The following is a 61,211-nucleotide window of genomic DNA, read 5'->3' as shown; positions in this document are numbered from 1 at the left end:
GGACCACAAGAGAAAACACGTTCCCCATTATATGCTTATTTCCTGGCTTTAGTGGTTTTATTTGAGGGATGCTTTTTGGTATGCTTTGCTAAATATAAGGAATTCACCTCACGTTTAATTTTTACCAATAGTTATGCTATGAGTGGTCCATTAAATAAACTTAGTTTCCATTCCTTTATTTTCTTGGTTTAGTGGAATATTAGTTAATTTGTAGTTGAAGAGAAACAAATATGTTTTCTCTACTCCCTGTTTCCGTTCCATATAAGAATTGATTTTTTAAACTATGATCATTATCCTATTATACAATTATTGGTGGTTTTATCAAAAGGAACCACTACTTGTTTTTCTTCCTGCAAGTGGCCAACAGAAACCAAAATGAGGAAAAAGCATGTTAGTGGCGGTTCTTTTCCTATAATAATAATAATACATTGTGGCCCTCAAGTATGCTCTCTTGTTCAATGGACCGATCCATTATTGATTTGTTGCAATAAAATAGTATTAAGGAACATGTCATGGAGCCAAGGAAAAACATGATAGTGAGGACCACTTGCTTCTATATTAAGTTCTGCCTAGGCCTCTTGGTGCTAAGTGTATTGGTACATGATGTACCTCACGTCTCTCCCATAGTCCTCATGGTTCTATGGCCTAATTCAAACTCTCACTTTTCTCTATGTATACAAGCACTTAGAAACCAAACCTCAACCCTCTTTTGATATATAATTGCACCGAAAACATGTCACATACCACTCTCTCAATTTGCTCATTGAATCCCATTCAAATTACCATGAAATTGTACTAGCACCGTAGCTGCAAACTTGAGGTATAGAGTTTTGGCTTAGGAAGGGAAGCGTATAAGGTAAGGGTGAGACTATCTTTCACTAATATTAAGTATGTATATCATTAGATTGCAATTAACATGTTGTAGGATTAGTTTGTAAGATGTGTTATATAAAGATGTGATATTTTAAGATATGTGATTTAAAGATGTGCTATATAAAGATGTGATATTTTAAGATATGTGATTTAAAGATGTGCTATATAAAGATGTGCTATTTGAATATGCGTGCTTTTAAGATTTGTTATTTAAGGATGTGATATTTGATGATGTTGTATTATGATGTTGATATGATATGAATTATTTATATGTTGTTGTTGATCTTATTTGAGTTGTAAGTGTCAGTCTAAGTTGTGAAGTCATAAGAAGTCGTCCAAATTATTGGAATCATATAAGTTGTTCAAGAAGTTCAAGTTGTAAGTTGTTAAGATGTTGAGTTCATGCATACTCATTCATGTTGGGGGCTTGATGCCCGGCAGCTTTATGCTCAAACTACGTTGGGGGCTTGATGCCCGGCAGCTTTATGCTCACTTGTTGAAGAGCCTATTTACGCTCAAATATGTTGGGGGCTTGATGCCCTGATTGGTACCACATGCATTTGCATATCAAGATGATTTAAGATGATTTTAAGAAGTTGAAGTTACATAGTCGAGTCGAGTTGTTAAGAGGTTAAGATGTCGAGTTGTTAAGAAGTTAAGATGTCGAGTTGTTAAGAAGTTAAGATGTCAAGTTGTTAAGATTGATTTATAAGTTGAATACGAAGTTGATGTTGATGATTGATTATGAAGCTGACCATGAATTTGATTATGAAGTTGTTATGATAATGCTATGTTTGATCATGCAATGATGTTTATGATTAATATTTGACGATATGTGATGATGTTTGTGATTAATATATGTGATGATGGTTGTGATTAATATATGTGATGAAGTTTGTGATTATTATTTGATGATGTATGATGATGTTTATGATTAGTAACTGATATTATATGATGATGTTTATGTCTATGATTAAGATTATATATGATGCTATGATTAAGATGATATAAGATGAAGTATATGACTAATGTAGGAAGATTAATGATGCTAGTTAATGAAGTTTAAGATGTTAGATATAATTATTGAATTATATGATGTCTAGGTTGTTAAGTGTAGTTTATGATTTATATGCTTAATATTATTGTTTGAGAAATCTCACCCCTTTGCTTGAAAATGTTGCTCTTCATATGGGTAACTTGCAGGTAACCGAGATTAGTTGCGGTCGTGAGTGGACTCCTCACAAGTGTGTGTCTTAGGTGCTCTGATACGTAACGGGATGGGAATTTAGTTGTTGTTTTCTATTCCTTACGTATTACTTTCAGAAGATTTTTATGAACTATTGTTGAACTAAGATTTTATGTTGAGGCCCTTGTGCCAAAGATTATTTAAGATGTTGAAACTATTCTGCTGCAAAGTTTTAAATATCACGTTGTTGGATTTTTGAAGGATAAATATTTATTTATTCCGTTTACGATTTTTTTTTAAGAAAAGAATGTGACATTCCGTTTACGTTGAAAAACTCTGATTTTTATTAATGAAATTTTCAAGTCGGGAAAACGGGGTGTTACACTACTGGTGAAAGCTTGACGTGGGAGCTGGAGAGTAAGATGATGGAGTCTTATCCAGAGTTGTTTGCTTGAGGTAAATTTTCGAGGACGAAAATTCTATAAGTTGGGGAGAGTTGTAACGCCCGTCTTAATTATTTGATTATTTAAAAATATATTTATATATATGATTTAAGTGATTTTCATGATTGATATGTGTGAATTTTATGATTCATGAAGTTGAGTGGTTTATATGATTTATAAATGAATTATGTGGGGTATTTTGTTGTGGTGAAGTTGTTATGTTGTTATGACTTATTTTATTATTAAATAAAATAAGATATGATAAATAAAATAAAAATATTAGAAGTTGGGCTGTGATGTGTAAAGAGTAAGTTTAGATGTGAGAAGAGTAATACGAAAAGATAAATAGGGCAAACAGAAGTTAGAAACGTTTTTACGTGAAACACTTTTGGAGAAAAGGGAGAAAAGTCAGAAAAGAGGAGAACTAGAGGGAGAGCTGCGATTTCATCATAACCAGGTAAGGGTGAGACTAATTTTCAATATTATTAAGGGTATAATTCTATAGGATGAATTTAGCATGATTAGGTTAAGTTTTGGTGAGAATTGAGATTTAGGTTTAGGATCAATTTTGATGAATGAATCAAGAACAGATGTTAGATTGATGCAAAATTAGTGTACAGACCTTAGATATGACTTAAGATGATAATTAGATGCTATTTGGATGAAGGAATCATGAATATAGGTGAAAAGTTGTGATTTTTAGGTTTCTGGCCGTACTGACATTCATCGCTCGCACCTGCGAGCAAGAACACTCGCATCTGCGAGCTAGAACCCAGAACTCGCCACTGCAAGCAATGCAACTCGCAACTGCGAGCGACCTGTAAGCTCGCAACTGCGAGCAGAATAACTCGCCACTGCGAGTAAAGGCTTAGGAACCCAGAATGCACGCTTTGCTCGCCAGTGCGAGCAAAGTTACTCGCAACTGCGAGTTAGGCCGTTAGTTGCCCAAAATTGTTCTGATGCGATCCTTTCGCACGTGTAGTCATGAGTTGATCTTAGAAGTACGAAATAAGGTTGTTTAGGATGCTTTCAGAAGTCCCAGAAGTCTGTTTAGGTGACTGAGATTAGTAGTGATGTTGTATAAGAATTATTTAAGATGCTATATGATGATAAGTGGTTATGATTCATTCCCTTTAATGTTGTTATGTCATTTAAACACTGTTTTACGATGTAAATGTTGCTGGTTGCTGCTGTTGACTGTTAGTGTCTTGAAGTTGCATGAGTCGGTCTATGTTGTTGGAATTTTAAGAAGTTGTCCATGATTATGAGTCGTATGAGTTGTTCACGTCGTCGTCTAAGTCGTTGGAAGTTGAGTTCATTGCATGCTCATTAAAGTTGGGGGCTTTAGGCCCGGCAGCCTTTGTGCTCATTAAAGTTGGGGGCTTTAGGCCCGGCAGCCTTTGTGCTCATTAAAGTTGGGGGCTTTAGGCCCGGCAGCCTTTGTGCTCACACGTTGAAGAGCTTATTATGCTCATTTTGTTGTTGAATGGTACCACATGCATTTGCATATCAAGAAGTTTCATGTTGTCTAAGTTGTTAAGTTGTTGTTGTGTTGATAGAGTTGCATGGTCAAAGATGAGTTGTGTCGTCAAGTTGAGTGTTAAGTTGATTATGATTTGCGATGAAAATTAGTAACGGTATTTGATGATTGTGTTTGTTATGAAAGGAAAAATATGCTAATTGTTAATTGATGATATGTTATTAATGTTTAAGTTGTTAAATGCATTTTATTGGATTATATGCTTAATGTATTGATTATGAAATCTCACCCCTTCTGCGTATATGTTGCCTCGACCGTGGGTAATGTGCAGGTAATAAAGATTAGAGGCGTTCGCGAGTGGACTCCTCACTTGGTGTCTAGGTGCTCTGATACGTAACGGGATGGGGGCGTGCTTTTACTTCTATTCCTTACGTGTCTCTTTTATGAACTAATTTATGAAATTTTCCAACAAGGCCTGCGTGCCAAGACTTTAAAATGTTGAACTATTTTCCGCTGCAACAGTTTAAGATTTTTCATGATGTTGAATTTGAAGGATAATTACTATTATCCATTTTTATGATTTAAATGAAGTATGTGACATTCCGTTGTGATCAAAATACTCTGATTTTAAATGAAATTTTTATGTTGGGAAAACGGGGTGTTACATCGTGTAGCTCACTGGACATTTTTGATAGCCAGCCTCGCCGTCTTTGCCTTCTTAGCACTTTCAGCTCTATTCTACTCGGTTATTTACCCCAAGTTCATTAAGTGGCGCCATTCAACACCACGGTCATAAGTCGCACCTCTGCCGGTCAGTGAGGTGGAGATCATGGGCGGAGGCACATGCAGGTGATGGGGTTCAGCAAAACCCCCTGTGAACTTGAAAAAATTACACCAAGATCCTTATCTATTTTACATTTTGAATCCTCTGGATTTTATTATTTGTACAACTGACTCAAAGAGCCCAAACTAATTTCAATTCACCTTTTTTTTTGTTGAAATTTAGTATGTAAAACCAGTTTGATTAAAATTGAGTTTGACATAAATTGATTTATGTACAGAAATGTTTACTCTAATAGTAAGAAAATTCAAAGCAGGGTCGATTTTCTTTGTTCTTTTTGTATAAGATTTTGGAGAATTATTTTAAGATGGAATTACCATTGAATGAGCAAGGATCTATTTCAGAACATGCATAGTAGGTATAAATTCTTTTGAGTACAACGTAATTTTTGAAATACACCTACACGCGCGCGTGCGCACGCGAACACACATATAATAATTAAAGGTTGAAGTTTGAACCCCCTGATCTAGGGTCCTGGCAACCCCACTGGTGGAGATGCTTCCGGCTTGAAGCTCACACGTTCGTTGGTTGCACTCTCCTCTATCTTGAATCATGTAATTTTGATTATTTGTTAGAAGATACTGTCTTATTGTCACAAATTACTAAATTGTTAAAACGAATACGATATCTGAATCCCATATGTATGTCATTGTGAGTTAAGGCAATTGTGTTGTCCATGTTATCACACAAAACAATAGGAGTAGAGCAAGTACAAGTTTGGGATGAGGATGACGATTATTGCTCCGGTAATACCAAAACTGGTGTTGCTACCATGCACATACTTCTTTGGTAAGCCAGTCAAAGGTATTGCTATCATTGCATATGATTTGATAAATCTTTGACAGTGTCATGCTAAGCTTAAAAATCCTCGTAAGTGTTTCACCCACTTTGGCTTCGGTCATTCCAACACGACATACGATTTACTGTCCTCGATAGCCATGTCGGACCCTGATACTTTGTGGCTGAGGTAATCAACTTCCATCTACCTAAAGTTACATCTACTCCAGCAACAGGGAGTAAATGGGTTTGGTGTGATGGATCGGGCACTTTTGGTAGCTAGTGGTTGGTCTTATGTGTTTGGGTTGGGTTAATTAATGTGTGCATTATTTTGTGGGTTGGAGCATGTTGTTCTTCAAACAACCTAGCTAAGGCCCTCGCTTTGCCGATATTTAAGGGCGATAGCGACTTGGGTTGTATTTGTCTTGCAAGCTGCTAAAGAAACAGTCCATAAGCGCCTCCTTGCCGAGGCCATCAACTCTGTTCGCCAACGTCGTGAACTCGATGTAATATTCACTCACAGTGCATGTTTGGGTGAGCTTGAAAAGTAATGCGCGATGGCACTCATATGCTGAAGGGCCAAACTCAGCTTCTAGAGCTCGTGCAAATTCTCTCCAGCTTTGAAACAAATGAGCTTTTTGCGTCATTTGGAACCAAGGAATCACATAATGATCCAAATGAACAAAAGCTATGGTTAGTCTATCATAATCAGGGGTTTCATAGTACTTGAAGAACTGATCAACTTTGAAAATCCAGTCCATAATGTTTGTTTCATCAATTCGGGAAAATTTAATTGTACTTTTCAGACTTGAAATTGTGGTTTATGTGTCCCTTTCGAGCCTTGGGAAAAACTCAGTGAGGAGTTTCGTTAAGCAGGGTGTTTAGTGCCTCAGTGATTTGGGTGAAATTTGCCTCTGTTTGCTCAAAGGTGGCCGAGTTGGTGATTTCCGTGCGGTGGATTTATGCTTGGAGATCAGCGTAAAAGTTCTCAAGGGTCTATGAGTTTTGCTTCACTTCTGCTCCCAACTCCTTCATTCTCGTATTCTCAGCTATGATGAGGATTAATAGATGAAAGCACCAATTTGTTATGGATTAAATGGAAAAGGGGAAAATGTTAATATTTTATTAATTGAACTAATGAAGATCAACTCTAATGCGGTGAGCAATAGAGGAATAGTACACTGAAATCAATTGTTAACAAATTGCTTTCACCGGTCAACACAAAAGGAACCAGTGGGGTTGAATTTAAGGTTTGATCATGCAACACAGTGGTCCATTCTTGGTCTTCATCATATTCACTATCATCTAAGAATCGATCAACACTACGAGCTCCATCTTTTTCCTTCGCCTACAATGCTATTATATCCATCTTCTCCTTCTTCCACATACCCAAGATCTGATTTAGATTGTACTTCATCAGAATCTACCACTTCCATTACTTCTTCGACATCAGTACCATACTTATTGTCAAGACCATGCACACTTATGGTTTCTACATAAAAATTAGTTGTTGTATAACCCTTAAACTCTTTTATGAATCTAATGGTATCTCTATCAATCTTCATCAACCTAAGTTCATCTTTCAATTGTGATCTTCGACTAACATACCATAACATATACTCCCCCTCTACACCTATTTCTATAACAAGCTTATCCTAATCAACTAGATTAGGCTTATCTATGTTTCATTCACCCCCAAATTCGTAATTTTCCCATTTCTTATAGGCTACTACAGGATCTGAAATAAACTAACCTTTGTGATGGAACATTATCTTCAACGAGTAGTTCTCAACAGTCTTACCACAAATAAAATATGTATTTGATTACAAAATGGGCACATGCATTAATATTATATTCAATATATACATCAACTATTTTGATACACAAATAGAAACTTTACAATAAACAAACAATTCATAACGAAACAAAAACTAACTTACTTTGAGACATACTTGTCAAGAATCTTTTTCTTGACGGCATCTTGTCCTGAACCAGAACATCCCTTTCCACCAACCTTTTTTTGCGAACCATTCTTTCTATGCAAACCATCCTTTTTCTGTGAAGTATCTTCTACCCACTTCATCGTTCACACAAAATCGCTAAAACCCAGTCAAAATAATCGATTAATCCAGTAAACGAAGGAAAGACGTGAGAATTTATGGTATGGATTTGGAGTGAGAGAGAAAGTGGAAGTTGGAGGAAGTTAGCGGGAAAATGTGTAACCCTAGTTCACAATTACAATTCTCACGTGCCCTTTCCAATTTCATTTTCATTTTTTATTTATTTTTTAATTGGAAGATACACAAGTGGCTTTTTCTTTTATTTTTAATTCAAAAATAATCCACGCGACGTTTAACTCACTTAAGCGAGGAGCCACATGAGCTTTGACCCAGTTAAAATTGAAAGTTGTAAAAGGGGGAAAACTTAAGGGACTGGAATGTTGATTTTTCAAACGTGGTGCCAAAGTCGCAACTAATGCAAAGTTGGAGGACCAAAAGTGTGTTTAAGCCTAAAAATTAGTGGTTTAATGTATTTTAAAGGCTTAAATATGTCTTTAGTCCCTGCACTTTCATCAGATTTTGGCATTGGCCCCTGCACTTTTTTTTGTTTGGAATTGGTCCCTGCACTTTGTAAAAATATTGGTATTGGTCCTTCTGTTAACTTTCTGTTAAAAAAAAACACAAAACTATTGGTATTGGTCCCTGCACTTTGTAAAAATATTGGTATTGGTCCCTGCACTTTGTAAAAATATTGGTATTGGTGCCACGTGGCATGAAATGATTGGGCCACGTGGCACTCCGTTAGTTTTGTGTTTTTTTTAACAAAAAGTTAACAGAGGGACCAATACCAATATTTTTACAAAGTGTAGGGACCAATGCCAAACAAAAAAAAGTGCAGGGACCAATGTCAAAATTCGATGAAAGTGCAGGGACCAATGACACATTTAAACCTATTTTAAATGATATAATTTACGATTTGATGATGGAAAGAGATCATCAACCAATCAAATTGTAAGAAAATTTCCTTAAAAAATTGCATTTAAAACATATCAATTCCTTGAATGATAATAATAGGAAATCAATTATATCAATTTAAAAAAATTATATCAATTTAAAATGTCTAATAAACATGTACTTTGTTAACTTAATATAACACATCCATGTTTTCCTTATATGAGATCCCACAAAAGACCAAAGGTGATCTTTTTTTTTTTTATTGTTTTTTTTAATAAAGGAATAAAGTGCAAAAGCATCAAAAGAAAGTTATGACATCTCAACTATGTTGATCCCTCATAACTAACTTTCTCCTTTGCCCAAACTCTAAAAAGGGTGAAGAAATTTGAAATAATAAAGGTTGAATAAAATTTGTTTGCATGAAAACGATTGACATTCAAAGTATCAAATTCAATATAAAAAAATAAACAAATGACACCCAAAATTATAATGTTTGTGCTTCCCATAGAGCTTACATTGGGTTGTATCATCGTATTAGACTATGAGAAACCACACACGTGAGATTAATATTACATCGTATTAGTTTTCAGAATTTTTATAATTTTTTTCCAGAAATTTTTTCCAGAATTTATGACCTTTTTTTTCTATTTTGAAAATTAAATTCCAGAATTTTTTAAAATAATTTTAATTTTAAAAAAATCTGATTATATTTTCTAATTTTTTTCTAATTTTTTAAATTTCGAAAAAATATGTTAATAATTTTTTATAATTTTTAGATTTTTCGATTTTTAAATTTTTTGGAAAAAAATATGACTATTTTTCAGTTTTTAAATTTTTGGAAAAAATCTTAATATTTTTTCTGAATTTTTTAAAAAATAATTTTCGATTTTTAAAATTTTTGGGAAAAAACTGAATATTTTTATGATTTTTTGGATTTTTTTTTATTTTTAAAATTTATTTTCAAATATTTTAAAATTAAAATCTGATGTGGAAATAATAAAAAAAAATGCCAAATCAGCGCCACGTAAGCGAATTTGCTGAGTTGGACTAGGAGTTGTGTTTTCTGGAAAAAGAAGTTTTACAAGGATGCAAATCAAACCGAAAATTTTACAGGGTCGAAAACCGAAAATGGCCTATATTATAGGGGTGAAAAACACTATTAACCCATTATAATAATATTGAACACTATAAAAACAATTATTTTAATTTTATTTATATAAAAAATTAATTATATATACACTAAAATTGACATATATTTTTTGTATGCAAAGTAAACAAATAAGTCGTCTTTTATGTAATAAAATAAGTTTTCTTTTCTCTTTTGGTGGTGGAGCTGTCAAAACGGGTCGGGCCTACCGGGCCGGCCCGCAAAAGCCCGAAAAAATGTAGGGCTTGGACATAAAAATTTGGGCCCGTTTAAAACCGGGCCTTTTTAGCCCGAGCACCTTGAGGCCCGAGCCCGTTGCGGGCTAGCCCGACTGGGCCGAGGGTAGCCCGTTTATTTTATAACTATTTTTTAACATGATAATTTACTACGGCCCAGCCCACCTGTATCATGTAAATTTTTTGTTCATATTTATTTTGTGCTTTTCTTTGTAAATTTTAAATGAACTATATGTCATTTTCTTTGAATGTATAGAAATCTCAGAAAATTCAGTAAATTCACAACCCAGGCAATTAACTACTAGTTTACACCAAAAGCTATTAACCAATCTAAAACTATAAAACCAATCATTTAACTCCTAATAAGCCTTTTCATTTAATTTTTATTTTTATTTGATTAACAAACTGAGGTGTTAATATCCTCTTATATAAGTTATAGGTCCTGGGTCATTTTAAATCTATGCGATTAAGTTCCGAAACTATTACAGGAATACTTTTATTCCCTCATAAGGCAATTGATGGGGAGAACCACACATAACACACCCATTTATTGTGGATTTGTATGTAATTGGCTAGCAATGTCCATTTTAATATGTAATATTAGACACATGACAAATTATCATTGGTAATTTGGGAAGTTTAGCATTGATTGATATTTTTTATTGTAATTTTTTAATAAAAACTTTAAATAACCGGGCTGGCCCGAAAGCCCGTAGCCCGCAAAGGGCCGGGTTTGGACAAATATTTTTGAGCCCGTTTACCATCCGGGCCTTTTAGGCCCGGCCCACCAAAGCCCGAACCCGTCATGGGCCGGCCCGACGCGGGCCGGGTAGCCCGTTTTGACAGCTCTAGGTGGTGGTCTCCTTGCATATATTTTTGCATTGTCCATACCAACTGAGCTAAGCTCAGGTGGACAAGTGTTCTTTTCTCTAGTAATATACAATAATATATAAATGAAATATATTATTTTGAACTGATTTTTTTTTCTTCAATTTTCACAATTTATTTAAACAATTTTATCACCCTTTTTACTTTTTATTTAATTGTTGTTTATTTTTTTATCATTTTGTTGCTTGCCAATAAAAATGTTTAATAAACAAATAATAAAAAAATAATGTATTGTTCATAGTTGATTTATTTTGTTCCCAGAATTGGAAGAAGTTTTGTATCCTGCAGCTGAAAACAAACAAACACCTTCAATTTCCACCCTAAACAGCACAACAACAATTTCTCTGCTTCACTATCATTCGTTTAATCATTCATAATCTGGTATGCTATTCTTTTTCGATTTTCTTCTAATATTCACGTTTTCCAGTTTAACGTGCTTTTTAATTTCTCGTTCATTAATTTTTCCCCGGAATCTAGTACGGTTGAAAATTCTAGGGTTTTTCTCTTTATCTCAACGCTTAATTTCTCTAATTTTTTTATTCCTCAATTTTCCTACTGTGCAATCATCTCCAAAGCCTAACTAAGCTGAATTGAAAAAATATTAATTTTTACGGAAGAGATTTTGCCTTGTTCGTTTTTTTCAATGCATTTTACTTTAGTCTTTAATTTCTACTTATATTGCACCATGATATGATGATAAATGATAGTAACTACACAAAAAACAATGATATTCTTATCCTTTTTTTTGTTACCTTACAAAGTTTTATAATTGAAATGAATTGTTATGATATTGTAGGGGCTAGGTTATACTTATATCATAGAATGAGTAGGCCGACGACTCGGAGTAAAAATAAAAGACAAAAACAGGGCGATGATGGTATCTGTACTGATGAAACATGGAGGTACTTTCACTTGTTTTTATGTTTAGTTTGTGAATTAAAATCACTTTTTAGCTTTGGTTTATGTTATTATATATGACCTTCCATTTTTGTAGGAAAATTCACGAAACCGGTGTGGTTACTGAAGATGATGTTAATCAGTTGTATATGATTTGGAAACCGGTTTGTTCAGGTTGCCGTGTAAACACGAAAGATAACCCTAATTGCTTTTGTGGATTGGTTCCACCTCCAAATGGATCCAGGAAGTCTGGCTTATGGGAGAAGATGTCAGATTTTGTTGAAAGTCTTGGCCCTGATCCAAACAATGATCTTCGTGATTCTGCTGATTCTCCTGCAGGTCTAACAAATCTTGGGGCAACGTGTTACGCCAATGGAATACTCCAATGCTTGTTCATGAACAAATTATTCCGAGAAGGCATATTTTCCGCAGAACCAGATGTTTTAAGGCAACAACCGGTGTTAGATCAACTAGCTCGACTTTTTGCGCAGTTACAAGCTAGTAAAATGGCTTATATAGATTCTTCTCCCTTTGTGAAAACACTGGAGTTAGATAATGGAGTTCAGCAGGATAGCCATGAATTCTTGACATTGCTTCTGTCATTGCTTGAGCGTTGTCTGAGTCATTCTAAAGTTCCCAAGGCAAGAACAGTAGTTCAAGATCTTTTCCGCGGAAGTGTATCTCATGTGACAACGTATGAATCATGGAATCTGAGCAACTTGTTACCTAATAAACACTCCTTTTCTCCATACAATATTCCTAGTTTTTTTATTGCCTGTTATAGGTTTTTCAAATACTCCCTCCGTCCCGGAATATCTGACTCATTTACTAAAAAAAAGTGTCCCAAAATAACTGACTCATTTCAATTTTCAATACAACTTTCATCATTCCCAATACAATATAACTCTAATTAATACTACTTTCATCATTCCCAATTCAATATATTCCACTTTCCCCTTTATTTATACATTTTTCTTAATAAGTGTGAAATGAGCCAAGGGGTCAATTAATTCGGGACGGAGGGAGTATCCGCTATTTTTCAATTTTATATTTGACCCCTCTTACTACTACTATACCCACAAATATTTTTCAAAAACAGGCCTTAAGAACAATCACCAATAATGCAAAGTTACTGACATGTGATGCCGTTGTTAAATGTGCACGAGTATGTTTTCTCAGGAGTATTTTTCATATTGCCACAATTTCGATTCTCTTCTATAATAACAAGGATGTTAAATGCTTCAATTCTTTGTTGTGTACTGTTTATTTTTATAATATAATTCATGGAACTAGACTTTTTTATTTATAATTGTCAGAACTCAAGCAACCATGGTAATTTATGTCGAAATGATATCAAATATCTTTCTATTGCACAATCTACATTCATATTAGATGTATGTGTGACCAGCGGTGTCTATGTATGTGACTAATACCCATCTCTTTTAATTATACGACTTACTATGTAGGTGCTCACAATGTGGAAGAGACTCTGAAGCTTCTTCCAAAACGGAAGATTTTTATGAGTTAGAGTTGAATGTGAAGGGATTGAAAAGTTTAGATGAGAGTCTAGATGATTACCTAGCTGTTGAAGAGCTTCATGGAGACAATCAATATTTTTGTGATTCATGCAACACAAGAGTTGATGCCACTCGCAGCATCAAGCTGTGTACATTACCTGACGTACTTAATTTTCAACTTAAACGTTGTGTCTTTCTTCCAAAGGTATTCCGATGAACTTCATAATCAATTTTCATATTTTGTTATGGCTATAATGAGTGCTGTACTACTAAGTGACATGCTTTTTTCATTGTTTACTTTGTTTTATTATACATTCTGTTGTATGGATATATAAGAGACATGCTTATCATACGAAAGAAAGGAATAAGTATTAAATAGAGAATGACAGGGCATTCCTTATAACTATCTTATGAAGAAAAATTAGCTGTAACGGAAAACTGTCTTTCTATTGATTATCTTCGCTTCACAAGTGTGTTTAAAAAAGTCTTATTTAATGATCTAATGGAACACAATTCACATATTTAAACCCTATGTAATTACGATTTTTAAGAGTCCTATATTGGATGAGATATGGCCTGAAAATGTGATTATATAAGTGGCAAGTAGTCCTCACCTTACAAGTCAGTTTAGTAAGGTTGAGTTAGGCCCAACTCAATTCTAAGATGGCAATAGAGTCTATCCAAGATCCATTGGACCACCCAGTTCACGCTCTAAATGTCCAGTGTTGAGCCTGATGGAGGTGTCAAGAGTCCCATATTAAATGAGATATGGCTTGTAAGGTTGAGTTAGGTCTAACCCAAATTCTAAAAACGAGTACACATTCTAACTTTTTAGAAACCTGGATTTCCTCTCTAAAAGTGCACTTTCAAAATGCTCTCTAATTTTCCTGCCGAAAAACCTTAAATCATTTTTTTAATAAAAAAATCCTTAAGTGTGTCTCTCGTCATTTAAACTGAACATCATATTCTAATATCTTTGAGAGAGAGCAATGCAAGAAGCCAACAACCTTGTTCTGTTTTCTTGTTCGTTTTTAGGTTTTGATTATGCTTTTTTATGGTTTCATTCAGTGGGATATCTTATCCTTTGCTCTTGCTCCCGTGCTTTTCTCTGTTTTTTAACTAATAAATTTTCTTCTTGACAAAAAAAAAAAATGAAAGAGAGAAAAATTCTTTAATGGTTATAAACATCATATAATGCTAGATTCAGTTTGCAAAACCTTTATGGTGCTTGATAAGTTTGACATTCGTTCATTCTTTCTGTGCTATTTTGAAACCTTCTGCAGCGTAGTGATCATGTATGGTGATTTTCTTAAGAGAGAAACTATCTTGATAGTTACATGCTTTTTCTGTGGGTAAAGTAAAAGTACAATCCCCTTGCCCAAGAGATGCTTAAATTGCACATCAACCCTCTTAAATTGCACATCAACCCTCTATTTTGGAACATTACAGCCTCATCGCCAGAGGAATTAGTGCCGCATCATACTTGGTCTAATTCAATTTGAACAAGTCTTTTAGGGGCAGTTTATCTCTCCATGACTCTTAATATCATCCATAGGTAGTTTTGAATCCCTACTATCAACTTTGTGACTTTAAAATATGAAATGGAAATTTTAAGATGAAGTTATGAAACCAGTATTAAGAGTGTCCAAATGTCAGAACTTTATTTTATCTTCTAATAGTCCCAAAGTTGATAGTTGGGTGTTTAAAAAGTTGGCCATTGGTGACATTAAGAGTTGTATGGCGAGAAAAAAAGCCTAGGGAAGCTTGTTCATAATTGCTTATTACACCAAGAGATTCAGTTACATTGAACGAAATCAAGTTTACAAAATGTTCATCTCTCAAGAGAGGGGAGTGTAACATACCCCTTTTTTTTACTTGACTTGTTGTTGTTTAAGGATGGTTATTCTTTAACGGTGTAAATTTTGATTTCCTGGACCACTCGTTGCATTCTTATAAGCGTGCTTCTCTATTTACCTATTTGTGTTTGCAGACTACTACAAAGAAGAAAATTACTTCTGCATTTTCATTTCCTGCACAACTTGATATGCGGCACAGACTGCCTGAGTTGTCTCAGTTTGATTTGGTATATGACTTGTCAGCTGTACTGATTCACAAGGGAACCGGTGTTAATAGTGGCCATTACATTGCTCACATCAAGGACAAAAACACGGGGCAGTGGTGGGAATTTGATGATGAGCATGTTACTAATTTGGGTAACCATCCATTTGGCGAAGGATCTTCTAGTTCTACTACCAAGTCCATTGCAACTGATGCAATTCACTCTGACTGCTCTGAAGCAAGGATAGCTGAAAGTAATGGAAACGGCTTCCACACCACCCATTCACAATCTTCGCTTATAGAGACATTTTCTTCTTGTGATGCATACATGTTGATGTACCATCTTAGACATACAAAAGGTATAAAGGAAAATGGGGGCATAGTTTGCGGTGCTAGCCATAAAGAAATAGAGGGTGTTTTAGCTACTGCACAAGATGATGCTTCTCTTCCTTCTCATCTTTATGATGAGATTTGCAATGTCAACGCCTCATATCTTGATGCTTGTCAACAATATAGTCATAGGAAAGAGTTAGAATTGAGTCGTATTACTGATAGGAGACATGAAGTTCGATCTATTTTAGCTGAAGCTCCTGTTCCACCATTGGAGCGACCATTTTATTGGATTTCTAGTGACTGGCTTCGCCAGTGGGCTGACAACATTATTCCAACGTTAGTGCATATTTTTGTACAGTATTACAGTGGTCATGCACTCTTCAATGTTTTTAAATTTGTGTGTCCATTATTTGTGTAAGGTGTGTTGATGTTATTTGTACGTTTTTTACTTTGCAATGTATATGCAGTTCTATCGACAACGCATCCATCCAATGTTCACATGGGAAAGTCCCAGTTTCAAAGGTTCCCTTAATAAAGCGACTGTCTGTCAAAGCCTGGGACAAGTTGTTCTCCAAGGTAACTTTTGTTTGTTTGCTTTGATATGTTTGGATTTTTAATTGTCTACTTGTGATATCATGTCATATATACTGTTTGCGGATTTCTAGGAGTGTATTTATATTTGATGGTGTTAAGTAAAGTTAGTGCTAGGTCCATGGCAATGTGTTTATCTTTCAGTATATTTTTACATGTTGTTAGATAATACTGATAGAAAAGATGAAGCAAAAGCTTATCAGATGGAACTGTTTCAAATCTAGTGTTCTATGTAATTTGTTTTGATTATGAAATACTGCCTGTTTCTTCGTGGTGATTGTCGGTAAGAAAATTGGAGTCATATGGGAGCCTGATGTAAGAGAACTTGTGTTTGTGAAGTATTTGGATAAAAGTGTTTTGTTTATGTGAGGAGGAGAATGCAGTGCACTAGTCTGAATGAATCAGTATCTAACAAAAAGGACAGGATGTGCATGCTCTTCTAAGAGATTTAAACACTGATGCTTTTTTACGGACTAGTATTTTATTGTATATCTCCTCCAAATTGTTGTTTCTCTATTGTTACTTCTTGTATTCCATTTTGTCAACACAATATCCATGACACTTTAACTTTATTGGGTTGCAAAATTCAGTATGGTGGGATTCCAACACTATCTCATGATGACCATTGTCGGGATTGTCTGATATGCGGGGCTCAGACAGTGGTATCAGCCGATACCTATCGCGGTAGAAGAGAATCATTGAAGTCACTTGCACGGGATATTCTTGATGGGAACTGTCTAGATGGAAAGTATTTCATATCCAGACCATGGTATGACAACAAATCTTCTTTCATGGCCTACATGCTTCCACTGATAGGGAACGAAAAAAGTGTTCTATTTCTTGTATTTAGGAACAGTAAATATCTTGACCGATTGGACCTTGTTATATATAATTCTGCAACCTGCCCTGATTTGCTTCAATCTCTTTTTTTTTCGTCTTATTATACTGGTGAGTATATTTTTAGAACCTGTTTTAGCTGATGAGTATATTTTTTAAGGTTGCAGCAGTGGTGGAAAAGAAAAGTTCTTGATGCTCCATCTGAAGCTGATGCTGGACTAACAGCAGCAATTAGTTGTCCACACGGTCTATTGATGCCAGAGCAAGCTCCTGGTGCTAAGCGGGTGCTTATTCCTGAGACTTTTTGGCTCTTCTTATACGAAGATGCTATTTCTGTAAAACCTGATGATCCTATAGGCGGCCCAGCTCTTCCTTCAGATTCCCTAGAGTGTTCTCAATGCACTGTTGAATTATCTCAAGCAGCATGCTTGGAGGACTCCTTGAGGTTATTTCATTTGTAATTGCCATTAATATAGAGCTAATATAGCACATATTCAGGTGACTTCTGTATTGATGTTGCAGATTAGTTAAACAAAAGCAGCGTCAGAATCATGAGAAATTATTCCAGGCTAAAAGTATGCCACTCTCTGTGCATTGCAAATATTTCTTGGTGCCTTCTTCATGGATTTCTAAATGGAGAAATTACATTAGTCCACCATTCAAGAATCTAGATAAACCTGAAACTTTAGATGGGGTAATTGATTCGCTGATGTGTGAAAAGGTATATTGTTATTTTACTCTGCAATTTGGTCATTTTCGCAGTTTAGTCTATGCTACGTGTTTAATTTGCTTTAGTTACTACACAAAATCATTGTGACTGCTCTTTGGCAGAATAGAAAATAAATTACGTACAACTGTTAGAGAAGGTATATCAAGAAGGGGAGATAGGGTACCATAAGTTATCATATCTTATTTTGATCCATAGTATGGGGAGGCAATATGATAGGATAACTTTATTCTATGAACATAATCTATCTTGCACACTTGTTAAAAAATAATCCGGAATCGTGGATTGGGTTAGAAATCAACATCATAAGATAGAAAAGATGAAATGTTATTTTCCTCTGCCTATCTTCTTCCCTTCACTCTTCCTTTTTTCCACAATAGCACCCGCCCACGTTCCACTACTGCTAGTGCTCGACACTTCCTTCATTGCCTGACACCCTCCACTGCTGCCACCGAGTGTAAGGCTAATGTTGTCATTTGAAAATAATTTATATAATATCCTACCTGAAACACGAGACAGGATAACATGTCGGGTCTGGTGGGTTAATATCAGACATATATTACGATTAAACCCAAAATTTTACATAAACTAAGCCAAGGATGCCTCCCTGCATTGGAAAATTCATACAGAGAATAATCCTATTCAAAACTACCAAATACGTGTGTTGGTGACTTAAGTAGCAGAGCTCACTAATCAACTAAACATGTGATTGTGTGTGCATATCTGTACAGCATTTCTATTCTTTATAATTTCATCCCTAGCAAATTCTTATGTTGAATTTTGTGTGTGGTATCAGCACTCACGACTTATTGAAAGACCTCCTCAACTGGTTTTCAGACGCGGTGCTATAATCCAGCGAGAATCTTCGGTAAGTTAATTAGGAAAAGAGAATAAAATATATTTTCTGTTCTCATGAATGTATGTCAGTGCATGCAATCACATGTCAATTTCTTGATAGGGAACTAGTTCACCTGTTTTAGTACGCTTTGGATCCCTATAAAAAATAAACAAGTAAATTATGAATTCTTGATATCCATTTGCTCTTTCACTTTGTTTCTTCCTCCTTCCTTTTCACATGTTGATGGGTGTGGTTTTTGTTCTTTTATGTTAATTTGTTGAATCTCAAATTTCCATCTGTTTTTTGTGGATCATAGGCAGGTGGCTTAACCATCATATCTGAGAATGATTGGATATGCTTCTGTGAAGAATGGGGTGGTTCTGAGACCAAAGGAATATCAGCAACAATTGATTATATTAATGATTCAGATAACTTATTGACTGGATCCAGTGACGAGATGCTGATATGTGAGGATCAGTCACACACGGAGGATAAAATGAATAATGAAAATGGAACTGGACAAATTTTGATCAAGACTTGTCCTGAGGTAATCCAAAAACTGTTATGTTACTGACCCCATCATACTTTTTGGCACTGTATTCTTTTAGATATTAAATCATGGTTTTGAAATCCATATCATTGGTTTCCCTGTTTTTCAATAGCCCCCCGTCTGAGAATTTTTTTGTTCTTTAGTTAATGTTGCTTAATGAATCTATGGATCTAACTTGACTGACAAGTTATTGATCGCGGGTGAATAATGTAATTATGTAACTTAAGTTCGAAAGTCATCTGTTTTTATTCAACTGAGAAAATATTACCATCTCAACTTGTGTCATTACATTTTTATAATTATTTTATTTTTAGAATCCAGTGCTGAATTTACCAGAAACTTCTTTTATTGGATTATATATACAAACATTCACTTCAACTATTATTTCATTACCTCTCAATGTCCAGGTTTGTGAAAGTTGCATTGGAGAAAAAGAAAGCTGTGAATTAATGCATAAACTTAACTATTGCAATGAGGACATATGTGTAATTCTTGTACGTGGTAAGGAGGTACCTAAATCAATATTGGAGGCCTCAAAGGGATTAGTTGAAACAGATCGGCGGATTTCCAAGCGCTCCCGGAAGACCAAAAATGGAAGTTCGGTTAGTCTGAAAGTTTCTGCTTCCACATCACTATACCAGCTGAAGATGATGATATGGGAGTCCTTTGGGGTAAGTAAACTCTATGTTGTATGCATATGCTTTAGGTCAATTTAAATGTTGTACGAACAAGCACTCATTGAAAATGGCTAAATGAATTCTTTAACATTTTGGGCTGATAAGCATATTATTTGCACACTTTGGAAAAATTGTTATTAAATCATTAAAAAGCATTCTTGGGTTCTTATTTTATCCTAAGTTCCAAGTGACCAAACTTGAAGTCTTATGATTGAAGTTTCAGTTCAGGTTAGTATCAAGTTTCTGTTGGGTACATCTTCTAGGTCTAATTAAGACATCTGTCAGTTGATTACTACGTTAGTTAGATTAGTTAATAGATAGTTAGAACATAAGAGATCTTTTGATAGGAGAAATTGGATTGGTGATGGTGAGGGATCAATCGACGCATTTGATTGTTGTATTGGATGTTAAAGGAGAAATCTTTAGGAGGTATTAGGAATAAGGAAAACAGAGAGAATTGTAAATTGAATTCTCGTATATTCATTGTATTGAAAAACTGAACTGAACAGTTAAGATTATAAGAATTTATCCAATAGTCAACCTTCACTCAGATTAGAGTTATCCTACACTCACTGAAACTAACTCTAAGACAGTTTGTAACTTTTAGTGTCAGCCGGCATGATGCAGACTGGCAGAAGCCTAACTAACTGATGTCAAAGTGGCACTGAAATGAACTAACACTGATGTAGCTTCTTGAGCACAACAGAACCTTCTAGAGAATAAACTTCTATATTCACACAGGAGGGAAGATCCTTGGCGAGAATTCTATTCTCCGTTTCTCTTTCAGTTTTTGTAATACATTCTATTATTTGGTTATTTCTATCTTTGTTTCATTTCAATCTAACACTTTCAGCTATGGCGGTGGAAAATTAAGTAAAATTTAAATAAGTTCTCTCAGGTTATCTATTTGTGTGAAAATGTAAACTAGTTTTAACGTGGAAAAGAGAGAGAAAAAACTGACTTCAAAGGTTTTGTTGATTAACGTTAGGGATAATGGCATGCTAAACTAATTAATTTTGAATGTTGGAAAAAAGTTCCTCTGCTCTGAGAACTTCATGACAGCAAATAATTGAAAATGTATCTTTTTTATTTTAGGTCAATACTATCTCATGCATATAACATGGTTTTGTGGTTTGCTGTTTTTTCTAACCATATATTTCTTTTTCTTCCTGAAATACACCTGTCTCAATGTCACCTTAATAAAGTGTGACATAAAGCAGGATCACTGGTATTGATTCTTCCACTTAAATTAAAGGATGTTCTTATTTAAGGAGGTGAGGAATTAGGATGCGGATTAATATTTATAGGAGTTACGATTTCACTTTTAGTTGTATGGTAAAAGGTGGAAAATCATTTTCAGCTCGCTTTCATACTATATTAACGGATAAAATTTGTGGGGTGAAGTATAAACGAGCTGTGCTTTACCATCACGCTATTTTGTGCCATTTAACTTTGAAGTAACGTCTGTTCTGAATTTTCCATTCAATTTAGCACTTCTTCAATGTACTTCAAGAAGGACCACAAATAGTTTAACCTCTTTTATGAAATCGGTTAGCATGTTGATCATGTCTGTTTTGTCTTGAGAGAACATCAGTTAGCTAGGTGTTATCTTGACAGGTTATATATACACATTAATTGACATTTCATAGGCAGTTGCTTTCACTTTTATCAGATGAATTTTTTTCTAATGTCAGGAAAGTATTATCTTCAGGCATTAATAATAATCAGTGAATTGCTATGTTAGAGTGCAAACCTTCATAATGTCTAAATTTCAATTTGTCATCCCAGGTTGTCAAGGAAAACCAGATCCTACATAAAGGTGATAGGATAATTGATATGGATGATGAATGTGCTACCCTTGCGGATGCAAATATATTTGCCAGGGATCAGATTATAGTGAGGGATTCTGAGATCCATGAAAATCGAGATATTGCGGGTAAGCAATTTGATAGTGTGCCAAAATGGTGATGCACAATCTTTTTTATCCTCCCTAAGTAGATACATTACACGCAGAAAGTTAGAATTGAACTATATTCATCTTTTGCAGATGAGCTCTGCTGTGATAAGATGGATATGCAGCATACTGAGGAAGGTTTTCGTGGAACACTTCTTACAGCAAACATTTCATCCCAGGTTGTCTAAGAAATGCCCTTTCAATAGTAGATATATATCTGACATCTTTTTTGGTGGTGTATATACATTTAATGAAAAAACAGTTGAGTGGAGAAAGAAACAGTTCTGTACAATACAGCCATGTAAATCAATATGCCTGGTGCTTTCCTACTGTTGAGCACCACTTGTCCTCCTAAAGCCAAGATAAAGGCAAATTTTGGAATGTATTTTGCTACCTAGTTACTAATGGAACACGCATTTAGGTGCCATATATGGTTTTTACAAGAGTGTTTAAATATATGAATGAGGAGGATAAAAGCATGAAAACAAACAGAGAAAAAGTAGAATTGTTCTGGAGTACTATGAAGGGAACATTGTGAAGAAAAAATTTAATATTATTTTTTGCTTTAGATTTTTTTTAGTAAATCGTTAGCGGTATGTTATGTTAATAGCTACAGTGTAAACTCTGGCTCTACTTCTCAAACTCTTAAGCTAACTTATTGTCACCAGGTATTGAAGTTATCATGTATAAGCCCCTTTGTTTTAGAAAGAAAACAAAAAAGGATTGTTGAGTTAGGTTTATAATTTTGGTTCTGACATGGCATTTATTTGTAAAATAGAAAATGTTTTCAAACTGGTCTCTATACACGAAATTGTTTTCAATTCAGTTTTTACTGGCGCCTAGAGGACCAAAATTGAGGCTGTAGATTTTAAACTTAGTTTCTAATCTCCATACCGATTACATAAACTGAAATGAGAATAATTTTCTGTATATTTTAAACCAAAAAAATTGCTCTTTCAATTTTATTTTTTTTAGCATATATGGCTTTTGTCTTATGCATATGAGTATGTCGATTGCTGGTTGAGATTTAGACAATTGTCCACAACTTGAATGAAATTAGCAAAGAGGCTAATGTTCTAGGTGGTCTTTTCTTTCATAATTTTACTTGACATGTTTAGAGGTTTAAGAAATAAAAAAAAATGTGATTTTAATTTTTTTGATGAAGAATCGATAATATTTGTGTGAAAGGTTTTTGTCGTTGTGAAGTATTTTTAAAAATGAGGATTAACATGTATCAATTTCTTTTTAAAAGGCTTTAAGATACTTGAGAGTTATTATACTGATTCAACAAGAGATCCTAGAAGTCCAATGTTAATATTCGGATATCAAACATGGAAAATGTTACGATAACAGGAAAAAATATGTTATTGGTGTGCAACGATGTAGTCTTATAATTAGTGGATAAGATTAATTGTCCATTTTATTATACGATTGAAGTACATCGGTTGTGCTTGATGTATATGTGTAAATAGTTTTTCATTATAGTGATTGAGATATTTTTCCATAAATGTGAACTTTAATGAAGGGATGCAACAAGTATGGCAATGTTTGAGTGAACGAACTTTATGATGATGATGATTGTATATACTTTTTACACTATGATTGGGGTATTGTAAATTAATGTTGAGAGATTCATGTTGGCTCACGTTCCTTCGGCATCGAGATAATTTAATTATTTATGCCACAATGTCACATCCATTTTTTGAAATGATTAGTTGATATGTTTCTGTATTTAGCGTTGATGATTGATACGTTTGGTAGTCATTTGAATATTTTGAGACCACCTTTTAACATGTATTTAAGGAAGATAAGTAGCATGACAGTATGTGTAATATGATGCCATTAGAGTTGAATGTGAGGTGACTCTGTTCTCAATATGAGTACATGTTCCATTTTTATTGAAAAGGTTATTGCATTATTTATTTAATGAGTTAATTGTACAAATATTCCTATTACGAAAAACAATCCTTAAAAATATAGGGAGGGATTAAGTTCCACTCAACAAAGTTTTAGATGGAGATACCAAAGTTAGCTAATTTTTTTGCACAAACATTGCCTTATGTGTGGATGTGATTACAAAAGAAACACATTTATATGGCGTATCTTTTATCCGGTGGGATCTAGTTTCTCAATTTAAAGTGGTTGAGTTATCTTTCTAGTTTCATTGTATTGCACTGCACTCCAATTTCTTTTACCATGGTTTAACAAGCAAGCTGTTATGTGTTAGCTACTTTGATTTTTTGGGTTTTGGCCTAGTCTTCCCAAACTCTTTTTTCATTATTTTTACTTTAATATATATTTAGAGTGCCAGAAATAATAGGTGGTGTGGTGGTTTGGATGGGTCAACTTAGTTGGATGCCTTTGCTGTCATATGATGATGTATGTGCACTCTACTTTTGCTTAAAAAAACTTTAAATAGTTATTTTTCATTTTATAAAAATGTCATGTGGAAGTAGAACCGTGATTGATCTTGCAAACAAAACATATTAGAACAACAACTAAGTATAAAGGAAAAAATAACGCATGAGGAAATTTTATTATTTATCATTGTATTGCAATAACTTAGCCATCATTTCTCTTGCAGTTGCAGGATGTTGAACTATCAACTATGAATGTTAACATAAAGTGCTAAACCCATCGATTATGACTTGTTGAACTGTGATTGCATCCCCCGAACCATCGGTCCCAGTTAGCATCTACTGGACCTCTAGTCCTGCTAGTATGTAAGTAGAATGAATTCATAACCTTTGTTTAATATAAACACAATCTGGTCTGAATTTTAATATAATGTTACGATGACTACTTACAATGTAAGCAATGGATCAGGAACAGATTCAACGCTTGAAATAACACTGCAAAACATGAATGGATAACCCATCTTATTTAGATGATTATAAAAATTAATCAAAATTTAGACCCTCTTTTTGCTTTATGCTAAAGAAAAATAAATAGTTTTGCTTACTTATTGCATACAATAGAGGATTCACCTACTATTTCAAGTTCTTCCAGTTCTTTCTGCATCATCATAATCACTTTATTGATACCAAATTATGTGTAAGGAAAATAAAGTTGATCACCAAATTGATACAAAGTAGTAATAATGTGTGTGTGTGTGTGTGTGTGTGTGTGTGTGTGTATAATATTAAAATAATAAGCGGTTGACCTGGATGATGTCAATTTGATTATTAAGATTGGATATGGCAACTTTCATCCTATGCTTCCCTAGAAACCAAGCTTCTGTTTGTGCCACAAGATGAAAACCCTTTTCCCCTTCTCCTTTGAATTCCTCTGGTACGATTCCATTCTCTATTGCCAATACTTGTGGTTGGTGCTGTTCATCCATTACCAATTTGATTAATGATTATGTAAAGGAAGCTCACAAAGTTGTGACAACTACAAGAAAGAAAAGGAATGGAATTAAAAAGAGGGACGTGACTTAAAGTGGTAGTGGACCAAAGGATTGTATAGGTAATTAAGAAAATGATGTAGGCAAAGGGGGTTCCTATGTAATGTGTTATATTATTATATGAAGTGGCCTTTGGGCAAAGTTAATAATAATATTAAAAGAGAAATTTGAAATTTTATTCACCTCTAGCAAAAGTATGTTTAAAATACACTACACACACTTTAAATAATTTATAAAATGATATTGAGTTTTTCTCACTTAGTTACATCCTATCTTATAAAATAAATGGGTGAAAGAGATGTTTGACCAAAATTCAAGAGAGGTTATATCGAAAATATATATAATTCAACATAGATGTGTTCAATTTTTCCAAAAAATAAGTATTGTGAGTAATCATTTAAAAAATATAAGGAATGTGTGTTGACAAACATGACTAAAGAGATGTGAATATCTAACAAGAGGTGAGTGCAATTTTTCTATTAATTAGAAAAAGAAAAAGAAAAAACAGGAAAACATATCACCATGTGCATTGGAACTAGGGACTCCTTTCATCTCTCTACTTTTCATTTCGTATGATGACTTAAATCTATCAAAAGCCAATAGTTAAAAGAGAAATGATATCTTGACAACCACTTTTTGACAACTTTTGTACAACTTTCTCTCTCATACTCACATGATGTTGATATCCTCTCTCATCATTTTTCTCTCTCCATTGTTTTTGACCAATAAGAAGTGAGAAAAATAAGGTTGTCAACAAAGTTGTCATCAAATGGATGTCAAAATATCATTACTCTAGTTAAAATGCCAAACTAGACTGTTAACTAAAATAATATAGAAAATCAGAACATACTATTTAGGTAAAGTTACATTTTTAGTCCTTTAATTTAATTTCAGGTAACGGTTTAGTCTTTTTTTTTTTCATTTCAATTTTATCTTTTTGAGCCATTTGTATATAGATTTTCAAGCTTTTTTTTTTTTTAACAAAATAGATTTTCAAGCTTAAGATAAGAAATAGTTCCCAATATAAGATGTGTTACGTGAAGGCTCCATGATCGTGGTGTTAACTGTCTGAGTAATTGTGTGTTATGTGAAGATGGAATGGAAGATAGTATGCATGTTTGTTTCCACTGTTCTAACAACAAGTTATGCTGGCAACACACTAATATTTGGAACAAGATTCAACCCCTGTTACTGTCGGAACATCATTTTAGTTCTCTGATTCGTAATGTTTTACAACGCGCATGCCAGAATGTCCAAGCTGTTTTTGCGTGTACGCTGGTCAATTTGGAAACAAAGGAATGATCTCATTTGGAGGAATGAAACTGTAACACGGATAGCAGTAGTTAGCAAAATGCTCAAACATGTTGTAATGCAGCAGCATTTTTCTATTCATAGATGGAAGAAACCTGATTTAGGGAGATATAAATGTAACGTTGGTGCAGCCTTCTCCAAGGTTAGCAACAGAGTCGGGATCAGTATGTGTATTAGGGACGACCAAGGGAGTTTCGTCTTGACTAAAACTAAATGGGTTTTGCCCATTCTTAAAGTAGATGTTTTAGAGTCTTTAGGCCTACTGTTTGCTATAAGATGGCTCACGGATTTGCACAGAGTGTAGAAATTCATTCTCGTCTTTTTTCACAAACTCGCAGGTTGAGTTTATTAGGTGACAAGCAAATGAGGTTTACTCATAGCCTTGCTAAGGCAGCCACATCATTGTCTAGTTTCCATTTGTTTCCTGAGATGACTGATTGTATTGAGCCTATTATTGCTAATGAAATGAGATAGTTATCTATTGTAAAAAAATACCAGTTTTAAATTTTACTCATCTTTTTTTTTTTTTTTGGTAATAATTTTTACTTATCTTTTAAATCTCATAAAATCTTAGACTTCACATTAAATACCAGATTATTGTAACCAAAAAAATAAAAAATAAAATAGCAGAATAACTGAAACAGAAACAAACCAAAAACAAAACACCCAACTTTCAAGATATACATGAACGTTGTTGATTAATATTAAATCTTAGTATACAACATATTTCCTAGAATGAGTTGAAATGAAGACAGACTGGCACCCAAAAAAACAGCTTGTGTGTATTCAGCTGTGCTTGATACATGTTTTATAAAATAAAACTACAGCCCTACCCAGTATGACCGTCCATTACTGTTGTGGATTGGAGACGGAGAGGGAGATGTAACACACCACTCATACCAAACCTGTTTCAGATTCAACAAAGAAATCAATGTTACTAAAAGGAAATAATATACAACAAGACGAAGGCTTCAAAATGACGAAATATCAAAGTTGCTAGTGAGTAAAGTCACCTTTTTAGGACCGCAACAGCGCCAGAAATCTACTTCAAGTTTTGAACCTGGTTTCACGCAAATAGGTGTCCAGAGAGGGAAAAATATTGAAAACCTGCAAATAGAAGAGAACAAAACATAAAATATGAGTTATACTTGGCACAACCACAAATCAATCTTATTTAGGCACACTCACATGAAATGAACAAAATTTAAGAAAAATAATTTAGTTACATCAATTGACATTATTCAATTTTATTCTCTTTTCAAAAAATTTTAGTTGTGTGCGTGCAAAAAAAGTTATTTCGGTTTTGTGCCCAAGTAAGTATATCTTTGTACTTCGTAAAATATTACTGCAAGTACATATCAGCACAAAACATGGTGTTGAGCATCATCGCAGTACACACATTAGAACGCCAAAACTTGAATTAAAAAATAAAAATAAAAAAATGTTTTGCAACACAAGAAATATCTCAATACCAGCTGAACATGTTTGGTGTAGCCGTTGAAGGTTCAATCCCAAGATGCACATCCTTGTAAAGAGTGGCATCAAAGTAGCCAGCAAATCCTATGACCATGGAGTACGCACAATATCAGTATCAAAAAGATAAATGCAACATCTGTATCGAGAAGGGTTCATTAGCATGATACATGAAATGAGACAAGATTAAACATTGAGTGTCTATTTGGTTGGTTAAAACAAACACTTTCAAATATCTAAACCATTTAACAACCATTTCCATGTAATTTAATTATTTATTAACAACGTTTTTATGACTATGTTTTATTTTATGGGTTATGCTAACAAGTGCCCTTAGGACACTAGTTAAGGATTCAAAAAAGGAAACAATTGCTAAATTTGTTGAAAAAGTTACTTTTTGGTATTTCAACAAGTCAAATACACAATTTCCAAGATAAAGATTCTACTTTTAGTTTCTTAACTAGTCCCCTAAGGGCACTTGTTAGCATTTCCCATATTTTATTAATGAGAAAATGGATCATCACAGTGTAGATGAGATAATCAATGTTGGATTCTGAATATCTGCAAGAGACAGAAATTAAAAAGCTGAATATCTCAAGATAAATCATTAGAATAAAGCCTACTCAGTCTATAGGAATAGAAATAGAAAAACAGTACTTACCATGTACCATTGCGGACCCAGTGTCATTTGGTATTGTAAAATGCAACTTCTTATAGCGTTGATTGCTTTCTCTATCATTAACGGGTTTTGGATGAGTAAATGTAAAAACCTATCCAAAGACAAAACCAACAGAAAGAAAAGAAATTAAATTATCAACTATGACAAGAAAGAAACCATAACCAACATGTAAACCAAGAACGGTGAATAGATTCACATCAAATAAAAAATAAACTGCACAGGAAGAAACGCACGGATTGACATGGTGTAAGTCGAGCTGCGTTGTGTATTTTCACAACATAAGCAGTTTCAAAGTGTGAAATATCTTTATGTGCCTTAACCTGAAATACAACCAGAAGTGAGTATATTGATTAAGTAATAAATTTTATAGTGTAAATTGATGTCCGAAGTACAGGATATACATCATTATATAACTTTGAAGCCGTCACTGGTTGGATGAAACTTGTGTACCTGAAAGTAGGTAGTACATAAAGATAAATAGACATGTGGATAAACTAAACAAACAAAACAAGAATCAAACATAAAATACAAAAAATAATTTAATCAATAATTGGTCCCAAGATACACTCCACACTATGGAGCCAACACCATTGTTGTCTCCCAAGCGTGGTAGTTAAAACTTCAACTTTCATCTGAAAATCTTGATTTTGTGATCATACTTGCCTTCAACAATTATGAGTATATGCAAAATCTTATTTTGGTAGAATCCTGTATAGTATGCTTTTCTTTGAACTAGAGAAGGCAACTTTACTTGTTGTTTGGCTTGAGACTTATGATTTTGATTTAACGTTTTAATGACGACAGGTATTTCAAGTGTAATTGAAGAGTTTTTTCGTCTTACTTGTGCTATTTTATATGCATGTATAAGAATTTACATGCATATATATTTGAGACTTATGAATTTTGTATAATCTTACGATTAGTGTTACGATTCCCGATTAATAATTTAACATCCCTTAACGATTTTGCAAAAAAAAAAAATCTATTTTAACTACCTTCCTTCCTAGAACACTTGTGAAACAATGGACATAATTATCACATCAAAATATGATGTTTTTTACTCTTCCTATATGATGATGCTAATGGTAAATAAGCTCATAACGATATGGATAACTGAATAGTTTATATACAAATTGTTTGACAAGAAGAAAACATGTGCAAGTCTGCGAGAAACCTGGGTTTTCAAGGAATTTGTACAATGTTTAGCACTCAATTTTCAAGTAGAGCAAAATATCTAGGAAGATAAATACAACACTCTGCATTTGTATAACTTATAAACACTGTCATTCATGCTCAATGTAGCCAATCACGCCACTATCATACACAATCATAGAATCACTGCGCGGCGAGAAGCTCTGCTGAATGCATTTCTCCGGATTGCATTTTGCCAAGGCGGCACAGCCAAGAAAAGGAGAATGATGAAGTACAAAAACTTCAAAGTGGAGACAGACAGTGATTCTATTTTTTATGTAGAAAATTAGAGTACACACCCTCATGCAAGGCCCAAAACATCAGCCTCAGCGAGTTCTATTTTTTATGCAGAAAATTAGAGTACACACCCTCATGCAAGGCCCAAAACATCAGCCTCAGCGAGGATTTATGTATTTTTGTATAGCTCACCAACAGAGAAATTTCGGACTTCAACCTATGCCACAGCTGGTGGGAATGGCAGGTCCAGTCATATGTGCCAACCTCTGTTGGCTAATAGTGATTCTATATAATGAATAATTAGTTTGAACACTTTCAAAACTTAAATTAGTAGCCAAGTTATATTGGGTATGTTAATGACGATTGACAGAGGCAATGTTTTGGATTTTTCTATTTATGTATTTTTTTCAAATAAATTTTGGTGGTCATCCCTCTATCAAAAAAAGAAAAAAGAAAAACCCAAAACATGGGTACCAGTGGATGAAATAAAAGGAATTTACATACGAAGATGGTATTGAAATTCCACCCGGCTTTAAAAACCTCTGGGCTCCATCAAGGCACTCGGGAGACAGTTCATTGTCACCAAAAGAACCTAGCAATTCGCTAACCTAAATTCAAACCAACATAAATCAGACCCTAGAGCATAAACAACAAAAATCAAACAATTAACAAAAGGAGCATAGGAAGTTTACCAAGATATCAGCTTTTTCAGGGGCGTTCCAATAGCGCATGTCACTTGAGACTATAGTAACAGTATCCTCCCATCCCTCTAGTTTAACTAATGCCTGTTCCAACAAATAACTCGTGTCTAAATTGATGGAAGGATGATCTCAAATAATGGGAAGAATAAGTAAACTAATCTATATCTTACTGAAACTAACGATTGATTAGAGAACACAAAAATACCAAGAAATTGAAACCACACTCTCACGAACAAGAGATAAATAAAACTGTTACAATGACCGAACAATAAAGGAACTAAATACTTGTATTACCTACCATGATTACATACGGGTACTAAAAACTTAAATTAACATTTCGCAAAACAAAACCAATAGCATCATGACAAACAGCATTTCACTAAAAATATTGATGAAGTTTAGGCAGTTAATGAGTTTTTCTACTTCAGTAATAAACAAAGGGAAATGTTAACTTGTGCCCTTGAGGCATAAGTTAAGAAACCAAATGTAGAAGTTTTTTTCTTGGAAATTGTGCATTCAATGTCTTAAAAGTTTCAAAAGTTATCTTTTCAATATAAAATTTATTTTCTAATTCTATTTTAAGCTCCTTAACTTGTGCCCTAAAGGCACAAGTTAGCATGATCCATAAACAAATAACGCTATATAGGAACAGAATTTCATGGAATCACTATAAATTAAAAGATCCACAACTAACATGAAGGGTCACAACTGCATTTGGATTCTTTTCAACAGCATAAACTTTTAGCTTCCGCCCAGTTTCTTCCGAAGCCTACAAATAAAAATGCACAAAAATCGGTCAAAATAATACAATATATCCAATCTACATATAACAGAGTCATATATTGCAAACAATAAGGTAAAATATCACACCTGTAATGATGCCCGCACAAGAGGTCCACGCCCTGCTCCAACAACCATCAGTACCTAGCAGTGAGTAAAAACAATTAAACTCCACATGCATTCAAAGCACTGTTTCTCAAACACAAAAATAGCAATTAAAAATAAGGGGAATTGCACTCAATTCCCTTGAGGTGTTCTTAAATAACACAGACAGCTAATCTTGTATTTCAATACATTGACTGAGGGGAGGTGAAGCAATTTTACAAACTAATAAGAGTGGTGAGTGTTTGATATAAAAAAATAGAATGGTGTCTCAATTAAGCATAACCGAAAGGAGGTGAATCCAATTTCTCCTAATACTGAAAATGCATTTAAAAATCAAACACGAGAAAAAAATCTTACAATGGTTTTAACAGATGCCTCTTCATCAGGAATCATGTCTAGCATTGCTTTACTTACTGCTCTTTGGTACTGTAAAAGGAAAGCTAATGATTAGACTACAAGTACATAACTTAGAATCTAAGTCAATACCTAGATATAAGTAACAAAAAAACCCGACAATACTTTGATTTATGATCACATTCAACAGCTGACAATACAAAATACTCCCTCTGTTCCTTTATATGTGTCGCTTTTGCACATTTTGCTACAACCAAGGCATAGCATAATTAGCTCTCTTTTTCCTTTTCTACCCTTATATCTTTAGTGTATTTTTTCCTTGGTACTCCAAACTCATGGCTCACTTTTTTGACAAAAGCATTGGAAGCTCAAAAGCTCTCTTTTTCACTACATAATTAGCTCTCTTTTTCTTCATGCAATTAATGTGGCAGATTTAGTAATTGAGAGGTTAAGGGTATAATTGACATATTACACTCTTAAACTCTTAAAGTGACACTTATTTAGGAACAATTTTTTTTAGCAAATGTGACAATTAAAAAGGAACGGAGGGAGTATTTATACTACCCAAACAAACTAAAATATAAAACGGACTACAGACATTGGACAACAGTTGAATACAATGGGAAGGAGGGGATCACTAAATCATAAAGCTCATCATGTTTGTAGTAGAGGTGATAGTATAGCTACAGGACTTCAAGGTCAGAGAGAAAACATAAACATAAATTGGATGAGTGAATTTGAGGATATAAGTCATGCATTGCAATACCTGAATGTATTTCATGGCATCTTTCTCAAAAGTCTCATAGGTACGAGCCTCCAAATTATCCATCAAAGGCTGCACAAAATTTTGTGGAGATTTCAAGATTACATAACTGAATGTGCAGAGGCATAAAAGCCAATAAATTATTAGAAAGTAGCCTGAAAAAAATGCTTACTTGTAAAGGTGATTGTAAATAATCCCTATATCCCAGCTGGCATAAAAAGTTGCGAGTCAGTAGAAGATAATACAATCATGTCATGTCTATATTACAAACATATGGCAAGATAACTACCTCAAAACGTTCTTGCTCAGGAAGAGGATCCATTTTTTGGTACAGATGTCCAACATATTCCAGATATAGACGCAAGGGATGTCTTTGTGAATCTAAGGTGCAAAACACGTCACTATAAACAGAAGGTTTTGGCCAAGGATTCGGTCCAAGGGAAAAATATACACAACCATCACATACAATATACAAAGCACAATCATGTGCACACACAAAGTGAGGAAGATAAGAGGATACTTAAATAAATATAAATACTTTTGTAAAAAAGAGACATTTTGCGGCTTCAATGGAGGCCAAATAGTAGTGCATATAAATAGAAACATATTTACAAACAAATTACAAGGAAGAATAAGACATTTTAGGCCATGCTTACTTTCAGAAAATGTTTTCAGTTTCCCGTTTCAAAATTATATGTTCATTTAAAATTGTTAACAAGTAGATGGATGACCTGCATATTCAACAACTGTGATGGGGGAATGTTATGAGGTAATGTAATGTTTTGAGGGAACTCAAATAATTTTAATTGAATTCCATTGTTTGGATAATAATATGGAGAATTTTCAAAAGGATGGAAATTAATGAAGTTTTTTGTTCAAGTTAAACTTAGAGAATTTCAAATGACACATAAAAGCTAAGAATTTCAAATTTCCACATTCTTATAAATATATTCAAATTTTGCATTTTGGTCCTATTTTCAAATTGACCCCTATAAATTTTCAAAAAATTGCAAATTGACTCCTATTTTTTTGGAAATTATAAATTTACCCCTCAATTTATCAAAATTATTAATTGACTGTAATTTGCAAATTGTCCACTAATTTCAATTTTCAAATTTGGCTAAAATTATTAAAATGTATAAAAGTTGCTAAAAAATGATGACAATGAAATTTTTTATTACTCCATCCAAACAAGAATATTTAGAAATGAAGACAATTTAATTGAAGTATTTAAATTGCCAAGAATTCTCAATTCTTTAAAATTTCTCAATTACCTCATCCAAACACACTCTTGAGACATTTTAGGCCGTGTTTACTTTCAGAAAATATTTTCAGTTTCCCGTTTCAAAAATATATGTTCATTTTAAATTGTTAACAAGTAGATGGATGACTCGCGTATTGAACAATTGTGATGAAGAGAAGATCGAAGGGAAACCGCAAAGAATGCATTTTTGACAATAAAGAATGCATTTTTAGAAACAATGAAAAGAGTGTTATTCCATTTTCAAAACATCTAAAATGCTAGGGCTCTATTTTCAGAAAATATAAAGGATACTGGTGAGGGAAATATTGAATCTATATTCTCTTATGTTTATTAAGAGAAGCGAAAATGAAAACGTGAAGTAAACAGGCCCTTAATTTCATGAATTATGATCTTAAATAATAGATAACAGACCCATGAATCAATAACAGTAACTTACCCGCAACAGATCGATTATGAAAATCATTTGCATCCACACTTGCTTTAGGATGACCAGAATTTCCAGATATAATTATCTACATAGATGTTTCAAACTCACTCAATACCTTTCAAAGGAAAACAATGCTACTTGAACTTAAATTTCATTTCACTTAATCAATGCAAGCAAGAATGCAGTATACACAAAAATAATGAAATACAGAACTGTAGGACAGCATTGTGGTAATATACAATACCAATAACTGCTCAACTTGCGTATGAAAACACTATTGCCTCAAAATTCAAAGAACTATTCACCTGTATATTATGGTTAAAAAACCGAGTAATCAACATCTGATGGCGCTTGGAGAGGCATGGATATCCACGACCATTAGTTAAAAAGGACTGCCAAAATTCCAATTAAAACCTTTAAACTTTAGATAACAATCAGAACTATGAAACCTGACATTTAAAATTCCTTATAGTCACAAGATGTCCTTACATCCGTATTTACTATAGCTGCTCTAACAGACTCCCCAAACCACCGTCCTAATGAATTTGCTGATGGCAGGGTACTCCTAATGAACGAGATTACAATAACAACCCTCAGAACTTAGGAGATCAATACGGAATTAGAGCATTTAAAAAGAAGTTCAGGGATTAAAATCATGCAAAAATATCAAAGGTCTTTGTGTACAATGGAGTAGAATATGTTAATGAACTGAAGTACAAAATACTCACAGAATATCAAGTGCAGCTGACAGTTGACTGTGATGCTCGCACATTAGACGAAATGAATTCCATGTTTCCCAGGTGTCGACCTAAAAATCAAGATTGAAATCCCTTAAAAAAACACAGAAAGCATAACACCCTAATTCTTTACTGTCTGCAATAAGCCTAAATTTTTGTTTTCTCCCATACAAACTATTGGAAAACAAGAATTACAATGAAAACAAAGGGAATATTTGTAGTTATAATAAATGGGAAAAAAATTGAACATTCTGTTTAACCAAAATAAGACCTAAGTTTACATTTGAAAGAAGAAAAAAAAAGCAAAGGTGCATGCTTTGCCTGTGCAGAGAAAAGAACAGCATAACGGTACATTACATGAACCCGCCAAGATACGACACGCAGAAGACAAAACCTTCACGGCATGTTTCTAGCATATTTACTCACCAAAGTGGCAGAGCTTGCATCCATAGAGTCATCATCGGGAACAACCAAGGGAATCCTGAGCCACAACTGTATTACAAAATAAAAGAAACATGAACATAAGAATGAAATGAGGACACTTATGACGAAAAGACATGTAACCAATCACAATGTTTGAACTCAGAATAACACCTGCATATTACTCAGGTCCTGTAAGATTTGATTCACACACCGTGCATAATTAGCACAAGAGGTTCCTTTCGGGGAAGGAAGCAGACACGCCTACAGTATATTAAACAAAATTAGGAAAAACAACGCAACGTTGAAAATAACGAATGGCAGATTATGTTGGCAAGCCAAAAATCATTATAAATGTAACGTTGTAGCATATGGCGGAAATATAGTGGAGATAATAGGCGTTGCAGCCTACGGCTTGGCACAACATCTGCCACGACAGGAAGCGCTATGGCAGAAATTTGACAACATTGAAGTAAATGCCACACGGTTCATAAAGGACTTCGTTTTTTAGGAACTACATGTCATAGAGTAATACCAAGCAGATTTGTAGCAGATACAGGCATGACACAACATAAATAACAACAACAATAGTAGTAAAACCACAACAAAAACGTGTAGGGAAAGTAAAGATAGAGAATTTCCTGACTTTTTTTTTTCAATGGCAGAGAATTTCATGATGCCTCAAGCAAAATAATGATTACTATTAACAATCAGACAAGAGTGCCTAATCCGTTGGAAACTGGAAAGTTCGTTCAACTCGGTTATACAAAGCACACCTGTAATGAGAGATGAGAAGCCCAGGCTAATTCTTGTCTAAGAGTAGTTTCAGAATCTATTCTAAAGGTCTCATCTTCCGAGTCCAAATCAATCCATGAGCTAATTTTTCCTGAGTAAAAATGCAATAAATTGTCTTAGAAGTTTCATACAGTTGTTGATAACAGAAGTTTAATAATGAATAGAAAACCCACTGCCGAAAGAGTAAAAAAAATTAATGCACAGAAAAGAAAAGTAGGCTCATCGGGTGCTCAACAATATCAACATCTATGAAACGCATTCTTAAATAGAAATTTTTAAGATAAAAAGGAAAACCAAACTCATACAATTTTAGCAAAAAGTAACCATATAATCATGACCAACTAACGTAAAAAATAACCACATTCAAAAAAAATTAGTTTTGGGCCATGAAGCAATTTAGAAAGAAAAGAGCCTAACAGAATTCATGATAGAATCAATATTCTTCCAAGAACACAAAATTGATGAAGGAGAATATAAAAGGCAGATTATTATTATAATGAAATACTCAATAAATCATAATATAAATTAAAAAACATGAATGCTAATAGTAAGAATGATAGGCAACTCATACCAACTACATGACTACTCCACTGGGATGGGCTTAAGACCAAGTCTGACCCAGCAAATGGCGGGGAAGCAGATCCCAAACTATCCTTTTGCACTAAGCTTGGCCTATAGGAAGGATCCGTCTGAATTGTAACACAAAATCATGTAAGCTAAATGGGCAGTAAGAAATGCATATGTTGAAGGATATTATCATTTCTCAGAATAGTAAATTATAAACCAATAATTTGCAAAAAAAAATATCATTTCTCATAATATTAAATTATAAACCAATAATTTGCAACAAAAATATAAGTAGCAAGATAAACTGCATAAGCTCAAGAAATCAGGAAAGCTGGAAATGAACTATCCATTTGGATGATAGAATATCACAAGTAATCCCCCTTGGAAAGCACGGGAAATTTGGCAGTGTGCTTCATTTCATGTCCATACATTGTTTCAATAATGTAGTCCATTAAGCTCTTAGAGTGAAACCACATTTAGTCAGTTTTACATATAAAGTACAGGACAGTGTTAGTTTGGGTAAGCCTACTGACCAATCATATATGAAATGTAACTGGCTAATTGGCTACCGTAGGAGCGCATCTGAAAAAACTGAATCTGAATTTTGTTACCTCATGAAGAGTTTTCAGACTAGTATTCATAGAATACATTAGCTAAATTAATCAGCATTTAACTAACTTGCAGTTACTTAACCGCTCTAACAGCAATCTAACACGCAAACAATATAGAATCGCATAAATAAGTATAACTGAACAAAAAGCGAATCTCTGCAAAATTGTCAAATGTAGCTCAATAGAGCGATCCAGTGAATCCTCAAATGCTCTCAATCAAGCGGCTTCACTAGAAAAGGCTCATCAAACAGTTTCAATCTAGGTGAGCTTACTGACCACGCACACAAAGGAGCAACAATTAAGTTGCGGTGTGAATGGCTAATTAGTCACCATAAACTATCTAGTACAATAGACAAATAAAACAAATCCAATCATCACTTTATCATATGATAACCCGTTAAAATGAACATGATATATTATCTCATAAAGAGTCTTCCGACTGTTTATTGTTCATTATTCACACAAGACAATGGCTAATTAATCAAGACTTAACTAACTAGCAGTTATTTAACTGCTCTAACAATAGTCTAACAGATCTTAGAAAATTTCATATTACACTACTGTATACAAAAATTACAGAATCATATGCAAAAACAGAACTAATCACAACGATGAGTATCATAAAATTGCTCTTAATGTAGTGAAATGTAGTTCAATAGAGCGATCTAGTGAACCCACAGATGCTCACAATGGAGCAGTTTCACTAGAAAAGGCTCATCGAACAGTTATCGATTTAGGTGAGCTTACTGACCACGCACACAAGGGAGCACCAATGAAGTTGCAGTGTGAATGGCTAATTAGTCACCATAAACTATACAGTACAGTAAAAAGAAACTCCAATTATTAATATAGCGTGTATGATATAGTGCACTAGGCTGCCCTTTTTATGATATCGCACACTCTGAAATGAACATGATTTGTTATTCATTATTTATACAAGACATTTGCAAATTAACGAGGATTTAACTAACCAGCGGTTACTTAACCTCTCTAACAACAATCTACCAAATCTTAGAACATTATAGATTATACTGATACACAAACAATACAGAAATGAATCTCATACAGACAGAAAAATGAATCTTATAAAACTATTCCCAGTGACAGCATTGTGAATTGTAGTTCAGTGTAGCGGTCCAGTGAACCCTCAAATGCTTACAATGGAGCAGTTTCACTGGAAAAGGCTCATTGAACAGTTAACGATTTAGGTGAGCTTACTGACCACACGCACAAAAAGGAGCGACAATGATGTCGCAGTGTGAATGGCTAATTAATCACCATAAACAATAAATTATACAATAAAAAAACTTCGATTATCAACTTATCATATAATATGATATAAAACACGTTAAGATGAACGTTATCAAATGATTTTCTGTGACCTCGTGAAGAATTTTCGGACCATTATTCATACAAGACATTAGCTAATTAATCGCAATATAACTAACTAGCTGTTAGTTAACTTTTTTTAGCAGTAATCCAATAGATCTTAGAACATTCTACATTACACTAATACGCACAAAAAATACAGATTCACATGCAAAAACATAACTAAATAGAAAAATGAATCTCGCAAAATTGCTCATAGTGTTGTGCAATGTAGTTCAATAGTGCGATCCAGTGAATACTTGGATGCTCTCAATCGAGCAGCTTCAGCGGAAAAAAATGCTCATCAAACAGTTATCGATATAGGTGAGCTTACTGACCACACACACACAAAGGAGAGCAACAGTGAAGTTGCAGTATGAATGGCTAATTAGTCACCATAAACTATACAATACAACACAATAAAAGAATATGAAAGAGACTTACGAGAGGAGCAACAACGAAATCGAATTTTCCAGTGGAGAGATTGAAAGTAATGACATTAGGCATGTCATCGCTGAACTCTGTTTCTACACCGCAAAATCGAGCTTCACTCTTATCACCTCCTCTGTCTCCTAGAGGCATTTTCGCTGATGAGTTCAGACCGCGTTAAATTAAATGACAAAAAATGGAGCAATTGCTCAATGTTTTTGGTAGGGTTTTTGTAGACGAAGCTGAAAACAGCTACCTACTCGACTCGTCACTAATTAGGGTTTTACGGCTTTGCCCAGTGGGTGGGCTTTTCAGAACTAAATTCTTCAGAGAACTTAGCCCAAAACCCAAGACGCTGTAGTTACTGGTTTTCTAATCACACCCTTCAATTTTATTTTTCTTTACCTATAGTAAACTAGCATTTTCTTTTGTGTGAACGAGGTTTTTTTAACAACTGTAAAGATTAATCCCTACCATAATGAGTGATGTAGTTTTACATCAAGAGATTTAACACTACTGCATTTGATTTGAACAAAGAACGTGTGGTTAAGTTGGAAGACATTCATTGCCATGTCATCCAAGTACTTTTTAGTAATAACAAAGTAACTTGTAACACATATATAATGCTTTTAACATTATAATGCTTGATTGGTTTAATTTATTGACAATATAATGCTTTTAACATTTGTAGCAAAACTAAACTCTAAGTTGCTTATCAAACAACCCGTATTAAAATCAGTTTATTTCAACACATTGTCGGTGTAAAGCTTTTTACACTGTCAATTGATCACATGTAATCATTTAAAAAAAAATTTACTTCCTCCGTTTCAAAATACAGGTCGCAATTTTACAATGTACACTATTCACATAGCTTACTTTGACCATATTTTTTAACTAATACATAAATACAAATGTTAGTATGTAATATGTTGTTTGATTTGTCTCAAAGAATATTTTCAAAATATCAAATTTTTATAATTTTTTTATTATGTATTGACATGTGTGCAATGGTTGACTTCGACATATATTTTAAAACGGAGGAAGTATAATAAAGTAGGTCATGTCATCGTACAATTGTTTTATACATGTATTTAATAATGTGTTGTCGAAGCAATTACTAAATATGACGACTCATATATTTTCATGTTCATTAATTGATGCGGCAACACATTATTAAATGCATCTGTGAAATAATTGTGCAAATAGTATGCTAAATAAATTCTAATTAAAATCAAACAAGTGTAATTATAACTGAGTAGTAGTCTCGTAAAAAAATGAGTGGTATTTAGGGTCTGGACAGGTAAATGAACGCTCCAGTCAACATCATACATCACTCGGTGTATATTATGCATTGTCCCTGCCAACTGATTAACAAGAATTTTAAAGTTTTTAAGGTGATCCAAATTAGTCAAGTTCAACAGATGTAGGGAAAATTGAGTGTCCATAAAATATTTTTGTTAAGGGAAATGTTAACTAGAGCCTGGTTAAGGCATTTAAATGGTAACTTATCATAAAAAGATGTGTAATCAATGCATCGAATATCGAAATATTTAACTTATTTATAAAATAATTTATTCTTTTGGAATCCTTAAAGAGTGTCTCGAACCACTTGTTAACAAGACCCTTTTGTTAATTTGCAACAGCAGCTAACCATTTGACTATGAACCACAATTGCTATCTCCTGTTGTAGTAAAAACTAGCTTCAGGATAATAATCATTTTGAGTTTAAAAATTTGTTCAGTGAAAATGCCTCGTGATTGGCCTATCCTGTAATGTAGACATTGAAAAGAGACCAACCAAGGTGACATAGTGATTGGCCTACCCAGTTTAAAGGTTCTCTGTATGCTTACGAATGAGAAAATACTAACGTAACAATTATCATATAACATTTATCATTAAAAAATAAAAAAGTGACATAGTGTTGCATTGTTCTTGATCATAAACAACAATGCGTTGCTGCTTGAACCACAATGAAATTCATAGAAAATAGAACAACCATGTAATAAAGTAAATAAATCCATATAAACCATCATATAATTGAAACAATGACAAGATAAAAACTATGTTTGATGCTTCTACTTTGACTTTATTAACAGGTTATAGCACATCCATCCATTTCTGTTCCTATATGGCTATACTTGCATCTTCAAAAGTCTTGTTTTCTTCAAAATGATCCTCCCGAGCATTGTCAGCTAACATAAGGGCGACCAACCAAAAGAGGCATGAATCAAGGGATAAAAAGGCACCACCTCCAATGAGACCAGTTTTAGCTGTAGGGCAAGCATAGTTGGCATCAAGATGTACTTTGCGCGAAAGGTGAATCTGCTCCGTTATTACTGGCCATAACAGCAGAGTTGCAGCAAGTCCGGATGAAAACCTAAGTAGAAACACCGTTACCAGTACAAAAAAAAAAAAAAAAAAACAGTCAGTAGGAATGGGAGGATGGAGATATAAGGAAGTAAAGCTGGTAGAGGACGTAACAGTGAACTGTAAATTGTAATCTGCAGGTTATTCATGCGAGTTGGGAGGGGAAGTATGAATGAACACAAACTGCATATATATCTTTCATATCAAAGTGCTTGAGGTTAAAGGTCTGATGCAAATTGGGAGACAAAATTGGACGGCTCATATTTTAAGCTAGTAAAGTTAAATTTAAAAATAAAATTTAAAATTTGCATGATATCATACAGTTTGAATGGTTTAACTTAGTATTTATCAACTGTAGGGAATTCAAATCTATATTAATGATGATCATATAAGTACTTGCAAATGCTCTGAGTTTGCCTGTGACTTCATTGTAACAGATGCATTTTTTCGTTTTTTCACTTGTGATTTCTAGTCTTATTCTAAGGGCTTTGTCCCCTTTAATCCAATTAAAAAAACAGGGAAATGCATTCTTCATTTTTACTAAAATTGCAGGATGTATCAGTAACCATTGCTTTGACAAAAAACAGACCCATCTTTTAAAACACAAGGAGAATGAATTTGACAGTCAAGTCAACCAAACAAACAGACCCATAGTTTAATTGCAAGCTAATGAAAAGGTTTAAACCATTTGGTTACAATCAATCACATGTATGATCTTAAAATAAAAGATAGTTGCGATTAAAGTCAACCGTGGTTAATAATGTAAACAAGTGATAAGAAATAAGGAAGTAGTAATAGTACTTACAATGCAATATTGAAGAAAACAAGGAAAGTGGTGTGTTTAAAGAGAACCCCATGTGGAACAGACTTTCCTTGGTAAGGGTAAAAAAGGGAAAGATATCCAACGACTGTTGATGCGATGAGAAATGCAACAGAAAGATAACCCAATGCAACTGTTGGATCGGAAGGGAACTTGCAGGTCACACCGTCCTTCACAGCTATTGGTGTACCAGAAGCAGGCTACAATTACAATCCAAATGTTTAGAATTTGAGTAACAGAGAGAATACTACTTCAATTTCTATGAAATTGAGTAGATAAAGTAAAGTCAAAAGTTGATAAAATACTATTGTAGTGGAATAATTGGGGGGTGGGTGAGGTAGGGTTGAGTACATACTACATAGTAATTGATTTTTGATGAAAAGGTAAGAAAGAGTAACACTACCTTTTTGTTTTCGGCAATAACACCGAGTATGAAAGAGACGAAACCAAGTAACGAAACAGCGAGAGCCATGTATTTGATGGAGGCAGCCATGACTTCGCACTGCGAGAGAGAGAGAGAGGATTGAAATTAGATTGACGAAAGGGGATCGTTAATGATTCAGTGACTATAAGGAGGTGAGATTACGTTATCTACCGCTAAATGGATGCCGCTGAAATCGTCAACTTCCCAATCACCGTTTCTGCCGGTCGAATCTATACAATGACAGCTCACTATAATTAATTCTTTTCCTTAATTTTTTTTTTTTTTAAGTCAGTATTTTTCTTTTATACATAAAATCGCATACCAAATTACCAATTGTGGAAAAACAAATAATAAACACATTAAATGTCTGCATGTGGACGGGTTAACGTCTCTCTTCTTCTTTTGAACACAAACAAAATATTGGTCAAATTCATTTTATAAAATAATTATAACAATTGGTAAAATAATATGCCAACAATTTGTACCAAAATAATCATAATAATAATAATTTCCAAAAAAAAATTATAACAATTTATACCATTGTATAATGACAACTCAAGAGTTAACTCCTTTAAAAAAAAAAAACTCCAGAGTTAACTAACACTTAAATATTTTTTGTCAAAAGATGTCAACACATCTCTTCTTGGTAAACTGGTACACCATCCGGTCACAAATATAATCAAAAATTTATATTTTAGATTCATTCATTAAATGATGTATGTTGTTTATAATAAAGACCACATACATCGTTTATTAAATGAATCTAAAACATGGATTTTTGCTTATATTTGTGACCGGAAGGTGTATGTGATTCGCTTCACTAAACTAACATGTTTTGGGTCAATATTATATCTAACACAGTAACACACGGTGCTCGCTTTCTTGCTCACATTGTCACCTCTAGTTTCCCTACTTGGAACTCCATCAAAAACGCCAAAAACACTCTCAAGAATGGTTTCAATTGGCATGGGGATATGGTGACTCCTCCTCTTGGTATAGTCAATGGACCTCATATGGCCCCTTCTGTTCTTTGTTCCTTGTGTGCAAATCAATGATGTTGCTTTGAGAGTTAACGAGATTTGTGCCTCGTCACCCCTAACCTTGAATCTTTTATACTTAGTTACCCCTTGTTGTTATCAATGAAATCAACAACCTCAATCTTCACTTTAATCCCAACATTGAAAATACTTTCATTTGGTCTAACAAATTCAAAGACTCGTACAATACCAAGTCTGGTTTCATTTGGTTTTTGAAGCAAAGAAATGGGGATGCAACATCTCTAACGTGGTCTTGGATGTGGCGGTTCCAGAAAAAAAGAAAAAAAAAACAAGTTTCTTGTGCATCTCAACTTTATCCTTGATGCATCATCATCATCTTGCTTCCAATGGGGGTTGTCCTCGTTATAACAACGTGACTCTTCTCCATTGTATTAGGGATTTTCCAACCTCTTCTAATCTCTAGTTTTCTCTTGGTCTCTCCTTTGATGTTTTATGGTCAAACCTGGCCAAACAGTTAGCTCAAAAAAGGTTTGTCTTCTCTCAACTAAAACACAAGGCTAGATGATGACTTGTGTTACAAGTAATCTCACGAAACTTGGGCTAAAACAACTAATCTCTAATCATTTTGTAAGGTGAAAATATTGTTTTCGTTCATTGTCCCAAAGTACAAGGGAGCTTATATAGCCAAGCATCATGATAAAAGAAACACAAGGCTTGCATTCCAGATAATTTCACGAGACTTGAGCTAAAACAACAAAGACCAAAACAATTAAGCTCTAACCATCCATGCACTTCGCTCTATTATGTTTTGCCAATGGCTAATGCTTTATACAGCGAATAAACTATTCGCGTAAATTCACGACCGGCTAAAAAATATCATTTTATATCAACGGCTACCTTTATGGTAAGTGGGACCTCTATTTTTTTTCCCAAAGCATTTTGTTAGTCGTGATCCATTCGCGAGAATTTTCTCGCGATGTATAGCACATCCCTTTGCCAATTGAGACAGTGCCTTTGAGATCATAATTGCTTGATTTCGACAATATATGTATTCTTAGGTGTGATGGTGTTCCGTCTATATATGCCGCACTTTTTATGCGTCTTGCATGTCTTGCATAAGCTCGTCGAGAATAATAAATATTAGCCTTTAAAAAAATTATAAAATAGAAATTACGATATTGGGTGGTCGCTATTGTTTTGACTGTGTGAATGCAGCGACTGACTGCAGTGAATCGTCTTCAGGATTAAAGTGAATCGTCTTCAGGATTAAAGTGACTGACATTTGTAACCTAAAGGACAAAAGTATCTATTGTTTACAACTCAATAGATCAAATTATTTAATATATGTAAGGTAATGGACCCAGAAAATACTAAGGTTTGTTTGGCAAGATATGTTTTTGAGCTTATAGCTTATGTCTTATAGACTCATTTGACTAAAAAATCTTGTTTAATAACTGTTATTTTATGTCATTTTATCACGAGCTTATAGTTTATTTTTATTAGTTTATAACATTTTTTTATAAGCTAATTCAATTAGTTTATATCTTATCATTTTTTGTCTCAATTTTACCCCTGTAGTTTTAACTAAAAAAATTAAATCTATATTTCTTTGTCTTTTCATATTTACAAGTTATTTCAACTTCTAACTTTACCAAACACATCCGTTTGGATTAAGTTTATTCCGAGACTATGCAACACAAATAATACAAATAAATAACATTTATGTATTATTCAAAAGTTTGTAAATGGAGTTTATAAAAAAAACGGTTTATAAAGATACAATACTCATTAGTGAAAACTTATAAATTAACATAAAAACTTATTAATTTGCATAAGTTGTTTTGCATAAGTTAAAAATAAGCTTAATCCAAACGGACTAAAATTCAATCAGCTAATTTATCTGCTATCAACTATTCACTATTTTTTTTTTATCAAATAGTGTTTAAATGATTAAAGTGTGTAACGTTTGTAAATTAAGGGACTAAAATGGAATGGATTTTTTTTAAGGTACCAAAGTGAAACACAAATAACTTAAAAGACCAAAAAAATTAGCATTTTTTTTATTCTTATGTGATTCCTTATTTTGCTTCTCAACAACTTCTATCGAATACTTCTTTCGACTCACTTCTCGACTGAAAAAGTCGAGGATCCAGCTTAACAACATGCTCAGTGCATTTTGTATCATTTAATCTCAAAGCAAGTTGTCAACTCTTCCTTAAGGAATAAGGGATTCACCTTGATAAGTAAATCCATGATTACACTCCCATGCAAACTTCAAATGAAACTAAGCAGCAGTGAATAAAAGACTTGAAACGCTACATATCCTATCCTATCGAAAAATAGATATTTCAAAGCAACTGGACATGCCCAATGATACCATCTCCACCACACTTGAATGCTTCATCATCAAAAGGTAAGAAAATAAATAGATAGCAAATTGCATAAAATACTTTGTTATCCAACGACACAAATCATGAAAGAGGTTCCAAATTGCATAAATGCAGCAGCAACATAGAAGGTGAAATAGGGGAATGTGATTTATCTGCAGGCCAGTCCAGTCAAATCGGATCAGGGCATACTCTACAACATCATATGTCATGGCTTGAGCAAAAGACATTAGGTAGCTCTACAAAAATCTGTGACAAAGAGAGGAGCTAATATGAGAATTTATAGTTTGCAAACTAAATTTGGTAATAATAACAATGTAAGTAGATTAAACATTATAGTTAACTATGTAGAATACATTCCAGTAGCATAATACATACTCCCTCCGTTGTCAATTATAAGCAAATTTGACGCTAATATGAGAATTTATAGTTTGCAAACTAAATTTGGTAATAATAACAATGTAAGTAGATTAAACATTGATTATAGTTACCTATGTAGAATACATTCCAGTAGCATAATACATACTCCCTCCGTTGTCAATTATAAGCAAATTTGACTTTTTACGTTTATTCAATTAATGATGTATGTGGTTCATATTATAGACAACATACATCATTAATTGAATAAACCTAAGAAGTTAAATTTGTTTATAATTGGCAACGGAGGGAATAGCAGTGTATTTAAAAACAACTTTTATATACAAAATAAATCAACCTAACGAGTAGCAGAACAATAAAAAAAGCTTGTAGATTTAATAGATGGAAGTATGTCAAAAACCATGAACCTATAACTCACATGATGCCTACAACTAAGACCTAAGAGATTGAAATTTCAGTTTCACTTATAGTAGTCACTAATACTTACACATAAAAGGCAAGTTATTAACTATTCAGTAAATACTTGGACATGGATAAGTTGTAGGCCAAACAATAAATGTAGCGGGACATGTAACAAACGCAAAGAATGGTGTTCCACCAAACATAGCTCACCAAGATAGTAACTCAAGAACACAAAATGGAAACTTGAAGCTTGAAAAAATGAACAAATAAAACTTAACGTTTTTAAATTGTCCAAACCATAGATGATGAGAAATAAAGCTAATACTGCAAAATAAAGCTCAATACTTCAATGCCCCCCACTTACATACATGTATAAAATTGGCCAACTTGATCATTCTTCTCACACTCAAAAGTTAATTAAATAACAATATTCCTAAAAAGTTACAAAACTAAAAAAACGTAATAATCACGAGATTCAAGCCAACCCCGCACCTCAAATGCTTTTAAGCCAACACTGAAAAACTGTTTGAGAGAGTATAGAAATGAGAAAGTATGATGGTAGAGAAAGGTATATGGTGTGAAAGAGAAGATTCAAATTTTGGACTTCAAATTTTAAATCAAGATACAATTTGTTTCTTTTACTCTCAATAGAGCTAATGTGCAAAAAATAAAGAAGAGAGATTATAAATGATATTTTGATGGAAGTTTATAGTAAATTATATTGATAGTTATCAGATAAAGATAGCATATAATAACTTCGAGCCATCTTATTTCGGGATCAACACAGGTAAGAGAGCTTACTTATCCACCTTGCATTACAAATACACACATATCCTCCTACCCCATCTACCTTAAAAGCTAACTATAACCACGGTCTATGCACATATTCTACCTTAAGCTTACCTAGAGAGAATGCAAAAATGCATGTGGGAGCATAAAAACAAGAAGAAAAACAAAGGTCTGGTGTTACATACATGTATAAAATCCTTCAAAAAAAAATACCCCTGGCTTATTTTATTTTTTTTTTCCTTCAAAAAAAAAAAATTTCCAGATTTTTCCCGAATTTTTTTTTTACAATTTTTTCTCCGAAAAATTTCAGTTTTAATTTTAACATTTTTTTGTCCGAAATTTTTTATATTTTTAATTATTTTTTCAGATTTTTTTTAATTTAAAAAAAAAAATTCAAAATTTTGAAAATTTTTTTTAAGGAAAAAAAATAAGCCAGGGGTATTTTTGTCAATTCCCATGCCATTTTTGGTAAATTGCTGACGTGGCAGTGATTAACTGGGTCAAATGATGAATTTTTAACTGATTAAACTTTGCAGGGGCAAAAAAAAAGGATTAGCGATTGCAGGGACGAAATTTTAAGCGACCCCTATTTGCAGGGACGAATCACATATTTAAGCCAAAAAACCAATTCATAACTTCTATACAAATATCTAGTTTAACAGAGTAACTTTTCATATTTACACCCTCTTATACTTTTTTCTCTACTCCCTATCTTTTGACACGTTCATACAAATCCTGTGATACTAACTGGCACAACTTATCTAGTTTAACAGAGTAACTTTTCATATTTACACCCTCTTATACTTTTTTCTCTACTCCCTATCTTTTGACACGTTCATACAAATCCTGTGATACTAACTGGCACAACTTTTAAGAGAATGAGAGAATTTGTTTCGCAATTTTATTTTATCCATATATCAGCATAACTAGTTGAATTAAATCACCGCATAATCCAGAGACATGAGTGGCCATTAACTGCACAACCTCCACCTTAGGTAGTATGCTTACATATATACATTGAGATATTTATAGAAGTATTTCATGTGTTACTAAGATGCAGGACACATAATGATGACACACATGATGCACTTATTTTCATGTCCTTTCCACCTTTCAAAGTCTACTTAACATAATATACGTTTAATTTCAATCTTGTTCTAGCTTAAAAGTTGCTGAAATCAGAAGAACAATGAAACTGCAAGAATCCATGCAAGACAGGAGCATCGAAAACGAAAAATAAACAAGGACATGTCTAGCAATATATAGTTGGGAATACAGCCTAACAACCTAAGCTTCATTTTATCAGTACTTTTTTGAATGCTTTTCTTCACTTTATACGTTTCAAATAAGGACATATGTTCTACAACAGAAAAATCTTTAGAATGGCAAATGATTTAAGGAGCTTGTAAATAAGGCATAGATAAAAATTAGGGGGTACTCATTTATTATGGAATCACTAGAACCCACTCTACTATATATACGTGTTTCTTGAGGTTGCATCCAATCACCTGGCTAAACATTTTGTTTGGTTTGTCTTGGTAAAATTTACATAGCATTTAGCAAGTCATTCACTGTTTTGTTTCATCCATATATTAGTATAACACTAGCCAGTAGCCAGTAATCACTTTGGAACCTAATGAACTTCATGAAATGCAAATGAAAATTCTGAATGCACGGCCTTTATAATGCTTGTTCAGACCAGCTGTAATATGATCTCAAATATATAGCATGTAGAAGCAAAACCATTGAGAAAACACACTTCCATATTCTAGATTATTGAGTATTCAGGAAAAACTCACTAGAAATACTGTAATCTGTAATACGTGTGGATTCAAAGTGACTGAGTTCGAATCCCCTCGAAACAATCAAAGAGGAATAGTGTAGGCAGCGGGGGCAAAACGGACGGAAGGCTATAGATTCATTTTGTAATATAAAAACACAGTATATTACCAGAAACCTCATCAAAGATAGATAGTCCGACTGTGTAAGAAGCTATGTTGCATGGGTGCGGGTACGGTACCCGGTACAGGTGCGGGTGCGGGTACCGGATACAGCATTTCTCAAAAAACAAAGGTACGGGTACGTTAGGGTAATTTTTTTTTTTAATTTAAAATAACATATCACGAGGAAACTATATTGCAAATATAGTATAATCAAGTGAGAAGTGAGAACAAAAGCTTAATAAGGATTGATTTTTATACAATAGAAAAAAGGAAGATAAGGATATACATTGCACAGTAAAATAAATGGTTTAACAAGACATGAGTGTTAGACTTTTCTACTTCTGCAACTATTGGCAGACAAGAAAAGGTGGACATTAAGTAAGTAGTAGCAGTTCTAGAGTCTGGTAAATGTTGTTGTGGCTCTTGAACCGTTTGAGTTTATAAAAAAACAAAAAAAAAACTATAATTGCTATTAATTCTCATGAAAAGCCTCATTTTCTCAAGAAAAAAACGGTTATGAGTACCCTGAGAGTACCACCGCCGTACCATAACTGTACCAACATTAAAAAAACAAAAAAATAAAATTGGTGCGTCATGGGTGCGTACTGTACGCGTACCGTACGAGTATCAGTACCCTCGAAGTACCCGGTACGGGTATGTTTTGCAAATTGGAGTACCGGTGATTCAGAGGTAAGAAGCAATTAAGGAGAAATTAAGGAGAAAAAATATAAGCAATGAGGAAGTAGCAACTGAATATGTCAGGGCAAAAATTGTGAGTCCTTAAGTTGAATTTGCAAAAGAATAAACGAATCATCTCATAGCTTTGTACCAAACTTCTAAGAGGGTACAAACACTCACTCACTATAGCGTTCATAGATTAGTGAGTATGTATGTAGCACCGACACCTTTGATCGAAGGGTGTCCGACACGTGTTGGTGTCTCCGACACATGTGATTACATTCAATTAATTAATTTTATCAAATTACAACCGGTGTCAGTGCTTCACGGGTGAGCATGCAAGACAAAATTAGCATCTAATTCCTCTCCTAAACCTACTCCTACAAACTTAAATCAAGGGGATAGAACAATATCAAACTAATGTGAAAATATATAAAATCTGGAAACATATATCTTCCTTATTCATTCAAACTCACACAAACACAAACCCTCTTTCATAAAAAAAATAATGGTGGCAGAAACATACCAGAGTAGATGAACTTTCGAGTAACAGAAGAAGAAATCGGAAAAAAAAGATCCAAAAAAATTTGGATCATTTCTCGATTTGTGCGTGTCATCCTTGCGCAGGGGCCATGCTAATCTTCTCTGTATCGTTCCAATTTTATCGGATGTCCCCGAAGGGACAAGCTAGGAAGTTATGTAGGGTAATATAAAGTCTGAAATTTTCACATGTTTAGTCGATGTGGGACTTACTATGGACACAAACAAACAAACACGCACATCTTACTGCGAAAGATGCATTTTCTCAGTGATCTCTTGCTCGAAATTCCAGTCCAGAAAAAATAAAAATTTCTTCCTACACGGTAACATTACACAACAATAACGACGATCTTTTGTTTTCTTTTTTCTTTTCTTTTTATTTTAAGCAAAATACTAGGTATAGGTACCTCATGTTAGTGTAGTCTGAACCACTAGACACCACTCGAAAGTTTTTTTCTTAGCTTGTGACCTCATTTTTATGATCTTTATTTATTATTTGTATCATTGTCTGTTTTTCTGTTTCATTTATTGGTTTTTCATCTGCTTTCTCTTCCAAATAAATCAAAGGGTTTTATTGTAATCTTCATCATTGTAATGAAATTTGTGCTCAAATATGAGTGTTTCGCCATTACAATATTGAGTTGTGTCTTTAACTTTGAATCTCTCTCGCATTATTTTTGAGTTACTTTTTATATCTTATCATAAACTTATATTGATTTTTGTATATCCTAACCCATTGGGGACGAGGATGGGATTCAATTTCTCATCCCCGTTGGGTATGGGTAGGGTAACGGGTAAGTATATGGGTGTAGGGGATGGGGATGGGGATGGGGAAGGCAAAACCCGTCCCACCCCGCCCCATTGCCATGCCTAAAGATGTGTGCATGACAAGATCATGGAGTCTGTTGGTTCTGACGACGATGGTTTCTTTTTCTTATATGGTTACGGTGGTACTGGAAAAACCTTTATATAAAAAATATTGCCGACTGCTGTTAGATCGAAGGGGTTAATTGTATTGAATGCTGCATCCAGCGGTATAGCGGCTCTTCTATTACCAGGTGGAAGAACCGCACACTCGATGCTGACAATCCCTATTGAGATTAATGAGGTATCATCGCTTATGATGGAAAAGGATAGTCCTAGGACAGACCTGGTGCGTGCTGCAAAGTTGATAATTTGGGATGAGGCTCCAGTGATGCACTGATTGTGTTTTGAAGTAGTTGATTGATCAATGCGTGATATCATGTCTAATAATGATCCCCTAACCGAGTTTAAACCTTTTGGTGGAATGACAGTAGTTTTAGGTGGTGATTTCAGGCAGATACTGTCTGTTGTCCGAAAAGGAACGAGGCAGGATATTGTTGATGCCCCGATCAATTCATCAAAGATATGGGCTTATTGTAATGTGTTGAGGCTTACTGTTAATATGAGATTGGGTGCATCTTCTGTACCTGCAAAGCAGGAAGAAATTTCTAATTTTGGCAAGTGGATACTCTCAATTGGAGACGGCAACGACGCTTCGGATGAGAATGGTGAAATAAAGGTAGAAAATCCTGAAGATTTGCTCATATCGGACATAACAAGTCCGTTGATGTCACTTATAGACTTTGTGTATTCCGATTTGAATGATAACCTTGGTGACCTGCTATTTTTCCAAGAAAGGGGAATACTCGCACCAACGCTTGATTCAGTTGATCATAATAACGAATATATGATGTCACTGATTCCAGGTGAAGAGAAATAGTATTTAAGCTCTGTTTCTGTTTGTCGATCGGGTGAAAATCCTGATGTCCAAAGCGAGTGGTTCACAACGGAATTTCTTAACGGTATTAAGTGCTATGGAATTCCAAATCACCGGTTGAAACTAAGGGTGGGATGTCCAGTTATGCTGATGAGAAACATCGATCAGGCCAATGGATTGTGTAATGGTACGAGGCTGACAATTACACATCTAGGGAGGAGCACGATAGCTGCTACCGTAATTACAAGAAAAAAGGCAGGTACCAGGGTATTCATTCCCAGAATGAATCTTATTTCGAGTGATCCAGGACTACCCTTCAAATTCAGGCGCAGACAATTTCCATTGACGCTTAGTTTTGCAATGACAATAAATAAAAGTCAGGGTCAATCTTTATCTCGAGTGGGAGTTTATCTTCCTAAGCCCGTGTTCACGCATGGGAAACTCTATGTCGCTGTCTCTCGAGTTACTTCTAGAAAAGGTTTGAAGCTGCTCATCTTGGATGAAGATAATAATGTTTGCAAGGAGACCACAAATGTTGTGTATCGTGAAGTTTTTCAAAAAGTATGATCATTGGTTATGTTTTAAAATTGTTGTTGCTGTAATTTAGAAAACTAAAGTTGCGTATTGATTGAAAGTCGTTTTTTTTTTAATTTCTTTGTAAGGCGTACTGGTCATTACAGGACATGCAATTTCTATATAAGCAGATCCTCCTGCCTTTGACTTTTAATTGATGCACTTTTCAGGTATAACAATATGCGGAACTTTTTTTTTACATCGTTGTTACCTTAAAATACAATATTTACATTAGACCAATGATTTTGTAAAAAATAAAAACAAATAACAATCGGCATTTTGGTAGCCCAAACTATATTTATACACACCCGTAAAAAGTTTAACGTTTGCATTCACATACTATGTGTATACATCTGACGCTGACTATTACATAAAAATAATACAATTTTTTTAGTTTTTATGATTAATATACATTATGTCAACAAATAATAATATACAGTATGTCGGCGTATTTTTGCAAAAATATTACATATGCTAAGTTTAACAATGAGTACATCTTATACTACAAATAATTAGTATAAGCATAAATCCAAGTACTTTAACCGTTATGTGCAATGTTTAGATATTTCAAAATATATACAAAATTAACAAAATTAAGATGATATTTTTTTCGATATCAAATTTAAATTATACATTTGATAACATAATATAAAATCTATACATTTGATCAAAAAAGTTTTTTATTTCCCCGTGCTTAGCACGGGTCACTATACTAGTCTATATAATATAAATTTACTACCTGTTTCATGGCTTCTTCTTTTCTTTTTATGACAAGTGTCGCCATATTTCAAGGTTTTAAGATTTCTTTCAAATAGCGACATGTGGCGCTCTAATGTTCTTCTATTCTATTTTTTTTTTATGGAAATGTTATAATTCAATGTTTTTTTTTGGAAGAGCAATTATATTGTGTTATTATATGTTATTTTTTTATGGAAATGTTGCAATTCAATGTTTTTTTTGGAAGACCAGTGATATTGTATTATTATATTATTTGTATAATCGTGTAATGTAGTGTTTAGTTATCATATATTTTATAGTAGTTGGTATTAAGGAATGAAATTTTAACGAGATTGTTTTATATAATATGATATTTCAATTATAACATGAAAATATGTGCAGAATAAATAAAAAATATCGTTGAAAATAAAAGGTTAACCCACGCTGATATTTATCCCTGTGCCAAAAATATGAATATTGTTTTATCCCTGCGCCAAGTATAGTCACCGTGATCCACCATATTTTTTTGTTTTATCCCTGCGCCAAGTATAGTGACCGTGATCCACCGTATTTTTTTTTTTAATAAATTTCGTTGAATATTTATTTTAGGAAAGGAAAAAAAAATCGGATACTTTATTTTAGGACAGAAAAAATATTGGAGTTTGAGGTATTTAATTGGAATTAAAATCATAAATGGGTGATTGGCAACAAATATGAAAAATATGGCTACAATATGATATGAAAAAAGAGTTTAATGAGCATATATGATCGGAAAAAATTAGCTTTACATAAACTGATACCCCAATTTCTTTCTCCATATTTTATTGCCAATCTAAAAACACAATTATAAAAGTGGCATAGTGATATAGCAAAAGAAAATTGTATACTTTATTTTAGGACAGAATTTTTTTTGGAATTTGAGGTATTTTTTTTTTTTACTAAGCGAGGAGAGTGGACAAGCATCAGAAGGAAACACCGACATCCCAACTATGTTGGCACCCCGGGAATCCTCCATCCTATGCCGCCAAACTCTAACATTTTATTAAAAAAAGGGGGAAAACTATACAAGATGAGGGGGGACTAGGCCAATACCCTCAGAAAAAGAAAAACAACAAAGCAACAGACTACAAGTCCCTAAGGAAACCTGTAATTAGGCAAGCCTACTGTACTTGCAAAAAAGTACGGTAAGGAATACTAGGATTCTAGGGTTTAGACTGATGATTAGATGCCTTGAGAATGCTCTCAAGAGTAGTATTTATAGCCTGCTATGGGCTTGGGTTTCGGTTGCTTGGTTCCCAAGCAACAGGGGTATTTGTGTATTTTAGGTGGTTTTCTAGAGGTTTCTAGAAGCTTAGAAGGGCGGTGCCTCAAGGCGAGAGCGCCAAGGTCTCAAGAGCCCTTATTGAGGGCGCCTGAGCCCTTCTGGAGGTCTTAGAGCCTTTCTGGAGGGCTTCTAAGCCTTTAGGAATATTATGACGGTTCACAGCCCCCCAAGCACGAGTCTTGGGACAAGGTGAAGTGATGACAACATGGGACTGGATCTCCTAGAGATCATTAAGTCTTTAGAAAGGTTTTGGTGGTTCACAGCCCCCCAAGCACGAGTCTTGGGACAAGGCGAAGTGTTTGAATTTCTTAATGCTTTTTCCTTTGGGCGTTGTCGTCCGAACTTGGAGAAACCCCCTAGGGTGATTTTATGTTTTCTTTATAGACCTCCATGGAGTATCTATTCGAATTGTTTTTATAGGTTGATCACTCACAGCCCCCCAAGCACGAGTCTTGGAACAAGGCGAAGTGGTTTGTATCGTTGTGACGAGTTTACTTTTTTATGGCGTTTCCTCATTAAATTTGCGTCGGTTTTGTTTGCTGAATTCGTTTTTGGAAATTTACATAAACGATTTTATTACTTTTGATGCTTCGGCGATTTGCAACAATTTGAATTTTGTCGTGCTTATTTTCTCGTATGCTCCGGTGACTGTGTGAGCTCAGATTCTCAACATTTGGCGTGATGTCCTGGCGACTTTTGTCGGTTGATCTTCATTTGTTTGGTGTTTGTGACTTTGAATATTTATTCAAGCTATGTTTGATGCGGTATCCCTTTCTTCTGTGGCTTGATTTTCCACGAACGTTAAGTAATTTTATGATTTTATACGTTGCTTTGATTTCATTCTGCATGTTGGTGCTTTATGGTTGATTGTTGATGGGATGCGGGAGTCGTTTCTTTAAAAGTGAGCGTTTCAGCGACTACATCTCTTTTGTAGATCCGATTAAATCTTTATCAATCAACTGGTACCTTTCGGCGTCCTAAAATGTTGACATAAGCACTTCGGCGATCATGTCGAGACGCCTGGCGTTTATTCTTTCGGCGTTTATTTTTTGTTTTCAAGAGAAACCCTGATGGCGGGCTGTCCGATTTATTAGTTTACACTTCCAACTCTGATGGAAGGCGCTTCCCACTCTGAGGGAAGACTTTTGCTTCCCACTCTGAGGGAAGACTTTTTATTTTACACTTCCAACTCTGATGGAAGGCGCCTCCTACTCTGAAGGAGGACTTTTGCTTCCCACTCTGAGGGAAGACTTTTATTTTACACTTCCAACTCTGATGGAAGGCGCCTCCTACTCTGAAGGAGGACTTTTGCTTCCCACTCTGAGGGAAGACTTTTTATTTTACACTTCCAACTCTGATGGAGGGCGCCTCCTACTCTGAAGGAGGACTTTTGCTTCCCACTCTGAGGGAAGACTTTTTATTTTACACTTCCAACTCTGATGGAAGGCGCCTCCTACTCTGAAGGAGGACTTTTGCTTCCCACTCTGAGGGAAGACTTTTGCTTCCCACTCTGAGGGAAGACTTTTATTTTACACTTCCAACTCTGATGGAAGGCGCCTCCTACTCTGAAGGAGGACTTTTGCTTCCCACTCTGAGGGAAGACTTTTTATTTTACACTTCCAACTCTGATGGAAGGCGCCTCCTACTCTGAAGGAGGACTTTTGCTTCCCACTCTGAGGGAAGACTTTTTATTTTACACTTCCAACTCTGATGGAAGGCGCCTCCTACTCTGAAGGAGGACTTTTGCTTCCCACTCTGAGGGAAGACTTTTTATTTTACACTTCCAACTCTGATGGAAGGCGCCTCCTACTCTGAAGGAGGACTTTTGCTTCCCACTCTGAGGGAAGACTTTTATTTTACACTTCCAACTCTGATGGAAGGTTAGGCGAGTTGTTGTGTCGACCCAGCCAGAGCCTTTATCAAGGTTGGCGTTGTGGGGCTCGTGGATCCTTTATCTTCGTGCCATTGGTAGGTGAATTCTGTTTGCATAATAGAAGAAAAAAAAAATGCGGAGAGAGTCATATATATGAAAAAAGGAAAGGGCGCCTCGTTAAAAACCTGCAAAACAAATCTCAAAGGTTGAGAAAGGTTAGAATAACTTCGTGTTTCATCTTTATGTTCTTAATGGTGGGACGATTGCTTCCTTGCATTTTTAATCATGGCGCCTTGTTTGGTGAGTTCTTCTTGTTTTGTTTAACCTCGCCCTTGGCGGGCTTGTCTTCCTTCCAAACTTTATTCATCTGAAATATAACGTTATTTCCGAACTTCCAAAGTAAATAAATAAATAAAAGAGTTTTAATCATTTGCAATTATATTTAATGGGAACTAACTGTTCTTTGTCTTCTTTTATTTAGCTCTTATTTAGCTCGCCTACGCTTTGTACTCCTCTTCCTTTTCCTCTCCACTCTTCTAATTGAATACCTCGCCTATTAACTTATCATTCTCCCATTAAATCTGAACTAACTCGCTCACTCCATTATTTTCTATGTCTTTTCTTCAACAAAAAGTCTCTTCCTAAACCTTTTAGTAGAAATACCGAATTTAATACAACTAAGCTTCCTTTATCATATAGCAGAAGTAGAACCGTGCCTCCAAAATTAGTAACAGTGGGAACATGGTTAATTTGAAACTAATTGAATAAGTGCTATCTTGGCCTTAAATCACCGATGAAGATAGAGAAAGAGAGGAAGTACCTTGGCAAAGGTAGCGCTCAACGAAATTTAATGGAACAATAGTACCTAATACGAGATGGCTTCAAGGGAGCTGTTTTTGTAGAACTCTCCATGTTATCGCACCGCTGGAGCTAATTCACCAACCAATTTTATTGCAATTTATAAACTGATGTTGATGTGGATGAGTGCTACTTCACCAAGCCAACCGTTCATCCAACCTGCCGCTTTCGTTGACGTCCTCGCCCGACCTTGTTATGTTGAATTCCTTTTACAAAGATGTTACACACATACTTGAACAAGTCATGTTAGCCACTTTCAAATCAATTGTCAAACTCTTTAACATCACAAATACGACTTATATACAAAAATTTATGATGATAACAGGCTATGCGTATTGGCGATTACATCATCGTTAATCTTAAATATAAAGTTACTTTCGAACTTCTAAAATAAAGGCGTCTCCATCATCCTATTTAATGAGAACTAATTACTCCTTGTCTTCTCTTAATAATTCGCCCAAATTTTCTACTCCCCTTCCGACATTTTTCATTCTACTGCTAATCTTCTTTATTTGATTATCTTGTGCTCTTAAACCTTTTCTCTCTTTTATTTAGATTGGAAACTAAGTTTTCCTGCTACTTCCTTACTAGCTCGCCTTACTTCATTCTTCTATTTTATACTCCTTCTCTTCTTCTTACTAACTTGAAGTCTAATTTCCTTGGTACTTTATTTTGTATGTCTTTGTTTCCTCCCATAAAGTTGGAACTAAGTCTTCTGATCATCTTCATTCTTCTACGTGGGTCTAGTGCTATTAGTCTTTATCTATATTTTTACTAAACAGTTTAGTTCAGTTCGTAAAGTAAATGGTACATGGAAGGGGTTCCCAGGAAAGAGAGGTGGGTCACTTGGACCTCTTAAATACCAAGACTTTCCTTGCCAGAATCCCTCTCATGTGACCTTTTAACAATACTACACTTTACTTCTGCCATGGGGTACCTAAAGTAGTTAAATCTTCCTTTGTTTACTGAATTGAAACTAGCTTGCCTTTCTTAATGTTTTACTCCTCCTATTTTTTCTGTTTATTTAATTTGGAACTAAGTTGCCTAATATCTTATTTTCACTCCTCTTACACTCACTCTCGCATCAGAATAGATACGAACTATTGTTGCTGAAACAGTAGATTAGTGATGAATAATAACCAGTTAGTTGATCGTCCACATATTATGTACATGTGCCAAAAACAATTCCAAAATAAATGATGCTGTCAGCTCATACAAATATTTTTCCAAAGATATAAGGCATCAATTTTGCTTTTAGATTACCTCAAACATACGGTAGTTATATATTTAAAGATCAGAAAGATGAAACCTGAATTGTTTTAATTTTCTCTTGAGTCTTGAGTGACGTTGTTACAGTAGCGTTCCCTTGGTGTTCATCCGAGTACCTGGCTCTTAGGCATTGACATTTATATTTACCGATAAAGTTTGTTAGAGAACATTCGCGTGTTAGAGGAAACAGATTGACATTGATATCCTGTTATGAAAAATGATTGGAGAATAGACGAATATTGAGAGAATCTAATAAATTTGCAAGTTAATCAGAAAGTTTAATTAGCGTGTATTTTAACCAATTTGCTAACTAGGTCACCTAAACCAAAACGTGCAGCTTGTGTAGTTGACTGAACTTTTATGACATATAGTGATTGAGTATAGTAGCATAGTTATCAAAGGATAGCAAAGTAATTAAAGTTCAAGTATTTGGAAGAGAAAACATGATTCGTAGAAAATTGGAAAATAACAAGCCTGTTTATATTAATGTCTCAGTAACATTTCCAACTTCATATTTTGATAAGCAATAACAATAGATCCCAATATACGTGGGGAGTCTCAGATATAATATATGAATATCAACGATGCCTTTAATATAGAGCTACTCATTCTGCTATAGATGAAAACAACTAAACTCAATTTTATAAACTTCACGTATAATTATAATAACAAAGAAGCCCTTCTTGATTTTTCAATTAGGTTGGAATATTCTGGGAACAAACTTTTCAATGAAAAAAGTAATGATAATTAATTTAAGACAATTAGGAATAGGAGAAGCGGTCACCATGATAGTGCACAATTTAAGTACGTAAAGCATTTTATTCCATGATATAAAATCACGATGATCAACAGAGGTAAGGAATCATCAATTGATGTAATAAAAGAACGAGCGAGCATAACAATGAGATTAAATTTAACCCCATGATACAAATCTAAAACTGAATCGGAAAGGAAAGTAACGAATAAGCATCAAATACGGGCCGTTTTAGGATTTACGATATCAACACTTAGCATATAAATTCACACAGATAGCCACGCCCTTGCAATAAAGATATTGATGTGGTATTCGGTGTCGACGGTGAAGATAGAACAATTATAAAGTAAGAGGAAGTACCTTGTCAAAAATAGTGCTCAGCAAATTTTGTTCGATTAATCGAACAATAGTACATGATATATATACACCGCCGCCAATTTTATTGCAACCTCATGGTTATTTTGCACCGCTGGAACTTATTCATAGCAAGCCAGTTATAGTAAAAGTTGTATGAAACTTATGTTATCGTAGAGAAGAGAAGCGGTCATGATATATATACGATTAACAAAGGAGAAAACGGTTGATATAGCGTAATTGTTATGTAGCGATTGAACCATAAATATTAGAACCTGATTATAAAACAATTCTGAGATGCGCTGATGGGGTCCCTGGCATATCACCATGAAAGGTTTCTTTCTACGACTGCCATGTTTGAGAAATCTTGAGGCCGATGATGGTTTGGTCTTCGCCTGTTATTGTTTTCGAGGTCGCCGAGAAGGTTTTAGGCTTAGGGTTTCTAAATCACGATTTGCGATTCAGAAACGTGGTCAAGGTTAGTTTTACCTTTTCCCACAGACGGCGCCAGCTGTACTTGCAAAAAAGTACGGTAAGGAATACTAGGATTCTAGGGTTTAGACTGATGATTAGATGCCTTGAGAATGCTCTCAAGAGTAG

The 61,211-nt window shown here is 34.2% G+C and overlaps 4 protein-coding genes, 2 long non-coding RNA genes and 1 other non-coding gene across 10 annotated transcripts; 3 read left to right on the top strand and 4 right to left on the bottom strand.

Moving 5' to 3' along the window:
• The first annotated feature begins 586 nt into the window (after nucleotides 1-586).
• On the top strand, nucleotides 587-4,599 carry LOC146942595 (uncharacterized). Its single transcript, XR_015032770.1, has 3 exons — nucleotides 587-856; nucleotides 2,077-2,515; nucleotides 4,314-4,599. It is a non-coding gene; the product is annotated as an uncharacterized LOC146942595 (long non-coding RNA).
• A 6,463-nt stretch (nucleotides 4,600-11,062) lies between these two features.
• Nucleotides 11,063-22,455, top strand: LOC146942594 (ubiquitin carboxyl-terminal hydrolase 26-like). The gene is made up of 14 exons (XM_085756631.1): nucleotides 11,063-11,206; nucleotides 11,622-11,727; nucleotides 11,820-12,416; nucleotides 13,189-13,444; nucleotides 15,230-15,966; nucleotides 16,098-16,206; nucleotides 16,812-16,990; nucleotides 17,219-17,503; nucleotides 17,581-17,779; nucleotides 18,582-18,653; nucleotides 18,940-19,170; nucleotides 19,581-19,844; nucleotides 21,639-21,786; nucleotides 21,898-22,455. The coding sequence occupies exons 2-14, from the start codon at nucleotides 11,648-11,650 to the stop codon at nucleotides 21,990-21,992; spliced, it is 3,252 nt and encodes a 1,083-aa protein (XP_085612757.1). The 5' UTR covers nucleotides 11,063-11,206; nucleotides 11,622-11,647; the 3' UTR covers nucleotides 21,993-22,455.
• Nucleotides 22,456-24,309: 1,854 nt separating this feature from the next.
• LOC146942593 (guanine nucleotide-binding protein subunit gamma 1-like) lies at nucleotides 24,310-25,298 on the bottom strand. 2 transcript variants are annotated; one of them, XM_085756634.1, is made up of 4 exons: nucleotides 24,968-25,298; nucleotides 24,767-24,819; nucleotides 24,612-24,656; nucleotides 24,310-24,520 (listed from the first exon to the last, which is right to left on the bottom strand). In XM_085756634.1, exons 1-4 carry the CDS (start codon nucleotides 25,145-25,147, stop codon nucleotides 24,433-24,435), a joined length of 366 nt encoding a protein of 121 aa, XP_085612760.1. In that variant the 5' UTR covers nucleotides 25,148-25,298; the 3' UTR covers nucleotides 24,310-24,432. The 2 variants fall into 2 exon arrangements, with proteins under 2 accessions (XP_085612760.1, XP_085612761.1); XM_085756635.1 differs by having other exon boundaries at nucleotides 24,310-24,517; nucleotides 24,968-25,293.
• Nucleotides 24,393-27,032, top strand: LOC146942592 (uncharacterized). Its single transcript, XR_015032772.1, has 2 exons — nucleotides 24,393-24,527; nucleotides 26,200-27,032. It is a non-coding gene; the product is annotated as an uncharacterized LOC146942592 (long non-coding RNA).
• Nucleotides 27,033-27,192: 160 nt separating this feature from the next.
• Nucleotides 27,193-39,680, bottom strand: SKB1 (SHK1 binding protein 1). The gene is made up of 23 exons (XM_085756633.1): nucleotides 39,438-39,680; nucleotides 37,019-37,136; nucleotides 36,429-36,538; nucleotides 35,827-35,916; nucleotides 35,659-35,724; nucleotides 35,224-35,303; nucleotides 34,985-35,060; nucleotides 34,801-34,887; nucleotides 34,505-34,580; nucleotides 33,094-33,185; nucleotides 32,977-33,012; nucleotides 32,808-32,876; nucleotides 32,045-32,113; nucleotides 31,673-31,726; nucleotides 31,497-31,571; nucleotides 30,794-30,886; nucleotides 30,606-30,709; nucleotides 29,075-29,123; nucleotides 28,907-28,993; nucleotides 28,656-28,764; nucleotides 27,994-28,081; nucleotides 27,535-27,628; nucleotides 27,193-27,426 (listed from the first exon to the last, which is right to left on the bottom strand). The coding sequence occupies exons 1-23, from the start codon at nucleotides 39,573-39,575 to the stop codon at nucleotides 27,343-27,345; spliced, it is 1,944 nt and encodes a 647-aa protein (XP_085612759.1). The 5' UTR covers nucleotides 39,576-39,680; the 3' UTR covers nucleotides 27,193-27,342.
• Nucleotides 39,681-41,286: 1,606 nt separating this feature from the next.
• On the bottom strand, nucleotides 41,287-43,312 carry LOC146942590 (uncharacterized). 3 transcript variants are annotated; one of them, XM_085756629.1, is made up of 4 exons: nucleotides 43,196-43,312; nucleotides 43,013-43,111; nucleotides 42,595-42,809; nucleotides 41,287-41,799 (listed from the first exon to the last, which is right to left on the bottom strand). In XM_085756629.1, exons 2-4 carry the CDS (start codon nucleotides 43,100-43,102, stop codon nucleotides 41,547-41,549), a joined length of 558 nt encoding a protein of 185 aa, XP_085612755.1. In that variant the 5' UTR covers nucleotides 43,103-43,111; nucleotides 43,196-43,312; the 3' UTR covers nucleotides 41,287-41,546. The 3 variants fall into 3 exon arrangements, with proteins under 3 accessions (XP_085612755.1, XP_085612756.1, XP_085612754.1); XM_085756630.1 differs by having other exon boundaries at nucleotides 43,205-43,297; XM_085756628.1 differs by lacking the exon at nucleotides 43,196-43,312 and having other exon boundaries at nucleotides 43,013-43,148.
• A 7,877-nt stretch (nucleotides 43,313-51,189) lies between these two features.
• On the bottom strand, nucleotides 51,190-51,292 carry LOC146942589 (U6 spliceosomal RNA). Its single transcript, XR_015033754.1, has one exon. It is a non-coding gene; the product is annotated as a U6 spliceosomal RNA (small nuclear RNA).
• Nucleotides 51,293-61,211: the final 9,919 nt, after the last annotated feature.

This window comes from Medicago sativa, chromosome 3 (assembly GCF_051527215.1).
Source record: "Medicago sativa cultivar Bolivia chromosome 3, Bolivia_mono, whole genome shotgun sequence".
Classification (NCBI taxonomy): Eukaryota; Viridiplantae; Streptophyta; class Magnoliopsida; order Fabales; family Fabaceae; genus Medicago; species Medicago sativa.
The sequence above is the reverse complement of the archived record's forward strand: the minus strand, read 5'-3'. Positions and strand labels throughout refer to the sequence as shown.

Excerpts from the sequence above, each read along its gene's own strand:
- SKB1 (XM_085756633.1), bottom strand. The coding sequence starts at position 39,575 with ATGCCTCTAGGAGACAGAGGAGGTGATAAGAGTGAAGCTCGATTTTGC. Across the intron at positions 35,061-35,223 it reads TCAGCTGCACTTGATATTCT|GAGTACCCTGCCATCAGCAA; the intron begins GTGAGTATTTTG and ends CTCGTTCATTAG. Across the intron at positions 28,994-29,074 it reads CTTCAAAGTTATATAATGAT|GTTAAGGCACATAAAGATAT; the intron begins GTATATCCTGTA and ends GTTGTATTTCAG.
- LOC146942590 (XM_085756629.1), bottom strand. The coding sequence starts at position 43,102 with ATGGCTGCCTCCATCAAATACATGGCTCTCGCTGTTTCGTTACTTGGT. Across the intron at positions 42,810-43,012 it reads TTATTGCCGAAAACAAAAAG|CCTGCTTCTGGTACACCAAT; the intron begins GTAGTGTTACTC and ends TTGTAATTGTAG. Across the intron at positions 41,800-42,594 it reads GTTTTCTTCAATATTGCATT|GTTTTCATCCGGACTTGCTG; the intron begins GTAAGTACTATT and ends GTTTCTACTTAG.
- LOC146942594 (XM_085756631.1), top strand. The coding sequence starts at position 11,648 with ATGAGTAGGCCGACGACTCGGAGTAAAAATAAAAGACAAAAACAGGGC. Across the intron at positions 13,445-15,229 it reads GTTGTGTCTTTCTTCCAAAG|ACTACTACAAAGAAGAAAAT; the intron begins GTATTCCGATGA and ends TTGTGTTTGCAG. Across the intron at positions 17,504-17,580 it reads TGCTTGGAGGACTCCTTGAG|ATTAGTTAAACAAAAGCAGC; the intron begins GTTATTTCATTT and ends TTGATGTTGCAG.
- LOC146942593 (XM_085756634.1), bottom strand. The coding sequence starts at position 25,147 with ATGGATGAACAGCACCAACCACAAGTATTGGCAATAGAGAATGGAATC. Across the intron at positions 24,820-24,967 it reads ATCAAATTGACATCATCCAG|AAAGAACTGGAAGAACTTGA; the intron begins GTCAACCGCTTA and ends ATGATGATGCAG. Across the intron at positions 24,657-24,766 it reads TCCTCTATTGTATGCAATAA|TGTTATTTCAAGCGTTGAAT; the intron begins GTAAGCAAAACT and ends CATGTTTTGCAG.